The sequence below is a fragment of the Salmo trutta genome, chromosome 6 (genome assembly GCF_901001165.1).
Source record: "Salmo trutta chromosome 6, fSalTru1.1, whole genome shotgun sequence".
NCBI classification, from domain to species: domain Eukaryota; kingdom Metazoa; phylum Chordata; class Actinopteri; order Salmoniformes; family Salmonidae; genus Salmo; species Salmo trutta.
In genome coordinates, this window is record NC_042962.1 from 157,403 (window position 1) to 229,491 (window position 72,089).

At 42.9% G+C, this 72,089-nt stretch overlaps 1 protein-coding gene across 2 annotated transcripts; it reads right to left on the bottom strand.

Annotated features, from left to right (window-relative positions):
- Positions 1-11,816: 11,816 nt before the first annotated feature.
- On the bottom strand, positions 11,817-48,269 carry smpx (small muscle protein X-linked). 2 transcript variants are annotated; one of them, XM_029755053.1, is made up of 5 exons: positions 48,157-48,269; positions 22,725-22,786; positions 16,185-16,271; positions 14,250-14,413; positions 11,817-12,751 (listed from the first exon to the last, which is right to left on the bottom strand). In XM_029755053.1, exons 2-4 carry the CDS (start codon positions 22,758-22,760, stop codon positions 14,261-14,263), a joined length of 276 nt encoding a protein of 91 aa, XP_029610913.1. In that variant the 5' UTR covers positions 22,761-22,786; positions 48,157-48,269; the 3' UTR covers positions 11,817-12,751; positions 14,250-14,260. The 2 variants fall into 2 exon arrangements, with proteins under 2 accessions (XP_029610913.1, XP_029610914.1); XM_029755054.1 differs by lacking the exon at positions 48,157-48,269 and adding an exon at positions 47,345-47,489.
- Between the last annotated feature and the right edge of the window lie 23,820 nt (positions 48,270-72,089).

Here is a 72,089-nt window from a genome sequence, read left to right on the forward strand (position 1 = left end):
CTCCATTGTGTCCTCCTCCCAGAGTGCTAAGAGCCTCGGCGTGACCCTGGACAACACCCTGTCGTTCTCCGCTAACATCAAGGCGGTGACCCGATCCTGTAGGTTCATGCTATACAACATTCGCAGAGTACGACCCTGCCTTACACAGGAAGTGGCGCAGGTCCTAATCCAGGCACTTGTCATCTCCCGTCTGGATTACTGCAACTCCCTGTTGGCGGGGCTCCCTGCTTGTGCCATTAAACCCCTACAACTCATCCAGAACGCCGCAGCCCGTCTGGTGTTCAACCTTCCCAAGTTCTCTCACGTCATCCTCCGCACACTCCACTGGCTTCCAGTTGAAGCTCGCATCTGCTACAAGACCATGGTGCTTGCCTACGGAGCTGTGAGGGGAACGGCACCTCTGTACCTTCAGGCTCTGATCAGGCCCTACACCCAAACAAGGGCACTGCGTTCATCGACCTCTGGCCTGCTGGCCCCCCTACATCTGCGGAAGCACAGTTCCCGCTCAGCCCAGTCAAAACTGTTCGCTGCGCTGGCACCTCAATGGTGGAACAAGCTCCCTCACGACGCCAGGACAGCGGAGTCAATCACCACCTTCCGGAGACACCTGAAACCCCACCTCTTTAAGGAATACCTGGGATAGGATATAGTAATCCTTCTACCCCCCCCAAAAAAATATATAGATGTACTATTGTAAAGTGGTTGTTCCACTGGATATCATAAGGTGAATGCACCAATTTGTAAGTCGCTCTGGATGAGAGCGTCTGCTAAATGACGTACATGTAAATGTAAATGTAGTCTGGTATAGATGTCTGTAGCTGACATGGATAGGGTTAGGTGTAGTCTGGTATAGATGTCTGTAGATGATAGGGTTAGGTGTAGTCTGGTATAGATGTCTGTAGCTGATAGGGTTAGGGTTAGGTGTAGTCTGGTATAGATGTCTGTAGATGATAGGGCTAGGTGTAGTCTGGTATAGATGTCTGTAGATGATAGGGTTAGGTGTAGTCTGGTATAGTTGTCTGTAGCTGATAGTATTAGGTGTAGTCTGGTATAGATGTCTGTAGATGATAGGGTTAGGTGTAGTCTGGTATAGATGTCTGTAGATGATAGGGTTAGGTGTAGTCTGGTATAGTTGTCTGTAGATGATAGGGTTAGGGTTAGGTGTAGTCTGGTATAGATGTCTGTAGATGATAGGGTTAGGTGTAGTCTGGTATAGATGTCTGTAGATGATAGGGTTAGGTGTAGTCTGGTATAGATGTCTGTAGATGATAGGGTTAGGTGTAGTCTGGTATAGTTGTCTGTAGATGATAGGGTTAGGTGTAGTCTGGTATAGCTGTCTGTAGATGATAGGGTTAAGTGTAGTCTGGTATAGATGTCTGTAGATGATAGGGTTAGGTGTAGTCTGGTATAGCTGTCTGTAGATGATAGGGTTAGGGTTAGTCTGGTGGAAGTTGTAGTCCATCAGTTGATAAATACTCATAACTATATTAAGAAGAATACACAGCCTACACTGACACCTTGTTATGAAATCCTAAAACTGCATCTACTGCAATGTTTTCATGGTTGAATTTACATCAATGTGTGTGTGTGTGTGTGTGTGTGTGTGTGTGTGTGTGTGTGTGTGTGTGTGTGTGTGTGTGTGTGTGTGTGTGTGTGTGACCTCCTCTGTGTCTACAGTCTCCTCTCTCCTCTTGACAGGATGTCCCGCCCCTGGATGCAGCGCTCCCATCGGAATATTCAGATTTACCTGATGGACAGGAGCAACAACCAATCAGACACACTCAACCCCCAAGAGGCCATATGTACAGCATTCTAATTTTACTTATAGATCCCTGAGTTTTGTGTGTGTATTGACTGATATGTGTTTGTGAACCTGGTGTGTGTCTTGCCACAAAACCCTCTGCTTTGGTTACAGACACCACATCCTGGTTTGGTCCTGTTCTATTAAGAGTATGGAAATGAAACACACACACACACACACACACACACACACACAGAAATGCACGGTGTGCTTAACATATCATGAATGTCTGTATTGTCTCATCTTATCTATCAACGTAGACAGGGCTCTAACTCCCCTAGCTCCAAGATGAGATAGGGTGCAGGCCAAGCCTGCCAGCTTAGTGGAGTCTGCCACTAGCACAGTCAGTGTAGTCAGCTAAGCTTTCCCCATTGAGACCGTGCCTGTGCCTCAATCTATGTCGGGCAAAACTAAACATGGCGGTGTTCGCCTTAACAATCTCACTGGAATAAAGACCTCATTCAGTCCTGTCATTATTGAAATAGATTGTGATAATCTCACATCTTAATAGGACTACTTAATGTTAGATCCCTCACTTCCAAGGCAGTCATGTTCATATCCTTGATGTGATTGATGTGATTGGCTTGACTGAAACATGGCTCAAGCCTGATGAATTTACTCTGTTAAATTAGGCCTCTCCTCCTGGTTACAATAGTGACCATATCTCCTGTGCATCCTGCAAAGGCAGAGGTGTTGCTAACATTTATGACAGCAAATAAAACAATTGAAAAAATATAGCATTTTCGTCATTTTAAATTTTAGTCATGAAATCTATGCAGACTACTTAATCACTTTTTATAGCAACTGTTTACAGTCCTTCTGGGCTGTTTACAGCATTCCTAACTGAGTTCCATGAATACCTGTCGGGCCTTGGGAGTTTTATTAACTGTTGCTGCTCCATTATTCTGTTTTAGTTTCTGATGCTGCTCCACTAGTCATTTTTAGTTTCTGTTGCTGCTCCATCACTCTGTTTTAGTAAATGTCGCTGCTCCATCAGTCTGTTTAGTTTCTGTTGCTGCTCAATCACTGTGTTTTAGTTTCTGTTGCTGCTCCATCACTCTGTTTTAGTTTATGTTGCTGCTCCATCACTCTGTTTTAGTTTCTGTTGCTGCTCCATTTCTCTGTTTTAGTTTCTGTTGCTGCTCCATCTCTCTGTTTTAGTTTCTGTTGCTGCTCCATTTCTCTGTTTTACATTTACATTTACATTCTCTGTTTTAGTTCCTGTTGCTGCTCCATCTCTCTGTTTTAGTTTATGTTGCTGCTCCATGACTGTTTTAGTTTGTGTTGCTGCTCCATCACTTTGCTTTGTTTCTGTTGCTGCTCCACTTGTCATTTTTAGTTTCTGTTGCTGCTCCATCACTCTGTTTTAGTTTCTGTTGCTGCTCCATCACTCTGTTTTAGTTTCTTTTGCTGCTCCATGACTGTTTTAGTTTCTGTTGCTGCTCCATCACTCTGATTTAGTTTCTGTTGCTTCTCCATCACTCTGTTTTAGTTTCTGTTGCTGCTCCATTTCTCTGTTTTAGTTTGTGTTGCTGCTCCATCAGTCTGTTTTAGTTTCTGTTGCTGCTCCATGACTCTGTTTTAGTTTCTGTTGCTGCTCCATCAGCCTGTTTTAGTTTCTGTTACTGCTCCATCACTCTGTTTTTGTAACTGTTGCTGCTCCGTCACTCTGTTTTTGTAACTGTTGCTGCTTCATCATTCTGATTTAGTAACAGTTGCTGCTCTATCACTCTGTTTTAGTTTCTGTTGCTGCTCCACTATTCATTTTTAATTTCTGTTGCTGCTCCATCACTCTGTTATTGTCACATCCTGACCATAGAGCGCTCGTATTTTTCTATGGTAGAGTAGGTCAGGACGTGACTGGGGGGGTTTTGTCTAGTTAAAATTTTCTATGTTATGTTCTAGTTTCTTTATTCTATGTTGGAGTTTTAGTATGATTCCCAATTAGAGGCAGCTGGATCATATTTAAGTAGTTGTTTTTCCCACTTGGACTTGTGGGAGATTATTTTTTAGTTAGTGCATGTTGCACTTCTGTTGTCACGGTTTGTGGTTTGTTTATAGTTTATTGTTTTGTCTTGCAAAGTTTCACATTCAAATAAAAGATGTGGAACGATACTCACGCTGCGCCTTGGTCTGTTCCTACACACAATCGTGACAGAATCTCCCACCACCAAAGGACCAAGCAACGTGCCCAGGAGTGGACATGGGAGGAAATCTTGGACGGCAAAGGATCCTGGACGTGGGAGGAGATCCAGGCCGGATGGGATCACCTTTCATGGGAACAGGTGGAAGCAGTGAGGGAGGAATGGCAACGACGGAAGCCCGAGAGGCAGCTCCCCCCAAAGTTTTTGGGGGGTACACGGGGAGATTAGCAGAGTCAGGGTTTAGACCTGAGCCAACTCCCCGTGCTTACCGTGGGGAGTGTGTGACCAGTCAGGCCCTGTGTTTTGCGGTGATGCGCACTGTATCTCCAGTGCGCATTCATAGCCTGGTGCGCACTGTGCCTGCGTCCCGCATTTTCCGGGCTAAAGTGAGCGTTCAGCCAGGGTGGGTTGTGCCAGCTCTACACTCCAGACCTCCAGTGCACCTCCACAGCTCAGTATGTCCTGTGTCTCCTCCTCACACTCTCCCTGAAGTGCGTGTCTGCAGTCAGTTACGTCCTGTGCCTGCTCTTCGCACTCTCCCTCCAGTGAGCCTCCACAGCCCAGTACGTCCTGTGCCTGCTCCTCGCACTCGCCCTGAAGTGCGTGTCACCAGTCTGGTGCCACCTGTCCTGGCTCCACGCACCAGGCCTCCAGTGCGTCTTCGCAGTCCAGATCTTCCTGCGCCGGCTCCCAGTCCAGAGCTTCCGGCTCCCAGTCCAGAGCCTCCGGCGACGGTCTGCAGTCCTCCGATGCGGGAGGATCCGCGGGATGAGAAGGTTCTTCGTCCTGCACCTGAGCCACCACCAACACTAGACACCCCCCCAACCCTCCCTTGTGGTTTCAGGTTTTGCGGCCGGAGTCCACACCTTTAGGGGGGCGGGGGTACTGTCACGTCCTGACCATAGAGAGCTCGTATTTTTCTATGGTAGAGTAGGTCAGGGCGTGACTGGGGGGGTTTTGGCTAGTTTACATTTTCTATGTTATGTTCTAGATTCTTTATTCTATGTTGGGGTTTTTGTATGATTCCCAATTAGAGGCAGCTGGTCATCGTTGTCTCTAATTGGGGATCATATTTAAGTAGTTGTTTTTCCCATTTGGTTTTGTGGGAGATTATTTTTGAGTTAGTGCATGTTGCACCTCTGTTGTCATGGTTTGTGTTTTGTTTATAGTTTATTGTTTTGTCTTGCAAAGTTCCACATTCAAATAAAAGATGTGGAACGATACTCACGCTGCGCCTTGGTCCGTTCCTACACACAAACGTGACAGTTATAGTTTCCGTTGATGCTCCATGACTCTGTTTTAGTTTCTGTTGCTGGTCCATGACTGTTTTAGTTTTTGTTGCTGCTCCAAGACTCTGTTTTTAGTAACTGTTAATACTTCAAGATTCTGTTTCAGTGTTGTTTGCATTCCATGATTCTGTTAATTTTCTGTTGCAGCTCCATGACTCTGTTTTAGTTTCTGTTGCTGCTCCATCACTGTTTTAGTAAAATTTGCCGCTCCTTTACTCTGGTTTAGTTTCTGTTACTGCTTCATCACTCTGTTTTAGTAACTGTTGCTGCTCCATCAGTCTGTTTTAGTTTCTGTTGCTGCTTCATAACTTTCTTTTTCGTAACTGATTCTGCTCCGTGAGTCATTTTTAGTTTCTGTTGCTGCTCCATCATGATTTAGTAACTGTTGCTGCTCCATGACTCCGTTGTCGTAGCTGATGCTGCTCCATCACTCTTAGTTTCTGTTGCTGCTCCATGAGTCTGTTTTAGTAACTGTTTGTCACGACTTCCCATCGACGGGGCAATTGTGCGATATATCTCCTGGTAGACGCAGCACTTCCCAGGAGTCACGTGTATCCTCTGTCACAGGAGGAGATGGAAACATGTCTCCGAATCTCTGCGGCACGGATACATTCGGCCCTACACTTCACCTGCCTCCTCGAGTTTATTTTTTGTGAAGGATGGAGGTCTGCGCCCATGTATTGACTATCGGGATATCAATCAGATCACAGTGCGGTACAGCTACCCGCTGCCTCATCGCCAGTGCGATCGAGTCAATGCACGGGGCGCGCTTCTTCACAAAATTGGATCTCAGGAGCGCTTACACCCTGGTGCGTATCCATCAGGGGGACGAGTGGAAGATGGCATTTAGTACCACCTCAGGGCACTATGAGTACCTCATCAAGCCGTACGGGTTGATGAATGCTCCATCTGTCTTCCAGGCCTTAGTGGAGGAGATTTTCCGGGACCTGCACGGGCAGGGTGTAGTGGTGTATATCGACGACATTCTGATATACTCCGCTACACGCGCCGAGCATGTGTCCCTGGTGTGCAGGGTGCTTGGTCGACTGTTGAAGCATGACCTGTACGTCAAGGCTGAGAAATGTCTGTTCTTCCAACAGTCCGTCTCCTTCCAAGGGTACTGCATTTCCACGTCAGGGGTGGAGATGGAGAGTGACTGCATTTCCGCCGTGCGTAATTGACCGACTCCCACCACAGTAAAGGAAGAGCAGCATTTCCTAGGGTTTGCCAACTACTACTGGAGGTTTATACGGGGCTTTGGTCAGGTAGCGGCTCCCATTACCTCACTGCTGAAGGGAGGACCAGTGTGACTGCAGTGGTCGGCTGAGGCGGACAGGGCTTTTGGTCACCTGAGGGCTCTGTTTACCTCGGCTCCCGTGATGGCTCATCCGGATCCCTCTATGGCATTCATAGTGGAAGTGGACGTGTCCGAGGCTGGGATAGGAGCTGTGCTCTCTCAGCGCTCGGGTATGCCACCGAAGCTCCGCCCCTGTGCCTTCTTCTCGAAGGAGCTCAGCCCGGCGGAGCAAAACTATGATTTGGGGGACCGGGAGCTGTTGGCTGTCAAGGCTCCGAAGGCATGGAGACATTGGCTTGAGGGGGCTAAACACCTTCTTCTCATCTGGACTGACCACCGCAATCTGGAGTACATCCGGACGGCGAGGAGACTGAACCCTCGCCAGGCAAGGTGGGCCATGTTTTTTACTCGTTTTGTGTTCACCCTGTCCTACCGACCAGGTTCCCAGAACGCTAAGGCAGACACACTGTCCCTGATGTATGACACAGAGGAGCGGTCCATGGATCCCAACCCCATACTCCCGGCCTCTTGCCTGGTGTCACCGGTGGTGTGAGAGCTGGACGCGGACATCGAGCGGGCGTTTCGTACAGAGCCCACTCCTCTCCAGTGTCTAGCTGGGCGTCTGTATGTTCCGTCTGCTGTCCGCGACCGGTTGATCTATTGGGCCCAAACGTCACCCTCTTGTCATCCTGGCATCGGTCGGACAGTGCGCTGTCTTAGTGGGAAGTACTGGTGGTCCACCTTGGCCAAGGACGTGAGGGTTTGTTTCCTCCTGCTCGGCGTGCGCCCAGTGCAAGGCTCCTGAGCACCTGCCCAGAGGGAAGTTACGGCCGTTACAACCACGGTCACAACGGCCGTGGTTGCACCTGTCGGTGGACTTCCTGACGGATCTTCCTCCTTCACAGGGCAACACCATGATCCTGGTCATTGTGGATCGGTTTTCTAAGTCCTGCCGTTTCCTCCATTTGCCCGATCTCCTTACGGCCCGACAGACTGCGGAGGCCCTGTTCACTCACGTCTTCCGGCACTACGGGGTGCCTGAGGACATACTCTCTGATCGAGGTCCCCAGTTCACGTCCAGGGTATGGAGGGCGTTCATGGAATGTCTGGGGGTCTCAGTCAGCCTCACCTTAGGTTTTCATCCCGAGAGTAACAGGCAGCTGGGGAGAGTAAACCAGGATGTGGGTATGTTTCTGCGGTCATATTGCCAGGACCGTTCATCCCCTGGGCAGAGATGGCCCAAAACTCACTCCGCCACTCCTCCACTAACCTCTCCCCCTTCCAGTGCTTACAGGGGTATCAGCCGGTTCTGGCACCTTGGCATCAGAGCCAGATCGAGGCTCCTGCGGTGGACGAATGGTTTAAGCACTCGGAGGAGACCTGGGGGGGGGGGGGGTACCGTCACGACTTCCGCCGAAGTCGGTCCCTCTCCTTGATCGGGCAGAGTTTGGCGGTCGACGTCACCGGCCTTCTAGCCATCGCCGATCCACTTTTCATTTTCCATTTGTTTTGTCCTTGTCTTACATACCTGGTTTCATTCCCCCAATTACTTGTTCATTATTTAACCCTCTGTTCCCCCATGTTTGTTTGTGAGTAATTGTTTGTATGTAATACGGTCCGTTATTGTGGGCTAGATTATTACGTTGTATTATTGATTCTTTGAGTAAATTACGTTTATTACTCATCTGCTGTCCTGCGCCTGACTCCTCTACACCAGCTACACACAGGCATATTAAACTGTTGCTTCTCCATCAGTCTGTTTTAGTTTATGTTTCTTCTTCATCACTATGTTTTAGTAGATGCTGCTGCTCCATCACTCTGTTTTAGTGTCTTTACCTGCTCCATCACTCTTTTTGGTAACTGATTCTGATCCATGAATCTGTTTTAGTTTCTTTTGCTGCTCCATCACTATGTTTTAGTAACTGTTGCTTCTCCATGATTCTGTTTTATTTACTGTCTGGCTCACAGACCTGTGATTAGCTTCAGGGGTTTGTGTGTGTGCGTGTTTGTTCTCTATTCTCCTGAAAATGGTGTCATCATACTCATTAAAAATATAGATTTTTAACACAAACGCTGTGTGAAATTAATCTTAAATTTCATGTTTTACCCCAGTAGGTTAGTCTGTAGTTTTCAGTCTGGTATAGTGTTGTAGTTTGGTTTAGTGCTGTGGTCTGTAGCCATATTGTTTTTATTGTAGGCAGCAGTACCCCTACTAGCAGTTGGAACCAGTCGAATACATTGTGACCTGGTGGAAACTAAATTTAGACACATCTGCCCACTGCTTTTGCTCTCCATGGCAGACTCTGTTTGTGTGACGATGATGGATGAGTGTCTTTTGATTAAGGTAGTGATATGGAAGGGGGAACAGAGGAGTGAAAGAGCTGACACATACACACTGACCTACACACTGCTCTGTGTGTGTTTGCGTGTGTCATGCGTCTGTCTGTGTGGCTGCCTGTAGTGTGTATGACAGAGACCGTGCCACTGTGTAGAACTAAGATATAATTTATTGCAACAGTTGCTAAGGAATCCATCATCTCCTAGAAACCATTTTGATTATAAGGGAATTTCAAACAATTAAAACGTCACAATATTCTGATGTCATCACAGTCCACCGAATACATTCGGATGATATCACAACCCACCATACACATTCTGATGACATCACAACCCACCATACACATTCTGATGACATCACAGTCCACCATACACATTCTGATGACACCACAACCCACCATACACATTCTCCAGATTGTGTCTTGTTCACATTGACAGTTAAAGATGTAAAAGGTAGCAGAGCTGTAACAGAGCTGTAACAGTGCTGTAATGTTATGATGTCTATTGGTGCGTTAGTAAATTCACTCTGACTATCTAATCCTATTCCAGAGCACTCATCGTCTGAGTGTACAAGAGTCCAAAATAACTAATTCATTTACGAGCACCCATTGAATATGATCGGTGTCAGTAAACGTTGGCAAAGAAATGTAAATATATTTTTGTCTGCAGCACAATTACAGTCACCAATGCTCTAGATAACAAGAAAACATCCTAACCAGCTCTGCTATGGTGAATGGTCAGAGTGAGGTGTGGAAGTAGCTAGCAAGCTAGCCAACTTTAGCCAGTTATGTTGGGCGCATGACAGCCGTTGTTAGGTCAGAACGCTCTGATTAACCCTTCACCACCTGAGTGTCCAGTGTGAGCTCTGATTTCTCCAAGAGTGAAACGCTCTGAATTGACTAATTCTGCACTCTTGCACTCCAGAGTGAATTTACGAACAAACCCTATAACTAGTCTGGTTGTAGTATTTTCTATATGAGGTAACACAGAGACCTACAGCTACTAGGGCTGGATGTATTATTGCTATATTCAGTTCACTCCAATTCAGTCTATCGCTAACCCTAACTTCACTGTAAGGGAAATTAAACCAGTTATGGGTTTGTTGAAGTGGATGGCCTATTGCAGGTCACTCATCTGGTATAGTTGTCTGTAGCTGATAGGGTTAGGATTAGGTGTAGTCTGGTATAGTTGTCTGTAGATGATAGGGTTAGGGTTAGGTGTAGTCTGGTATAGTTGTCTGTAGCTGATAGGGTTAGGTGTAGTCTGGTATAGCTGTCTGTAGATGATAGGGTTAGGTGTAGTCTGGTATAGATGTCTGTAGATGATAGGGTTAGGGTTAGGTGTAGTCTGGTATAGATGTCTGTAGATGATAGGGTTAGGTGTAGGGTTAGGTGTAGTCTGGTATAGTTGTCTGTAGATGATAGGGTTAGGTGTAGGGTTAGGTGTAGTCTGGTATAGTTGTCTGTAGATGATAGGGTTAGGTGTAGTCTGGTATAGATGTCTGTAGATGATAGGGTTAGGTGTAGTCTGGTATAGATGTCTGTAGATGATAGGGTTAGGGTTAGGTGTAGTCTGGTATAGATGTCTGTAGATGATAGGGTTAGGTGTAGTCTGGTATAGATGTCTGTAGATGATACGGTTAGGATTAGGTGTAGTCTGGTATAGTTGTCTGTAGCTGATAGGGTTAGGGTTAGGCGTAGTCTGGTATATTTGTCTGTAGATGATAGGGTTAGGGTTAGGTGTAGTCTGGTATAGATGTCTGTAGATGATAGGGTTAGGTGTAGTCTGGTATAGATGTCTGTAGATGATAGGGTTAGGGTTAGGTGTAGTCTGGTATAGTTGTCTGTAGATGATAGGGTTAGGGTTAGGTGTAGTCTGGTATAGATGTCTGTAGATGATAGGGTTAGGTGTAGTCTGGTATAGATGTCTGTAGATGATAGGGTTAGGTGTAGTCTGGTATAGATGTCTGTAGATGATAGGGTTAGGTGTAGTCTGGTATAGTTGTCTATAGATGATAGGGTTAGGGTTAGGTGTAGTCTGGTATAGATGTCTGTAGATGATAGGGTTAGGTGTAGTCTGGTATAGATGTCTGTAGATGATAGATTTAGGGTTAGGTGTAGTCTGGTATAGTTGTCTGTAGATGATAGGGTTAGGGTTAGGTGTAGTCTGGTATAGATGTCTGTAGATGATAGAGTTAGGTGTAGTCTGGTATAGTTGTCTGTAGATGATAGGGTTAGGTGTAGTCTGGTATAGATGTCTGTAGATGATAGGGTTAGGGTTAGGTGTAGTCTGGTATAGTTGTCTGTAGATGATAGGGTTAGGGTTAGGTGTAGTCTGGTATAGATGTCTGTAGATGATAGGGTTAGGTGTAGTCTGGTATAGATGTCTGTAGATGATAGGGTTAGGTGTAGTCTGGTATAGATGTCTGTAGATGATAGGGTTAGGTGTAGTCTGGTATAGTTGTCTATAGATGATAGGGTTAGGGTTAGGTGTAGTCTGGTATAGATGTCTGTAGATGATAGGGTTAGGTGTAGTCTGGTATAGATGTCTGTAGATGATAGGGTTAGGGTTAGGTGTAGTCTGGTATAGTTGTCTGTAGATGATAGGGTTATGGTTAGGTGTAGTCTGGTATAGATGTCTGTAGATGATAGAGTTAGGTGTAGTCTGGTATAGTTGTCTGTAGATGATAGGGTTAGGTGTAGTCTGGTATAGATGTCTGTAGCTGATAGGGTTAGGGTTAGGTGTAGTCTGGTATAGATGTCTGTAGATGATAGGGTTAGGTGTAGTCTGGTATAGTTGTCTGTAGATGATAGGGTTAGGTGTAGTCTGGTATAGATGTCTGTAGATGATAGGGTTAGGTGTAGTCTGGTATAGTTGTCTGTAGATGATAGGGTTAGGTGTAGTCTGGTATAGATGTCTGTAGCTGATAGGGTTAGGGTTAGGTGTAGTCTGGTATAGATGTCTGTAGATGATAGGGTTAGGTGTAGTCTGGTATAGCTGTCTGTAGCTGATAGGGTAAGGTGTTGTCTGGTGGTAGTTGTAGTCTATCAGTTGATGATGTACGTTGGGTCTGGTATTTGTAGTTCATCAGTAGAAGATGCAGGGTGGATCTGGTAGTTGTAGTTCATCTGTAGAAGATGCAGGGTGGGGCTTGTTGTCCATCAGTAGAAGATTTAGATTGGTTCTGGTAGTTGTAGTTCATCAGTAGGACATGCACGGTCGATCTTATTGTTAGTCAGTTGAAGATACAGGGTGAATCTGGTAGTTGTAGTTCAACAATAGAAGCTGCAAGGTCAATCTTGTAGTTCATCAGTAGAAGATGCAGGGTACATCTGGTAGTTGTAGTCCATCAGTAGAAGATGCAGTGTGGATCTGCTAGTTGTAGTCCATCAGTAGAACATGCAGGGTGAATCTGGTAGTAGTAGTCCATCAGTAGAAGATGCAGGGTAGATCTGGTAGTTGTAGTCCATCAGTAGAAGATGCAGTGTGGATCTGCTAGTTGTAGTCCATCAGTAGAACATGCAGGGTGAATCTGGTAGTAGTAGTCCATCAGTAGAAGATGCAGGGTAGATCTGGTAGTTGTAGTCCATCAGTAGAAGATGCAGTGTGGATCTGCTAGTTGTAGTCCATCAGTAGAAGATGCATGGTGTATCTGGTAGAAGTAGTCCATCAGTAGAAGATGCAGGGTGTGTGTGGTAGTTGTAGTCCATCAGTAGAAGATGCAGGGTGGGTCTGGTAGTTGTAGTCCATCAGTAGAAGATGCAGGGTGGGTGTGGGTCTGATTAACCGGTAGTACTCCTCGAGTATCCCCAACAGTACACATTTTATTGTATCCCTGGACAAGTACACCTGATTCAGTACTGGAGGACAAGTTGGGAAACAGCTGTAGGACACAGAAACATAAACACTTAGCCAGGTTATTTTTTTCATATTTTAATGTCACCACTATTTAACCAGGAAGTTCCTTGGAGGGAGAGTGCAGGCAGACAGCACCATACAGTGTTCACAAAGTTACGCATTAAAAACAACAACAGTCCATAGACACAACATACACTACCAAGACACAAACCATATATTTCCAGGGCCAAACAGGAAACTTTTGTACTCATAACCCAAATAAGTACTCATAACCCAAATGAGTATTCATAACCCAAACATACGCCGCCAAACATACCCTCGTAAAACTGACTATCCTACCAATCCTCGACTTCAGCGATGTCATCTACAAAATAGCCTCCAACACTCTACTCAGCAAACTGGATGCAGTCTATCACAGTGCCATCCATTTTGTCACCAAAGCCCCATGCACCACCCACCACTGCGACCTGTATGATCTCGTCGGCTGGCCCTCGCTACATATTCGTCGCCAGACCCACTGGCTCCAGGTCATCTATAAATCTATGCTGGTAAAGCTCCGCCTTATCTCAGCTCACTGGTCACCATAACAACACCCACCCGTAGCACACGCTCCAGCAGGTATATCTCACTGGTCATCCCTAAAGCCAACACCTCCCTTGGCCACCTTTCCTTCCAGTTCTCTGCTGCCAATGACTGGAACAAATTGCAAAAATCGCTGAAGCTGGAGACTTATATTTCCCTCACCAACTTTAAACATCAGCTATCTGAGCAGCTAACTGATCGCTGCAGCTGTACATAGTCCATCTGTAAATAGCCCATCCAATCTACCTACCTCATCCCCATATTGTTTTATTTACTTTTCTGCTCTTTTGCAGACCAGTATTTCTACTTGCACATCATCATCTGCACATCTATCACTCCAGTGTTAATTTGCTTATTTGAATTTACTTCGCTACTATGGCCTATTTATTGCCTTACCTCCTCATGCCATTTGCACACACTGTATATAGACTTTCCTTTTTTTCTATTGTGTTATTGACTGTACACTTGTTTATTCCATGTGTAACTCTGTGTTGTTGTTTGTGTCGCACTGCTTTGCTTTATCTTGGCCAGGTCGCAGTTGTAAATGAGAACTTGTTCTCAACTAGTCTACCTGGTTAAATAAAGGTGAACTATAACCCCTAATAAGTACTCATAACACAAATAAGTACCTATAATCCAAATAAATTCCCATAATCCCTAATAAGTACTCATAACTTAAATAAGTACTCCCTAAATAATAACCCCTAATAAGAATAATACACAGCCCACACTGACATCTTGTAGTGAAATCCTAAAACTGCATCTACTGCAATGTTTTTCATAGTTGAAGTGGACATCAGTGTGTGTGTGTGTGTGTGTGTGTGTGTGTGTGTGTGTGTGTGTGTGTGTGTGTGTGTGTGTGTGTGTGTGTGTGTGTGTGTGTGTGTGTGTGTGTGTGTGTGTGTTTTTGTACCAGTGTGTGTACCAGTGTGTGTCTGTACCAGTGTATGTGTTAGTCCTTGGTGACCCATCGTAGTTCACTCTTGACGTTCTGCAGCTCTGATAGGTTGACTGCTGGACCAGGAAGCTTCATCGATCCTGGCAATGGCTTCTTCTCCTCTGGTGACAGGGCCGTGGCTTCCTGCAGGGGGTCTGGGGGAGGAGCCTGTACAAAAAGAGTTTCCTATTGTGTATTTACAGTTGAAGTCTACATACACCTTAGCCAAATACATTTAAACTCAGTTTTTCACAATTTCTGACATCTAATCCTAGTAAAGATTCCCTGTCTTAGGTCAGTTAGGATCACCACTTTATTTTAAGAATGTGAAATGTCAGAATAAAAGTAGAGAGAATGATTTATTTCAGGTTTTATTTCTTTCATCACATTCCCAGTGGGTCAGAAGTTTACATACACTAAATTAGTATTTGGTAGCATTGCCTTTCAATTGTTTAACTTGGGTCAAACGTTTCGGGTAGCCTTCCACAAGCTTCCCACAATAAGTTGGGTGAATTTTGGCCCATTCCACCTGACAGAGCTGGTGTAACTGAGTCAGGTTTGTAGGCCTCCTTGCTTGCACACACTTTTTCAGTTCTGCCCACACATTTTCTATAGGATTGAGGTCAGGGCTTTGTGATGGCCACTCCAATACCTTGACTTTGTTGTCCTTAAGCCATTTTTCCACAACTTCGGAAGTATGCTTGGGGTCATTGTCCATTAGGAAGACACATTTGCGACCAAGCTTTAACTTCCTGACTGATGTCTTGAGATGTTGCTTCAAAATATCCACATAATTTTCCATCGTCATGATGCCATCTATTTTGTGAAGTGCACCAATCCCTCCTTCAGCAAAGCACCACCACAACATGATGCTGCCACCCCTGTGCTTCACGGTTGGGATGGTGTTCTTCGGCTTGCAAGCATCCCCCTTTTTCCTCCAAACATAACGATGGTCATTATGGCCAAACAGTTCTATTTTTGTTTCATCAGACCAGAGGATATTTCTCCATGTGCAGTTGCAAACCGTAGTCTTGCTTTTTTATGGCGGTTTTGGAGCACTGGCTTCTTCCTTGGTGAGCGGCCTTTCAGGTTATGTCGATATAGGACTCGTTTTACTGTGGGTATAGATACTTTTGTACCCGTTTACTCCAGCATCTTCACAAGGTCCTTTGCTGTTGTTCTGGGATTGATTTGCACTTTTTGCACCAAAGTACGTTCATCTCTAGGAGACAGAATGCGTCTCCTTCCTGGGCGGTATGACAGCTGCGTGGTCCCATGATGTTTATACTTGCATACTATTGTTTGTACAGATGAACGTGGTACCTTCAGGCGTTTGGAAATTGCTTCCAAGGATGAACCAGACTTATGGAGGTCTACAATTTTTGGGGGGCTGATTTCTTTTGATTTTCCCGTGATGTCAAGCAAAGAGGCACTGAGTTTGAAGGTAGGCCTTGAAATACATCCACAGGTACACCCCCAATTGACTCAAATCATGTCATTTAGCCAATCAGAAGCTTCTAAAGCCATGACATCATTTGCTGGAATTTTCCAAGCTGTTTAAAGGCACATCAACAGTGTATGTAAACTTCTGACCTCCTGGAATTGTGATGCAGTGAGTCAGAAGTTAAATAATCTGTTTGTAAATAATTGTTGGAAAAAGTACTTGTGTCATGAACAAAGTAGATGTCCTAACTGACTTGCCAAAACAATAGTTTGTTAAAAATAAATTTGTGGAGTGGTTGAAAAACGAGTTTTGATGACTCTAACCTAAGTGTATGTAAACTTCCGACTTCAACTGTATGTTCTCAAGCCATATTAGTGTGTGTGTGTGTGTGTGTGTGTGTGTGTGTGTGTGTGTGTGTGTGTGTGTGTGTGTGTGTGTGTGTGTGTGTGTGTGTGTGTGTGTGTGTGTGTGTGTGTGTGTGTGTGTGTGTCTGACCTCCTCTGTGTCTACAGTGTCCTCTCTCCTCTTGACAGGATGTCCCGCACCTGGACGCAGCGCTCCCATCGGAATATTTAGATTTGCCTGATGGACAGGAGCAACAACCAATCAGACACACTCAACCCTCAACAGGCCACATGTACAGCGTTCTAATTCTCTGTCCTTTCTCCTGAAATGCATTCGTTCACTCCTCAGCATTCGTTCACTCCTCAGTGTTCGTTCACTCCTCAGCATTCGTTCACTCCTCAGTGTTCGTTCACTCCTCAGCATTCGTTCACTCCTCAGCATTCGTTCACTCCTCAGCACACATTTAAGAGCATTGGATTGGTGTAAACCTGCTCTAGACTCTTTGCAAGTTATATACTTATAGATCCCTGAGTTTTGTGTGTGTATTGACTGATATGTGTTTGTGAACCTGGTGTGTGTCTTGCCACAAAACCATCTGCTTTGGTTACAGACACTACATCCTGGTTTGGTCCTGTTCTATTAAGAGTATGGAAATGAAACACACACACACACACGCGCGCACACACACACACACACACACACACACACACGGTGTGCTTAACATATTATGAATGTCTGTATTGTCTCATCTTATCTATCAACGTAGACAGGGCTCTAACTCCCCTAGCTCCAAGATGAGATAGGGTGCAGGCCAGGCAGCAGGCTGTTAGCCAGCCTGCCAGCTTATTGGAGTCCGCCACTAGCACAGTCAGTGTAGTCAGCTAAGCTTTCCCCATTGAGACCGTGCCTGTGCCTCAATCTATGTCGGGCAAAACTAAACATGGCGGTGTTCGCCTTAACAATCTCACTGGAATAAAGACCTCATTCAGTCCTGTCATTATTGAAATAAATTGTGATAATCTCACATCTTAATAGGAGTACTTAATGTTAGATCCCTCACTTCCAAGGCAGTCATAGTCAATGAACTAATCATTGTTCATATCCTTGATGTGATTGGCCTGACTGAAACATGGCTCAAGCCTGATGAATTTACTGTGTTAAATTAGGCCTCTCCTCCTGGTTACATTAGTGACCATATCTCCTGTGCATCCTGCAAAGGCAGAAGTGTTGCTAACATTTATGACAGCAAATAAAACAATTTACAAAATGACTGGGTTTTCGTCTTTTTAGCTGCTAGTCATGAAATCTATGCAGCCTGCTCAATCACTTTTTATAGCTACTGTTTACAGGCCTCCTGGGCCGTTTACAGCATTCCTCACTGAGTTCCCTGAATTCCTATCAGACCTTGTAGTCATGGCAGATAATATTACATTTTTTTATGACTTCAATATTCACATAGAAAACTCAACAGACCCAGTCCAAAAGGCTTTCGGAGCCATCATCGACTCAGTGGGTTTTGTTCAACATGTCACCCGACCAACGCATTGCCGAGTCATACCCTGGATCTGTCCCATTGGTTAAATATTGTGGATCTAAATGTTTTTCCTCATAATCCTGGACTATCGCACCACCATCTTATTATATTTTCAATTGCAACATATCATCTGCTCAGACCCCAACCAAGGATACAACCTAAAGATTTCTAGATGCCCTTTAAGACTCCCTCCACCTACCCAAGGATGTCGGAGTACAGTTATCAGTTAACCACCTAACCAAGGAGCTAAAATAAAATAAAAATTCCTGTGATGTTTCACAAAAGTTCTGAACCTTTCTATTCTCATAGTTTCTAGAGATTGTAAACTAAAGAGAAACATTTTTGCTTAAAGTATTATTATATTATTGATCAATTGACTATGACTTTTCAAATCACCCAGTAGTGCTGTCTGCAGGGTTAACTCCAGGTAAATGTTGCTATTCTTCAACCATTCCTGGACCTGCGACCAAAAACAAGCTACATATGGATAGTACCAAAACAAATGATATAATGATTCGGTCTCTTCATAGCAAAATCTGCAGAGCTGGGAAGGTTGTATCCTCCATATATATAACATTCTATTGGTTGCAAGAATTTTGTTTAAAAATGTAAATTGAAAAATTTAACGTTTTGAATCAGACTTTGTTTTGCGTATCAGTTGGAACGGAAATGGCGCTCCACCAAACTGGAAGTTTTCCGACTAGCTTGGAATGACCGTGCAATATCCAGAAGGCCTCACTGCTGCTTGATCAGCCTACTTTTTCAACCTAATTGAGGAGAATAAAAACAATCAAACATTTACATATTTTTGATACTGTCACAAAGCTAACTAAAAAGCAGCATTCCCCAAGTGAGTATGGCCTTCACTTCAGCAGTGATGAATTGATGATCTTCTTTGATGAAAAGATCATGATCATCAGAAAGGAAACTATGGACTCCTCGTTGAATCTGCGTATTCCTCCAAAACGTAGTTATCCTGAGTGCATAGAACTGCCAGGACCTAGGATCAATAGACACTCAAGTTTTTATGCTCTCTCGACACATTCACCAAATAGTCATGGCCTCTAAACCAGCTGCTTACTGGACCCAATTCCAACATAACTACTGAAAGAGCTACCTCCTTTGCTAGGCCCTCCTATGTTGAACATAATAAACAGCTCTCTATCCTCTGGATGTGCACCAAACTCACTAAAAGTGGTAGTAATAAAGCCTCTCCTGAAAAAGCCAAACCTTGACCGGCCTATATCTAATCACCCATTCCCCTTAAACATTTTAGAAAAAGCTGTTGCAGCAACTTACTGCCTTCCTGAAGACAAATAACGTATATGAAACACTCCAGTACATTGTATGACCCCATCATAGTACTGACTGCACTCGTGAAGGTGGAAAATAACCTTTTAATGGCGTCAGACCGAGGCTCTGCATCTGTCCTCGTGCTCCTAGACCTTAGTGACACTTTTGACACCATCGATCACCACATTCTTTTCGAGAGATTGGAAATCATAATTGGTCTACACTGTCACGTGTGCTCCCTCTCCGGCCTCTAGGTCACTAGGCTGCTCGTTATGGCGCACACCTGTCACCATCATTACGTGCATCAGCATATGATGACACTCACCTGGACTCCATCACCTCCTTTAATACCTGACCTTTATATGTCACTCCCTTTGGTTCCTTCCCCAGGCGTCATTGTTTCTGCTCCATGTCTGTGTGTTGTCTGTGTTTCTTAATTTGTATTATGTTGTGTTTATTTATTAAAACACTCACTCCCTGAACTTGGTTCCCGACTCTCAGCGCACATCGTTACATACATGGACAAGTTCTGGCCCGGTTTAAATATTATCTTATATCAGTTTGTCTCTGTGGAGGGTTTGTCCTCTGAAAAATAAATTGTAAGTTTCAGTGTTCCTCAAGGTTTCGTTTTAGGACCACTATTGTTTTCACTATATATTCTACCTCTTGGTAATGTCATTCGGAAACACAATGTCAACTTTCATTGCTATGCAGATGACACACAGCTGCACATTTTGAAGAAACATGGTAAAACCCTAAAATTGCCTACCCTGGAAGAATGTGTTTCAGTCATAAGGAAGTGGATGGTGGCAGAGATGCTAGTTCTAGGTCCATAGAAATAACGAGATCTGTTTTTGGATCTGACAATTAATCTTGATGGTTGTACAGTCGTCACAAATAAAACTCTGAAGGACTGCATTACTTTGGACCCTAATCTCTATTTTGATGAACAGCTTTTTTTCCATCTTCTTAACCTTGCAAAAATCTTAAACGTTTTGTCAAAAAATGAATCAGAAAAGCTAATCCATGCTATTATCACTTCTAGATTAGACCACTGTAATGGACTACTCTCTGGCTACCCGGATAAAGCACTAAATCAACTTCAGTTAGTGCTAAATATGGCTGCTAGAATCTTGACTAGAACCTGAAAAATGTATGATATTGCTCCAGTGCTAGCCAATCTACACTGACTTCCTGTTAAGGCTAGGGCTGATTTCAAGGTTATACTGCTAACCTACAAAGCATTACATGGACTTTCTCGTACTTATCTCTCTGATTTGGTCCTGTTGTACATACTGTACCTACACGTACGTTATGGTCACAAGACGCAGGCCTCCTTATTGTCCCTAGAATTTGTAAGCAAACAGCTGGAGGCAGGGCTTTCTCATATAGAGCTACATTTGTATGGAATCGTCTGCCTATCCATGCGAGAGACCTTTAAGTCTTTATTGAAGACTCATCTCTTCAGTATGTCCTATGATTGAGTGTAGTCTGTCCCAGGGGTGTGATGGTGAAAGGTAAGGCACTGGAGCGACGAACTGCCCTTGCTGTCTCTGCCTGGCTGGCTCCCCTCTCTCCAATGGGAATCTTTGGTCTAACCCTGCACTACCTCTGTTCCTGGACAGCTACAAAGCTACAGGCTTTAGTTTAAATCCTGCATGAGACTGGGTCCTGGAGAGCTACAGAGCTACAGGTTTTAGTGCTAGTCCTGGTACTGGAGAGCTACAGGTTTTAGTTCTAGTCCTGGTACTGGAGAGCTACAGGTTTTATTGCTAGTCCTGGTACTGGAGAGCTACAGAGCTACAGGCTTTAGTTTTAACCCTGATCCTGCAGAGCTACAGAGCTACAGGTTTTAGTTCTAGTACTGATCTGGAGAGCTACAGGTTTTAGTTCTAGTACTGGTCTTGGAGAGCTACAGAGCTACTTGTTTTAGTTCTAGTACTAGTCCTGGAGAGCTACAGAGCTACAGGTTTTAGTTCTAGTACTGGTCCTGGAGAGCTACGGAGCTACAGGTTTTAGTTCTAGTACTGATCCTGAAGAGCTACAGGTTTAGAGTTCTAGTACTGGTCCTGGAGAGCTACAGAGCTACAGGTTTTAGTTCTAGTACTGGTCCTGGAGAGCTACGGAGCTACAGGTTTTAGTTCTAGTACTGGTCCTGGAGAGCTACAGAGCTACAGGTTTTAGTTCTAGTGCTGGTCCTGAAGAGCTACAGGTTTTAGTTCTAGTACTGATCCTGAAGAGCTACAGGTTTTAGTTCTACTGCTGGTCCTGAAGAGCTACAGGTTTTAGTTCTAGTGCTGGTCCTGAAGAGCTACAGGTTTTAGCTCTAACCTTGCACTAGCCCTGGTTGTGGAGAGCTATAGAGCTACAGGCTTTAATCCTGGTCCTGGAGGGCTATGGAGCTACAGGCTTTAGTTCTAGTCCCGGTCCAGAAGAAATATAGAGCTACAGGCTTTAGTTGTAGTCCTGGTCCTGGAGAACTACAGAACTACAGGCTTTAGTTGTAGTCCTGGTCCTGGAGAGCTACAGAACTACAGGCTTTAGTTGTAGTCCTGGTCCTGGAGAACTACAGAACTACAGGCTTTAGTTGTAGTCCTGGTCCTGGAGAACTACAGAACTACAGGCTTTAGTTGTAGTCCTGGTCCTGGAGAACTACAGAACTACAGGCTTTAGTTGTGGTCCTGGTCCTGGAGAACTACAGAACTACAGGCTTTAGTTCTAGTCTTGGTCCTGGAGAACTACAGAACTACAGGCTTTAGTTGTAGTCCTGGTCCTGGAGAACTACAGAACTACAGGCTTTAGTTCCAGTCCTGGTCCTGGAGAGCTACAAGCTTTATATCTAATCCTGGTCCTGGAAAGCTACAGAGCTACAAAGCTACAGAGTTGTCTTTAGTTCTGGACCTAGTCCTGGATAGCTTTCCAAGTTATTTCAAACAAAAAATCAAATGTGATGTTGATGAATCATTGTGGAAAACTATTTGGATTTGAAAAAAGTAATCAACGTAAGGACATTTACTATTTTTGTCACCTAAATCCAATGACATGTGGACATTTTTGGTTGATTTCACATTGAATTCACGTTTGTTGACAACTCAACCGAATGTAAATCAAAGCTAGATGTTGAACTGATGTCTGTGCCCAGTGGGAGAGCTACAGGTTGTATCTCTAACCCAGCCGTAACTACACTAGACCAGTGGGAGAGCTACAGGTTGTATCTCTAACCCAGCTATAACTACACTAGACCAGTGGGAGAGCTACAGGTTGTATCTCTAACCCAGCTATAACTACACTACACCAGTGGGAGAGCTACAGGTTGTATCTCTAACCCAGCTGTAACTACACTAGACCAGTGGGAGAGCTACAGGTTGTATCTCTAACCCAGCTATAACTACACTAGACCAGTGGGAGAGCTACAGGTTGTATCTCTAACCCAGCTATAACTACACTAGACCAGTGGGAGAGCTACAGGTTGTATCTCTAACCCAGCTGTAACTACTCTAGACCAGTGGGAGAGCTACAGGTTGTATCTCTAACCCAGCTATAACTACACTAGACCAGTGGGAGAGCTACAGGTTATATCTCTAACCCAGCCGTAACTACACTAGACCAGTGGGAGAGCTACAGGTTGTATCTCTAACCCAGCTATAACTACACTAGACCAGTGGGAGAGCTACAGGTTGTATCTCTAACCCAGCTATAACTACACTAGACCAGTGGGAGAGCTACAGGTTGTAGTGAGGAGGTCCCTCTGTCGTGTCATTTATATTTTAAACAAAATAACTACTGTAGATGGATTCAAAACAGTTCTATATTTTATTGAGAGAAATAAACCAACACACACACACACACTCACACACTCCTACCTGCAGGGCTTTGACGTTGGACGATGGTTTAGACATGCTGCTCGTTCAGTCAGTCAACTGTCCTGCAGGAAATACAAAGCATTGAGGGTTAGGGTTAGAGTCAGACAGGTGAGAGAGCCTGGCTCAGATCAAACTGATGAGATTAGACCAGACAAGACTGGTGAGAGACTGTGTGTGTGTGTGTGTGTGTGTGTGTGTGTGTGTGTGTGTGTGTGTGTGTGTGTGTGTGTGTGTGTGTGTGTGTGTGTGTGTGTGTGTGTGTGTGTGTGTGTGTGTGTGTGTGTGTGTGTGTGTGTGTGTGTTTGTGTGTGTGTTGAGGGTGGGGGGGGCATTGCTGTCATGTGGGTTCAGGGGCCTGGGATAGTCTTTCAGTTGCCTGGCGACTCCCAAAGAGAGAGGCAGGTACAAAACTAACACCTGAATAATTGAACAGACAGAGGGAGTATAGATAGAGGGGGAGAGAGAGAGAGAAGAAAGAGAGGAGAGATAGCGAGGGGGAGAGAGAGGGGGAGAGAGCCTGGGGGAGGGATAGAGGGAGAGAGAGAAAGTTAGAGAGCGTGGGAGAGAGTGGGAGAGGGAGAGGGGGAGGGAGTGGACCGAGAGGGAGGGAGAGAGAGAGAGGGGGGAGAGAGAAGAATCCATAGAATCTACTGCCTGTCTGCCTATCTCCCTCTTTTCTTGCACCTTTTACACTTTGTAGTGTGTGAAACTACACAATGTCTTGCGGGAACCTGCAAAATGTTATTGCAAAACATTATTTCGATACATTGTAAAAAAGTCTGTATTTTCCCACTCTACCCCTGCTAGGTGCAAATTGGGGGAGGGACACAACAAATAAATAGCTTTGCATGTGTGGCTCCTTATCACAATCAATCAGTATGGCAAAAAAATGATCTCTGCTTAGAGGGCCTTAGAAAATAAATATGCAGAGAGAAAAGTCAGAGTGGAAGGAGGATGAAGACTTTTCAGAATATGAGGATCATGTCTATGTCAATTCGGAGTCTGACAGTGAGTTGGAAGAAGAGGATGAGGTCGACCCTCAGCCAGCCCCAGGACCAGCCCTTCAGCAACCAGCTCATCATCTGCCTGAAGGAGGAGAATTATGGATGTCAAAACATTTTGAAATGTAATGGTCTTCTTGCCCAAGGAATGAGCCACCCCTCAGTTGCCAATGTGATAAGGATGCAACCAGGGCTGACGCAAATGCCGGGTACTCATGTGCAGGACATAAAGTCTTCTTTTGAAATGGTCATCCCAGACACTATCCAGAAAATCATTCTGGACTGCATTATTTTGGAGGGAAGGCGTGTTTTTGGAGAGAGATGGAAGGAGATGGACCAAACTCACTTACATGCATACTTTGGGGTTCTTATCATTGCTGGTGTTTTCAAATCAAATGGGGAATTCACAGAATCCCTGTGGGATGCAGAAACTGGCAGAGAACGTTTCTGTGCAACAATGTCTCCGGGAAACTTCCACATTATTTTCAGGATTATCCGCTTCCCTGGATTAAACCTTCCCCTGTTTTACAACCCTGGGCCCAACTTTACTGTTGATGAGCAGCTTATGCCATTTAGGGGCCGCTGTCCCTTCAGGAAGTACATACCGTCTAAACCCAATGGAATAAAGATCTGGGCTGCCTGTGATGCTGCTTCATCATATGCGCGGAACATGCAAGTGTCTACTAAAATCAAATATCAAATATCTACTGTTTGCTGATGATCTGGTGCTTCTGTCTCCAACCAAGGAGGGCCTACAGCAGCACCTAGACCTTTTGCACAGAATCTGTCAGTCCTGGGCCCTGACAGTAAATGTCAATAAGACAAAAATAATGGTGTTCCAAGTAAAGTCCAGTTATCAGCACCACAAATACAAATTCCATGTAGACACAGTTGCCCTAGAGCACACAAAAAACTATACATACCTCAGCCTAAACATCAGCGCCACAAGTAACTTCCACAAAGCTGTGAACGATCTGAGAGACAAGGCAAGAAGGGCCTTCTACGCCATCAAAAGGAACATCAAATTTGACATACCAATTAGGATCTATGCTAAACTTACTTGAATCAGTTATAGAACCCATTGTCCTTTATGGTTGTGAGGTCTGGGGTCCGCTCACCAAACAATAATTCACTAAATGGGACAAACACCAAATTGAGAATCTGCATACAGAATTCTGCAAAAATATCCTCTGTGTACAACGTAAAACCCCAAATAATGCATGCAGAGCAAAATTGCAGCAATACTTGCTAACTGTCAAAATCGAAATTCTACAACCACCTAAATGGAAGCGATTCCCAAACCTTCCATAACAAAGCCATCACCTACAGAGACATTACCCGGAAAAGAGGACCCTAAGCAAGCTGGTCCTGGGGTTCTGTTCATTAACACAAACAGACCTCACAGAGCCCCAGGACAGCAACACAATTAGACACAACCAAATCATGAGAAAACAAAAAGATAATTACTTGACACATTGGAAAGAATTAACAAATAATCTGAGCAAACTAGAATGCTCTTTGGCCCTAAACAGAGAGTACATAGTGGCAGAATACCTGACCACTGTGTCTAATCCTAAACTTAAGGAAAGCTTTGACTATGTACAGACTCAGTGAGCTTAGCCTTGCTATTGAGAGCATCAGACCTGGCTCTCAAGAGAAGACAGGCTATGTGCACACTGCCCACAAAATGATGTGGAAACTAAGCTGCACTACCTAACCTCCTGCCAAATGTATGACCATATTAGAGACACATATTTCCCTTAGATTACATAGGCCTACATAGAATTTTGAAAACAAATCCAATTTTGATAAACTCCCATATCTATTGGGTGAAATACCACAGTGTGCCATCTGAACAGCAATATTTGTGACCAGCTGCCACAACAAAAGGGCAACCAGTGAAGAACAAACACCATTGTACATAGCGCATATTTGTGTTTATTTATTTTCCCTTTTGTACTTTAATTAACTATTTGCACATCGTTAAAACACTGTTTGTAGCCATAATATTACATTTTAAATGTCTCTATTCCTTTGGAACATTTGTGAGTTTAATGTTTAATGTTCATTTTGTATAGTTTATTTCACTTTTGTTTATTATCTACAGTGCATTTGGAAGGTATTCATACCCCTTGACCTTTTCCACATTGTTTTTACGTTACAGCCTTATTCTAAAATAGATTACATAATTTCTTTCCCTCATCAATCTACAATCAATACCCCATAACGACAAAGCAAAAATATGTTTTTAGAAATTGCAGCAAATGTATTACAAATAAAAAACTTAAATATCACATTTACGTAAGTATTCAGACCCTTTACTCAGTACTTTGTTGAAGCACCTTAGGCAACGATTACAGCCTTGGGTCTTCTTGGGTATGACGCTACAAGCTTGGCACGCCTGTATTTGGGAAGTTTCTCTCATTCTTCTCTGCAGATCCTCTTAAGCTCTGTCAGGTAATTTCAGGTCTCTTCAGAGATGTTAGATCGGCTTCAAGTCTGGGCTCTGGCTCAAGTCCGGGCTCTGGCTGGGCCACTCAAGGACATTCAGAGACTTGTCCTGAAGCCACTCCTGCATTGTCTTGGCTGCGACCTTAGGGTTGTTGTCCTGTTAGAAGGTGAACCTTCACCCTAGTCTGAGGTCCTTAGGGCTCTGGAATAGGTTTTCATCACAGATCTCACTGTACTTTGCTTCATTCATCTTTCCATTGATCCTGACTAGTCTCCCAGTTCCTGCAGCTGAAAAACATCCACACAGCATGATGCTGCCACCACCATACTTCACCGTATGGATGGTGTCAGGTTTCCTCCAGACGTGACGCTTGGCATTCAGGCCAAAGAGTTCAATCTTGGTTTTATCAGACCAGAGAATCTTGTTTCTCATGGTCTTCGAGTATTTAGGTGCCTTTTGGCAAACTCCAAGCGGCTGTCATGTGCCTTTTACTGAGGAGTGCCTTCCATCTGGCCACTCTACCATAAAGGCCTGATTGGTGGAGTGCTGCAGAGATGGTTGTCCTTCTGGAACGTTCTCCCATCTCCACAGAAGAACTCTAGAGCTCTGTCTGAGTGACCATCGGTTCTTGGTCACCTCCCTGACCAAGACCCTTCTCCCCCAATTGCTCAGTTCAGCTTGGCGACCAGCGCTAGGTAGAGTCTTGGTGGTTCCAAAATCTCTTCCATTTAAGAATAATGAAGGCCACTGTGTTCTTGGGGACCTTCAATGTTGCAGATATTTTTTGGTGTCCTTCTCCAGATTTGTGCCTCAACACAATTCTGTCTCGGCACTCTACAGACAATTCCTTTGACCCCATGGCTTGGTTTTTGCTCTGACGTGCACTTTCAACTGTGGGACTTTATATAGACAGGTGTGTGCCTTTCCAAATCTTGTCTAATCAACTGAATTTACCACAGGTGGACTCTAATCAAGTTGTAGAAACAATGCACTGTTGTGCATGAAAAGCCCAGGAGGCCGGACGTTTCTGAGATACTGGAACTGGCGCGCCTGGCACCGACAATCATACCATGCTCAAAATCGCTTAGATCACTATATTTGCCCATTCTAACATCCAATGGAACAGTAACTGAATGCCTCAATGCCTGTCTGGGGTGGTGTACCTAATAAACTGGCCCCTGAGTGTATATTATATTCCGGACTCTGACATTGCACGTTCTGATATTTCTTAATTTATTGCTTTCTATGTATTATTGCTGCACAAGCATTTCGCTGCACCTGTGATAACATCAGCAAATCTGTGTACGGGACCAATACACTTTGATTTGATTTATAGGCCTACTGCTGTGTCTGATCTCCACATTCCATGTGCTCATTTCTTTACCGCAATGGCTCACGGTGAATCAATTTGTCCATATGGCAGAGGCTGGTGCTCTCGCATTTGTCCAATTTTGGTAGAAATGGTAGGATAAATTGTACATAAGCTTCTCCAAGCTTGAAACTCACTCAGCTACCCATGTTGTCAGGCATCGCATTTTCTTGGAAAATACAGTTCGCATGTTCTTCTTCGCCACGATTAGCTCAGAAATGGACAAATACAGATTTGAAATGACTAATTATATTGACACTACAGCCCACTGAGTGAAACTCCCGGACAGCAGTTGTGAGTAGCCTAATTTGATTCCATAGGCTGTTGTCCATTTTACTTTTACCTTTCCTATTTTTAGGGTATGTTCATTCATATTCACATCGAAGAGTATTCTGATTTGATAGGGTGCCATTTAGGCTATTTGATCGAAATCAAGCGTGATGTAAAAAAAAATCTAATTAAATCACATGCTATTGGTCACATACACATATTTAGCAGATGTTATTGGTCACATATTTAGCAGATGTTATTGGTCACATATTTAACAGATGTTATTGGTCGCATATTTAACAGATGTTATTGGTCACATATTTAACAGATGTTATTGGTCCATACACATATTTAACAGATGTTATTGGTCCATACACATATTTAGCAGATGTTATTGGTCCATACACATATTTAGCAGATGTTATTGGTCCATACACATATTTAGCAGATGTTATTGCGGGAGTAATGAAGTGCTTATGTTCCTAGCTCCAACTGTGCAGTAATAACTAACAATTCACAACAACACACACAAATCTAAAAGTGAATGAATGGAATTAAGAAATATATAAATATTAGGATGAGCAATGTCAGAGTCCGGAGTGTAAATACAGTATAAATATATACATATATATATATATATTTTTTTTTTTTATTTATTTCACCTTTATTTAACCAGGTAGGCAAGTTGAGAACAAGTTCTCATTTACAATTGCGACCTGGCCAAGATAAAGCAAAGCAGTTCGACACATACAACAACACAGAGTTACACATGGAGTAAAACAAACATACAGTCAATAATACAGTAGAAAAATAAGTCTATATACAATGTGAGCAAATGCAGTGAGATAAGGGAGGTAAAGGCAATAAAGGCCATGGTGGCAAAGTAAATACAATATAGCAAGTAAAACATATATGTGATGGGATGTATAGACATGGACAGTATGTGGATATAATATTTAGTATATCTATAGAATACGTAGAATAGTATATATATGTGATGGTATATGTACAGCAATAGTTAAATAGGATGGCCTTGACTAGAATACAGTACCGTAATTTCCGGACTATTAAGCGCACCTGAATATAAGCCGCACCCACTGAATTTAAAAAAATATATTATTTTGAACATAAATAAGCCGCACATGTCTATAAGCCGCAGGTGCCTACCGGTACATTGAAACAAATTAACTTTACACAGGCTTTAACGAAACACGGCTTGTAACAAAAATAAATAGGCTTTAACGAAACACGGCTTGTAACAAAAATAAATAGGCTTTAACGAAACACGGCTTGTAACAAAAAATAAAACATTTGCAGAAAGCTTTAGTTGTCTTTTTGCAATTCCTCACGCTGCTGTTTCCAACGTCTTATCATCGACTCATTAAGACCAAGCTCCCATGCAGCAGCTCTATTTCCTTTTCCAACAGCCAGATCAATCGCCTTCAACTTGAAAGCTGCATCATATGCATTTCTCTGTGTCTTTGCCATGACGAGGGTGACAAAATGACTACCGTAATCAGAATGATGGGAAGTTTGAGAGCGCTCGATTTAATCTAAACAGTAAACAAAAAAGTTGTTTGACCTTAACCCGTTCGGCAATTTCATTGGTCTAATGAAAGCTTCATGCCGCCAAAAAACTGAGCACGTCACAGAATGTTTTTTTTTTTGTTTTTTTTTTTGAAAGCGGGAAAAATCCATATATTTAAGCCGCGAGGTTCAAAGCCTGGGAAAAAAGTTGTGGCTTATAGTCCGGAATTTACGGTATATACATATGAAATGAGTACAACAGTATGTAAACATTATTAAAGTGACCAGTGTCCGATGTCTATGGTCATAGGTCAGCAGATTCTAAGGTGCAGGGTTGAGTAACCAGGTAGTAGTCGGGGAGGGTACTGGGTAGGAGGTTGGCTAGTGATGGCTATTTAACAGTCTGATGGCCTTGAGATAGAGGCTGTTTTTCAGTCTCTCGGTCCCAGCTTTGATTCACCTGTACTGACCTCGCCTTCTGGATGATAACGGGGTGAACAGGCTGTGGCTTGGGTGGGTAATGTCCTTGATGATTTTTTTGGCCTTCCTGTGATGTCCTGGAGAGCAGGCAGTATGCCCCCAGTGATGCGTTGTGCATACCGCACCAACCTCTGGAGAGCCCTGTGGTTGCAGATGGTGCAGTTGCCATACCAAGCAGTGATACAGCCCGACAGGATGCTCTCAATCGTGCATCTGTAAAAGTTTGTGAGGGTCTTAGGGGCCAAACCAAATTTCTTCAGCCTCCTGAGTTTGAATAGGCGCTGTTGCGTCTTCTTCACCACACTGTCTGTGTGGATGGACCATTTCAGATTGTTGGTGATGTGTACACCGAGGAACTTGAAGCTTTTCACCTTCTCCACTGCAGCTCCGTTGATGTGGATGGGGGAGTTCTCCCTCTGCCGTCTCCTGAAGTCCACGATCAGCTCCTTCGTTTTGCAGAAATTATTTTCCCTGCACCACTTCGCCAGGGCCCTCACCTTCTCCCTGTAGGCTATTTCAGCATTGTTGGTAATCAGGCCTACCACTGTTGTATCATCTGCAATCTTGATGATTGAGTTGAAGGCGTGCATGGCCACGCAGTCATGAGTGAATAGGGAGTACATGAGAGGGCTGAGCACGCACCCTTGTGGGGACCCTGTGTTGATGATCAGTGTAGTGGAGGCATTGTTTCCTACCTTCACCACCTGGGGGCAGCCCGTCAGAAGTACAGGACCCAGTTGCAATGAGTGGGGTTCAGACCCAGGGCCCCGAGCTTAATGATGAGCTTGGAGGGTACTATGGTGTTGAAGGCTGAGCTGTAGTCAATGAACAGCATTCTTACATAGATATTTATCTTGTGCAGTGTGATGGTGATTGCATTGTCCATGGATCGATTGGGGTGGTATGCAAATTTCAGTGGGTCTAGGGTGTCAGGTAAGGTGGAGGTGATATGATCCATAACTAGCCTCGCAAAGCACTTCATGATGACAGAAGTGAGTGCTACGCGCTATTAGTCATTTTGTTCAGTCACCTTTGCTTTCTTAGGAACAGGAATCTTGAAGCAAGTGGGGACAGCAGACTGGGATAGGGAGAGATTGAATATGTCCGTAAACTCTCCAGGAAACTGGTCTGCCATGTTCTGAGGACACGGCTAGGGGTGCCGTCTGGACCGGCAGCCCTGCGAGGGTTAACACACTTAAATGTCTTACTCACGTTGGCCACTGTGCTATTCTCAAAGTGGGCGAAGAAGTTGTTTAGCTTGTCCGGTAGTAAGATGTCGGTGTTCACAACATGGCTGGTTTTCCCTTTGTAATCCGTGATTGTCTGGAGTCCCTGCCACATACGTCTCGTGTCTGAGACACTGAATTGCGACTCCGCCTTGTCTCTGTCCTGACTTTTTGCTTGTTTGATTGCATTACAGAGGGCATAACTGCACTGTTTGTATTAAACCATATTCTCAATCACCTTGCCATGGTTAAATGTGGTGGTTCGAGCATTCAGTTTTGCGCGAATGCTTCCATCTGTCCACGGTTTTTGGTTTGGGTAGGATTTAATCATCACAGTGGGAACACCATCCCCTATACACTTCTTGATGAACTCAGTCACAGTGTCAGTGTATACGTCAATGTTATTCTCAGTGGCAACCTGGAACATATCCCTGTCCACGTGATCAAAACAATCTGAAGCATGGATTCCAATTGGTCAGTCCAGCATTGAATAGACCTTAGCATGGGTACTTCCTGTTTGAGTTTCTGCCTATAGGAAGGGAGGAGCAGAATGGAGTTGTGATCTGATTTGCTGAAGGGAGCGCGGGGGAGGGCCTTGTAGACATCTCAGAAGGGTGAGTATCAACAGTTGAGAGTTTTTAAAGTGTGAGTACTACAGGCAATGTGTTGATTGAACTTTTGTAGTGTTTTCTTCAGATTTGCTTTGTTAAAGTCCCCTGCTAAATGCAGCCTCAGAACGTACATTTTCCAGTTTGAAACAAGTCCAGTGTAGTTCCTTGAGGGCCATCGTGGTATCAGCTTGAGGGGGGATATACATGGCTATGACAATAACCAAAGAGCATTCTCTTGGGAGATAATACAGTTGACATTTTACATTTTAGTGATTTAGCAGACGCTCTTATCCAGAGCGACTTACAGTAGTCAATGCATACATTTCATACATTTTTTTAAATCTTTTTTTTTCTTCTCCTTACTGGTCCCCCGTGGGAATCGAACCCACAACCCTGGCGTTGCAAACACCATGCTCTACCAACTGAGCCACACGGGACCCCACATTTGCCTCACATTTGATTGTGAGGCATTCTAGGTTGGGTGAACAAAAGGACTTGAGTTCCCACAATCACAACATGAGTAGTTAATCATGAAACATACATGTCCGCCTTTCTTTTTCCCAGAAAGTTCTTTATTCCTGTCTGCACGATGTACTGAGAACCCAGCTGGCTGTTTGGACGGGACAGTATAGCTGGAGAGAGCCATGATTCCGTGAAACAGAGTATGTTAAAGTCCCTGATGTCTCTCTGGAAGGAGATCTTCGCCCTGAGGTGGTCTACTTTATTGTCCAGGGACTGAACATTATAGAGTAATATACTCGGAAGCGTTGGATTCAATTCGTGAGTCGTATTTCTGGTCGCAATGCTGGTGAGTTACCATCGCTCTAATATCCAAAAGTTATTTCCGGCTGTATATAATAACGTAAAAAACATTCTGGGCTAATAATGTAAGAAAAAGCACAGAAAAAAATACAGCAAATATACTGTACAAATAGTGCAAAGTTACTTAGCAGCTAGAAACAGAGCTGCCAAGTCTATCAGCGCCATCTTGGTGAGTGTGTGTCTCATGAGATTGTCATAAATTTGGTCACCCTGTAGGCTACAGAAAAGTCCACAGAGGCAATATACTCTTTCTTCCATACAAGCTACATGATTAATGTTAGATGACTGACAGTGTTGGTGGAGCGCTACAGGGCTGTGTCTCTTCAACAGGACCATGGAGAGGATCACTGGGCATGGACACGATACATATTTTGTGTCCCTGCCCTTGGCAAAGTGGGTACTGCTTATCATGTTCACCTTAATAGCCCATATGCCACTTGCTGAGAGAAGTTATCATTGTTTTGGGGCAGAATTATGTGACTTTTTTGTGTTGTTGGTCAGTTTATCCCTGAAAATGCTTCCCTCATCAATATGCTGCTCTAAGCGGCCGCCTAATCCTGCCTAATGGGTGGGATGGCCCTGGGTTAAGCGCTTTGCTCAAGGGCACAACGGCAGGCAATGGCCTCTAGAATTTGACACCAGCAACCCTCTGGTTGCCAGCTAATTTACCGTCAGATTTTTCCCGTCGGACCCTGAATTCAAACTGGCAACCCTCCAATTGCTGGCTCACCTCTCTAACCTGCTAGGCTACCTGCTGCCCCCTACATGCCAGTATGCAACACCCTTAAACAATTCCCCCAGGTAAGAGGAAATTATCCTTTAAGGTAAATCTTTCATGGAAGCAAGATGCTTTATTCAACCGGGCCCTGGTCTGTTGTCTGGTCTGGTTGTCTGGTCTGTTGTCTCGACTGTTGTTTGAAACACATTCAACCCTCAGTCAACTACTTCATATAATCTCTAGAGTTGTTGAGTGCTAGCTGGCTAAGCAGAGCTATGTATAAGTATCCCCCTTTCCCATTTATGCTATCACAATGTCTTGCTGGCTAACCTGTGGGCTATGCTATCACAATCGCTAGCTGGCTAACCTGTGTGCTAAGCTGTCTCAATGACTAGCTAGCTAACCTGTGGGCTGTGCTAGCTCGATGACTAAGCAAACCTGTGGGCTATGCTATCACAATGATGACTAAACTAAACTGTGGGCTATGCTATCCTAATGACTAGCTGGCTAACCTGTGGGATATGCTATCAGAATGACGAGCCAGCTGACCTGTGGGCTATCACAATGACTAGCCAGCTAAACTCTGGGCTATGCTATCACAATGACTAAGCTAACATGTGGGCTATGTTATAACAATCACTACCTGGCTAGCCTGTGGATTATGCTATCACAATGACTAGCTGGCTAACCTGTGGGCTATGCCTGTTAGCTAGCGTTGAAGCTATTCTATCTCAATAGTCTGTTAACTAGCTAGCCAGTATTACTCTCTCTGTCTCTCTGTCTGTCTCTCGCTCAAGGTAAAGGGTTCGATATATTTAGCCCAGCAGGCCTTGGTTACTGTAACCAGGGTGTTGTTTACACAACATGGGGCTTTGCTGCTCTTACACACACACACACACACACACACACACACACACACACACACACACACACACACACACACACACACACACACACACACACACACACACACACACACACACACTCCAGGACGTAGATATACTTTATATACCCAGACATAGAGCCTTGAGTGGGGAGGACAGGACAGCTGCCCCCTAACACCCCACTTATCCCTCACACACACACATACCAGATCCACATCACACGGTCCATTTTTCAAATATCATGCTACATTAAATCCACATTAAAAACAGATGCAGCTTTGTAACAGTGGTAATCTCTCTGTGTGTGTGTGTGTGTGTGTGTGTGGTTGAGAGAAAGTGTTGTGTGTTTTTTTGTGCGAGTTAGAGCTATGACAGAGTTATATTGATCATATAAAATAGGTCGTTTTTTCAAACTTTAGTGGCAACTAAAAGTGATTTAAAGTTCATAAAATGATTTACAACTGATTATAGCAGTATTCTATAGTGAAAGATACATGGTATTCTATAGTGAAAGATACACATGGTATTCTATAGTGAAAGATACACATGGTATTCTATAGTGAGAGATACACATGGTATTCTATAGTGAGAGATACACATGGTATTCTATGGTGAAAGATACACATGGTATTCTATGGTGAAAGATACACATGGTATTCTATAGTGAGAGATACACATGGTATTCTATAGTGAGAGATACACATGGTGTTCTATGGTGAAAGATACACATGGTATTCTATGGTGAAAGATACACATGGTATTCTATGGTGAAAGATACACATGGTGAAAGATACATGGTATTCTATGGTGAAAGATACACATGGTATTCTATAGTGAAAGGTACGTGGTATTCTATAGTGAAAGATACACATGGTATTCTATAGTGAAAGATACATGGTATTCTATAGTGAAAGATACATGGTATTCTATAGTGAAAGATACACATGGTATTCTATAGTGAAAGATACATGGTATTCTATAGTGAAAGATACACATGGTATTCTATAGTGAAAGATACACATGGTATTCTATAGTTAAAGATACCCATGGTATTCTATAGTGAAAGATACAAATGTTATTCTATAGTGAAAGATACACATGGTATTCTATAGTGAGAGATACACATGGTATTCTATAGTGAAAGATACATGGTATTCTATGGTGAAAGATACACATGGTATTCTATAGTGAAAGATACATGGTATTTGTTGTGTATGATAGGCCAGAAGGCTAAACTGAAAAACCATAATTGTAACTTAAGCCTATATTAAATTTAAACTCTACAAATTACAGATGGTGGAATTGCAAAAACACTTCCGTGCAAGGGTGTTTATTTACATAGTGATTTCAAAAACAACAGTACTGCAAAAGTATAAACATAAATTATGAGGCCAGCTAACTAGTGCTTTCCCATCACCGTATCAATGGAAACATTTAAACTGATAGAGGAACCATATGTAGGATAACCCCTCCCATCAGAACATTTCAAACTCATTAATTAATTTATCAAGCCATTATATACATCAAAGCATACATTTTCCACTCAGATAATCATATCATTAATTATATTCATTGTACATTAGGAATCGGCTTCTCATTTTTGAATGTTTTTTAAATTTTATTTAATCTTTATTTAACTAGGCAAGTCAGTTAACCGGTCTGGGCTAGGGGGCAGTATTTTCACGGCCGGATGAAAAACGTACCCAATTTAAACAGGTTACTACTCTGGCCCAGAAACTAGAATATGCATATTATTAGTGGATTTAGATAGGAAACACTCTGAAGTTTCTAAAACTGTTTGAATGGTGTCTGTGAGTATAACAGAACTCATATGGCAGGCAAAAACCTGAGACACATCTAAGCAGGAAGTGGAAAGTCTGAGAATTGTAGTTCTTCTTTTGATTCTCTATCGAAACTACAGTGTCTGTGGGGTGACGTTGCACTTCCTAAGGCTTCCATTGGCTGTCAACAGCCTTCAGAAAATAGTTTGAGCATTCTCCTGTCACTGGGCAGATAGTAGGAGCTAAGTTACTGAGTTGTCTGCCTGGCAACAAAGGGATTGAATATGCGCGGTTACACGAGCGCATCTTTTTCACTTCTTTTTCTTCTTGAATGAATATGCTATTGTCCGGTTGGAATATTATCGCAATTTTACGTTAAAATACCATAAAGATTGATTTTAAACAGCGTTTGTCATGCTTCTAAGTACGGTAATGGAACATTTTGACTTTTCGTCTCTGGTTCCTTTGCTCGCGCGTTATGCCTTTGGATAAGTGATCTGTACGCACGAACAAAACGGAGGTATTTGTACATAAATATGGATTATTTCGAACAAAAACAACATTTCTTGTGGAAGTAGCAGTCCTGGGAGTGCATTCTGACAAAGATCAGCAAAGGTAAGAGAATATTTCTAATACTAATTCTGAGTTTAGGTTGCCCCGAACTTGGCGGGTGTCTGTATAGCTCTCTGTGATGGCTGAGCTATGTACTCAGAATATTGAAAAATGTGCTTTCTCCGTAAAGCTATTTTAAATCTGACAAAGCGGTTGCATCCAGGAGTAGTCTATCTATAATTCTTTAAATAATTGTTATATATTTTGTCAACGTTTATGATGAGTATTTTTGTAAATTGATATGCACATTCACCGTAGGTTTGGTGGGAATACATTTTCTGAACATCACGCGCCAATGTAAAATACTGTTTTCGGATATAAATATGAACTTTATCGAACAAAACATACATGTATTGTGTAACATAATGTCCTAGGAGTGTCATCTGATGATGATCGTCAAAGATTAGTGCTTCATTTAGCTGTGTTTTGGGTTTTATTGACACATGTCCTTGCTTGGAAAATGGCTGTGTGATTATTTTTGTCTATGTACTCTCCTAACATAATCTAATGTTTTGCTTTCACTGTAAAGCCTTTTTGAAATCGGACAATGTGGTTACATCAAAGAGAAGTGCATATTTAAAATGGTGTAAAATAGATGTATGTTTGAGAAAGTTGAATTATGACATTTTGTTGTTTTTGAATTTGCCGCCCTGATATTTCACTGGCTGTGTCCCGCAGGTGGGACGTCCCACGTAGCCCATAGAAGTTAAGAACAAATTCTTATTTACATTGATGGCCTACCTCATAACTCATTATAAACTGGGTGGTTTGAGTTCTGAATGCTGATTGGCTGACAGCCATGGTATATCAGACCATATACCACAGGTATGAGAAAAAACTCATTTGTACTGCTCTAATTACGTTGGTAACCAGTTTATAATAGCAATAAGGCACTTCGGGTCTTGTGGTATATTGCCAATATACCACGGCTAAGGGGTGTATCCAGGCACTCCGTGTTGCGTCGTGCCAGGTGCAGGTGCATCTCCCGGCTAACGTAGTAACGACTACCTAACAGCTTCCCTGTTTCTTCTTTTGCTGTTCACTAGACCCTATGATTACTTGGCTACATAGCTGATGCCTGCTGGACTGTTCATTAATCACGGTACTCCATTTTGTTTATTTTGTTTATCTGTCGGCCCCAGCCTCAAACTCAGGCCCTGTGTGTAGTTAACTGACCCCTCTCCTCCCATTCATCGCCATTTTACCTGTTGTTGTTGTCTTAGCTGATTAGCTGTTGTTGTCTTACCCGTTGTTGTCTTAGCTAGCTATCCCAATCAACACCTGTGATTGCTTTATGCCTCGCTTTATGTCTCTCTCTAATGTCAATATGCCTTGTATACAGTTGTTTAGGGTAGTTACATTGTTTTATTTTACTGCCCTTTTGTCCCACCCCCCACACATGCGGTGACCTCACCTAGCATAACTAGTGCCTCCAGAGATGCAACCTCTCTTATCGTCACTAAATGACAAGGTTTACCTCCACTGTACCCGCACCCTACCATACCCCTGTCTGTGCATTATGCCCTGAATCTGTCCTTCCACGCCCAGAAATCTGCTCCTTTTATTCTCTGTTCCCAACGCACTAGACGACCAGTTCTGATAGCCTTTAGCCATATCCTCATCCTACCCCTCCTCTGTTCCTTGGGTGATGTAGAGGTTAACCTAGGCCCTGTGTGTTCCCTGGCGCTCTCATTTGTTGACTTCTGTAACCGTAAAAGCCTTGGTTTCATGCATGTTAACATCAGAAGGCTCCTCCCTAAGTTTGTTTTACTCACTGCTTTAGCACACTCCGCCAACCCTGATGTCCTTGCCGTGTCTGAATCCTGGTTTAGGAAGGCCACCAAAAATTCTGAAATTTCCATCCCCAACTACAACATTCTCCACCAAGATAGAACTGCCAAAGGGGGAGGAGTTGCAATCTACTGCAGAGATAGCCTGCAAAGTTCTGTCATGCTTTCCAGGTCTATCCCCAAACAGTTCGAGCTTCTAATTTTAAAAATGAATCTCTCCAAAAATAAGTCTCTCACGGTTGCCACCTGTTATAAACCCCCCCTCAGCTCCCAGCTGTGCCCTGGACACCATATGTGAATTGATTGCCCCCCATATATCTTCAAGGTTTTTTCTGTTAGGTGACCTAAACTGGGATATGCCATCCTACAATCTAAGCTAGATTCCCTCAATCTCACACAAATTATCAAGGAACCCTCCAGGTACAACCATAAATCCGTAAACATGGACACCCTCATAGATATTATCCTGACCAACTTGCCCTCCAAATACACCTCTGCTGTTTTCAATCAGGATCTCAGCGATCACTGCCTCATTGCCTGCATCCGTTATGGGTCCGCGGTCAAACGACCACCCCTAATCCCTGTCAAACGCTCACTAAACTAACAAAAAACACAATCGGTTGGGGACACGTAAAACATCTGCCTTCTTCTCTGGCGCCATTTGTGATCTTATACATTTACATAACCCCACCGCTACTGACATGGTTTCTTCCAGTACTCCCATTCACATGGACATGCAATTCAGGAAAGGCACTAAAAAAGCCAGTCCGGTTTCCGTAGCTAGGGTCCTTATTCCAGCATAGCCGGAAGCTACAAAGAGGGAGAGAGAGGAACAGAAACAAACAAACAGAGTGCTCATCCATAGCATTGACAAGTACAATAAACGTCACTTAAAACCTGTTGGGGCCTAGGGGCAGTATTGAGAATTTTGAAAAACATATGTGCCCAACTCAGAAGCTAGGATATGCATATTATTAACATATTTGGATAGAAAACACTCTGAATTTTGTGTTTGAATGGTGTCTGTAAGTATAACAGAACTCATATGGCAGTCAAAACCCTGAGACAAATTCTGACAGGATGTGGATATCTGATGTGTTGAATTACTTTTAAGCCTATGCCATTGAAACACACAGGGACTTATTAATCATTGAGCACTTCCTACGCCATCCACTAGATGTCACCAGTCTTTACAAAGTGGTTTGAGTCTTCTACTGTGAAAACTGACCAAACAAGAGACTTGGAACGTTGGTCATAAGCGGATGGCCTATACTGCTCTGGCGCGCGAGTGCATGTTTGGGTACTCTCGTTCCAATACGTTTTAAAAGAGAATGCAATCGTCCGCCTTGAATATTATTGAAGTTCTGATTGAAAAAGGCCCTAACGATTTATGCTATACAATGTTTGACATGTTTGAACGAACGTAAATATATATTTTTCCCTCTTTGGTGAAGACAATTCCGGTGGGCGTCGTTCATGTTTTTGAGTAGCCTACAGGACGCGCTAACAACACGGAGCTTTTTGGACATAAATTGTGAGCTTTTTCGAACAAAACTACATTTGTTATGGACCTGGGATTCCTGGAAGTGCCTTCTGATGAAGATAATCAAAGGTAAGGGAATATTTACATAGTATTTTTGATTTTAGATCTCTCCAACTTGGCGCCTAGTCTGTATCGCCAAGCCTATTTTTCTGAGTGCAGTGCTCAGATTATTGCAAAGTGTGATTTCCCAGTAAAGTTATTTTTAAATCTGGCAATGCGGTTGCGTTCACGAGATGTTAATCTATAATTCTTTGAATGACAATATAATATTTTACCAATGTTTTTGAATAGTAATTATTGAATTTGTTGTGCTGATTGACTGGCGGTATTGGAGGGAAAATATTTTCTCAACATCAATGCCATTGTAAAACGCTGTTTTTGGATATAAATATGAACTTTATAGAACAAAAAATGCATGTATTGTCTAACATAATGTCCTAGGAGTGTCATCTGATGAAGATTGTCAAAGGTTAGTGCATAATTTTAGCTGGTTTTCTGCTTTTGGTGACGCCTGTCTTTGCATTGACAAAACATTACACACAGCTATTTTCAATGTACTGTCCTAACATAATCTAACTTTATGTTTTCGCCGTAAAGCCTTTTTGAAATCGGACAACGTGGTTAGATTAAGGAGATGTTTATCTTTCAAAGGGTGTAAGATAGTTGTATGTTTGAGAAATTTGAATTATGACATTTAATTGTTTTCAAATTTGGCGCCCTTGATATTTCACCTGCTATTGATAGGGTGTACCAGGGGTAGTCCACCATGACATTTTCTTTTCCTGCCTTGTGACGTACACAGAACAAGAAGGGCTGGAGCTCGAGATACCACCTGGTCATGCGAGCATTCCGGTCCTTTATGGTCTGGATCTAGGTCAGGGCTCTGTGGTCCGAGTGCAGGTCAAATTCTCCCAAGCAGGTAGTACTGAAGGCTGTCTAGCGCCCACATCATAGACAGGCACGCCTTCTCAATGGTCGAATATCTGGTTTCCCTGGGCAAGAGCTTCTGACTCATATATAGCACGGTGAGCTCTTCTCCTGGCTCCCTTGGGCCAGTACAGCTCAAATTCCTACAGCCGAAGCATCCAACTGTACAAGGAACCTCTTCTGAAAATAACGGCTCTGGAGAACAGGGGATGAGCACAGTCATTTTTTTGCATCATGAATGGCTGCAGAAGGCCGCATGAATCCTGGCAGCTAGAGAGTCCTCAATGTATACCTCCATGGTCTTGGTCTCTGGGCCAGGCAGAAAATAAAGCCACCCTCGAGCTGGTGTGGTGCCCGAGAGGAGGTCAATAGTGCAATCATAGAGTTGATGCCAAGGAAGGGATGTGGCACCAGCCTTGTTGAAAACCTCCCGGAGGTCCTGGTACTCCACGGGATGGAGGAGAGATCCGAGGCTACCCAAGCCTGCAGAAGGACGTACAATGGCAGGTTGCGCCACCTTAAGGCAATGTGTGTGGCAGAACTGGCTCCAACCCAGGATAGAACCAGTAGCCCAGTCGATCAGGGGGTTGTGCCTCTGGAGCCATGAAACTCTGAAGACCACAGGAGTATGAGGAGATTCAATTAGTAGAAACTGTATCAACTCACTGTGGTTACCCGACACCCGCAGGTTAATGGGAACCATTCTGTGAGTGACCCTGCCAAAGCTCTGGCATCTATGGGAATGGAGAGCGGTTGAGTAGAGATACCCAGCTCAGATACCAGGGCATGAAGCCTACTGATGAGCCTGGTCTTTTTACTGGACAGGTGGAAATGTAATGTCCTGTAGTACCACAATACAGGCAACTGTTGGAACTCAGCCTGCATAAACGTTCACTAGGAGACAATATAGCCCTGCCCAATTGCATGGGCTCAGGAAGAGATGAGTCGCCAGTCCTCGATGATCCAGAAAAGGGGCTCGGTTGATTTCGGATTCTCTTGGGAATGCAGGCACCTGGGACTTCCGAGGTTCTTCGGAGGCGAGGGAGAAACCGTGGACGAGCGAGTGTGGCTGAGAAAAGACCTCCTCTCCCTCTTGCGTTCCCGCAGGTGCCCATTGATCCTTATTGTCAAGGCTATGAGGGAGTCGAGGTCCCTGGGTAAATCCCGGGCTGCGAATTCGTCTTTGATTTCCTCCAATAATCTATGAAGGAGGGCATGGAACAGGGACTCCGGGTTTCAGGCGGCAAGCGTGCGAAAGTCTATCGCACAGTCTGCCACACTGGGGGAGTCTTGAAGCAGGCGAAGTAGCTTCCGAGCCACCTCTCTCCCAGACACCGGGGAATCGAACACCTTTCTTACCTCCGCCACAAAATCCTCCAGACTAAGGCAAACGGCGGATTGTTGACCCCACACCGCCGTAGCCCAAGCGAGCACCCTTCCAGACATCAGCATTATAAGATACTCTATCTTTGACCGGTCTGAAGGCAACAAAGAGGGCTGTAGCTCAAAGATGAGGGAGCACTGGGAGAGAAATGCCCGGCAGGTTCCAGGATCTCCAACATAGCGCTCCGGAGGAGGTAAGCGGGCTTCTTGGGAAGCCGGAGTAGGCTGGGGAGAATATTGCTAGTAGCATGGTTACTGAGTGCCCAGGAGGTTTCCATTGTGGCTTGACCCAGTAATGAGTTGAATATATTGTCATGGCGTTCCTCCAAAGTATGGAAACCCTCCATAAGGTTTTGAAGTAGCTCCTCATGTCTTCCAATGGTGGCTCCTTGCAGGGAGACATCATTGTGGAGCTGGTCTGAGTCTGCTGAGTCAGTCATGGCTCGTTCGTACCATCACGACTTAGGATATGAGCCAGATCCAGACACAGGAGGCAGTTCTCAGATAAGGGCAGGTCGAGGACAAGCAGATGTTCTTAATCAGGTCAGAGACAGGCAGGTAGGTACAGGATGGCAAGCAGGCTCAGGGCAGGCAGGCAGGCAGAATGGTCAGACCCTTGAAAACTAGGGAACAAAAACTTGAGAAACAGGAAAACGGGATAACTCGCTGGTAAGACCTGACAAGACAAGACAAACTGGCAACAGACAAACAGAAATGCAGGTATAAATACACAGGGGATAATGGGGGGAAAAAGGAGACACCTGGTGGGGGGTGGAGACAAGCACAAGAGAGGTGAAACAGATCAGGGTGTGACATTTGCAGTATGTTTAAACATCAGTTTACATTGAGGGCCAGAAGAAACAGGAGCCTGAGGTAGGTCTTATGTTGCCCTAGGTGGCCTGCCCATGGAACAGTATGTTTAAGGTTGAGAACAAGGGGTCTACAACTAGACTGCACCACTACCTTCCTATCTGCTTCTGACCCAAGGTAGAGTATGTGGTTGTCTACTGTCTAAATCCCCCACATGAAGACTGGCTGTCCCAGGCATTGTCAAACAAAAGTTTCAAGGTTGGTCAGACTTCTGAAGTGTAGCAATATTTTGGGGATCATCCCATTGTACCTCTACCCAGACACATCAGCAACAGGTATAGGGGTCGCCACATTCTTCTCAAGACTTCGCTGGTGGCGTGACATTCTGGGCCTTTTGGTTCCCCACTTGCACAGACTATCACACAAGTCAGGTATATGTTGTAAACCAGTTTTGGCACGAGTGAAAATTGAGCATGACACATGAAAATCAGACTGGCAAACTAACTGCTCATGTAGTTGAGCCCCGCATTTCCAACCGATCAGAAAGTACAGGCACATCCCTCCCCAAAATCAACTCAAAAGGTAGATTCTCCATTATCCCAACTTTCAGGAGGTACATCTGACCCTGAATCTCAACTGTGAGCTCAGCTATGGGCTGCTGCAACTGGTCACCGTGGACACAATGGTTCAGTGTCTGGTGACCGCAATCAATGCAATTGCCAGGTACATAACATTTTCTGATCAAAGACAGGGAACTGCCGGTGTCAAGCATTGCAGTAAGACTTTTACAATTCCCTTTTACAGGTACCAAGACTGACTCTTCCCCACTCTGCCTATGCTGAACACCATCCCCCTCTCTGAGCAGATAACAGTAACCTGAGAGCTTGGATTTACGTGGTGGACACATTGAAGCTTTGTGCCCTTGCTGCTGACAGTAAAAACAGGTCAGGCCACTCCTTTCAGAATGAACTGAATGATCCCTTACATCCCTCCTCCCAGACACAAACCCCTCAGATTTACCTACACCATCTCTGGTGTCTCTAATGTCCCTTGTGTCCCTTGTGTCTCTAAATCTCCTTGGAGTGGGTGCTGCAGGTTGTGGTTGGACCCTTTACTTGCGTTAAGGTACTGCAGTGCCAGCTTTGCCTCCATAAGCCCATCCTTGGACCCAGGTCCGAGTATCATGTGGGAGAACATGCTTGAGGATGACGACACCACCAATCTCGTCCCGCATCTTCTCATCCGGTCGAACCCATCGTTGGTAGAGGCCCTTGAGGCGGTGGTACGTCTCCATCAGTGAATCACCCGATGGCGTTGATGCAGATCTGAGGCATTGATGGTAACTTCACCAGCAGCGCTCCCTTCAAGTTCTTGTAGACGTTGGACAACCCCTCTTCCTTCACTGTGTAAGCCTCTAAGGCCTTGCCAGTGAGCAATGGGACAAGTTTACAGGCCCATTGTACCTCTGGCCACCGTCACATCTTGGCCATTAGTTCAAACCTCAGCAGGCAGTTTTCAATGTCTTACCCCTGGTGGTATGAACAGATCTTCGGCTCCTTCCTCAGGAATGCTGGAGGGTGGATGTTTGCACTGCTGGACTGGTCTCCTGGTGCTGTGGTTGGCCTCATCACTGCTTGGGGACCCTGCTGTGGAGTTGAAGTCCCTGCTGCGTCGATCCTCCATCGTCCTGGTGTTGGCAGACCCAATATTGGGCTCTCACTGATGAGTTCCACTTGGCGAGGAGATGTGAGGATAGATTGTTGTAGGAACTCTTGCTTGTCCTGACCTCTGTTTTTATTATTTATTTTTAAAAGGCTTATGTTTGTATGTTACCCGGGGAATTAGCTGGTGGATAAATATTTTCTCAAGTGTACTGAGACTTATGTTTTGTTGTATACTGAACAAAAATATAAACTCAACATGTAAAGTGTTGGTCCCATGTTTCATGAGTTGAAATAAAAGATCCAAAATATTTTCCATAAGCACAAAAATATTATTTCTCTCAAATTTTGGGCACAAATTTGTTTACATCCCTGTTAGTGAGCATTTCTCCTTTGCCAAGATAATCCATCCACCTGACAGGTGTGGCATATCAACAAGCTGATTAAAAAACATGATCATTACACAGGTGCACCTTGTGCTGGGGTCAATAAAAGGCCACTCTAAAATGTGCAGTTTTGTCACACAACACAATGCCACAGAAGTCTCAACTTTTGAGAGAACGTGCAATTGGCAAGCTGACTGCAGAAATGTCCAACAGATCTGTTGCCAGAGAATGTTATGTTAATTTCTCGACCATAAGTCGCCTCCAGCGTCATTTTAGAGAATTTGGCTGTACATCCAACCGGTCTCACAACCGCAGAACACGTGTAACCATGCCAGCCCAGGACCTCCACATCCGGCTTCTTCATCTGCGTGATCATCTGAGACTAGACACCCAGACAGCTGTTGAAACTGTTGGTTTGCACAACCAAAGAATTTCTGCACAATCTGTCAGAAATCGTCTCAGGGAAGCTCATCTGTGTGCTCGTCGTCCTCACCAGGGTCTTGACCTGACTGCAGGTCTGCATCGTAACCGACTTCAGTGGGCAAATGCTCACCTTCGATGACCACTGGCACGCTGGAGAAGTGTGTTCCTCACAGATCCTGGTTTTGACTGTACCGGGCAGATGACAGATGTTTATGACGTCGTGTGGGCGAGCAGTTTTGCTGAACAGAGTGCCCCATGGTGGGGTTTTGGTATGGGGCAGACATAAGCTGCAGACAACAAATAGAATACAATTTTATTGATGGCAAATTGAATGCACAGAGAGACCGTGATGAGACAAGGCTGTATCACAACCGGCCGTGATTGGGAGTACCATAGCGCGGCGCACAATGGACCTAGTGTCATCCGGGTTTGGCCGGTGTAGGCCGTCATTGTAAATAAGAATTTGTACTTAACTAACTTGCCTAGTTAAATAAAGGTTAAATAAAAAATTAAAACATTTAAATATCCTGAGGCTCGTTGTCATGCCATTCATCCACCGCCATCACCTCATGTTTTAGCATGATAATGCATGGTCCCATGTCGCAAAGATCTGTACACAATTCCTGGAAGAAGATAATGTCCCAGTTCGTCCGTGGCCTACATACTCATATGTCACCCACTGAGCATGTTTGGGATGCTCTGGATCGACGTGTACAACAGCATGAAGAGGAGTGGGACAACATTCCACAGGCCACAATCAACAGCCTGATAAACTTTATGTCAAGGAGACGTGTCGCACTGCATGAGGCAAATTGTGATCACACCAGATAATGACTGGTTTTCTGATCCCCTCCCCTACCTTTTCTTTAAGGTATCTGTGACCAACAGATGCATATCTGTATTCCCAGTCATGTAAAATCCATAGATTAGGGCCTAATAAATGTTTTTAAATTGACTGATTTCCTGTAACTCAGTAAAATCTTAGAAATTGTTGCATGTTGCATTTATAATTTTGTTCAGTATACATCAAATAAATGTAATAATATGAATAATAATGGTGATGATGATGATCTCAGTCAGAACCTACCAGAGGGTTAGTTCTACAAAGGAATCTAGCCAGGATCAGTTAGCTTCACATTGCAGCTCAGGCTTTATCCGTTCTACAATGGTGGATATTGCTCGTCTGCCTACCACTAACTCCAGCAAGCTTGTAACTGCACATGCATGTTGCACATAGCCAAACTATTCATTGAGACAATGCTGAAACATCAATCCAAATGAAATTAAAATTAAAGAAAAGTTATCTTTGAAAATTCAGCAGTCTATGGTTGAAAATAGGCTTTTAGAAGTGCCTTTATTTTATTTATTCTCATTAATGCCGTCTTTGTTGTGGTTACCAATGCACAAGCAACGTTTATCCATCTCCTATTGATAAAATAATTGTATTGTCATACAAAAGTTTTACTGTGCGTAAATGCATTCTGTCCTTACTAAATGTGTCATGTCATCCGTATTTTAATGACAATTTTTTTACACAAAAAACATTTGATTAGTAAAATATTGAATAAGTAGTCTTCCTCAAATGAAGGGGATGATGACACAATCATTGCTAGAGGGAGAGAATCTAATTTCATTGGTCCTCAACTCGTGGCTCAGACACTTCATTTAGGATAAATGGAGTTAGCCCTGAGTTAGCCCTGAGTTAGCCTGCCCTGGAGCAGGTTAGTTCTGAAGGACTTGTTGCCATAGCTGGCTAAAAGGTCAGCCACTTTCATGGTACCGGTTATCCTGAGTTGAACTCAGAGTTGACCAAAGTTACCTCAGTAACTCCTCAGACCTGATTCATAGTACAAGGCTCTGGACATCAAGATAGCTTTACACGCACAGAGCGAGGGAGACACACACACACACACACACACACACGTATTTCTCTGAGTCTCTTACCTGTTGATGTAACAGTAACCTCTCTGACGTTTGATCCCAGTTACCTTTAGTTGACCTTTATCTCTCTCTCTCTTTCTCTCTCGCTCTCCCTCTTCCTGTAACCTCTAACTTTTGATCCCAGTTCCCTTCAGTTCTCTCTCTCTCTCTCTCTCTCTCTCTCTCTCTCTCTCTCTCTCTCTCTCTCTCTCTCTCTCTCTCTCTCTCTCTCTCTCTCTCTCTCATTGGCAGTAAGATTCTTCCCATATCTGGGATTTGTTCTAACTATAAATAGCAGAGAAATACACAGAGGGGACCTGCTTTCTGTCCACACACACACTCACACATCTATACACACACACTCACAAACATAGGTACACACACACTCACACATACAAAAAACTCACAAACATAGACACACACACACACATATATAGAAACACACACACACACTCACACATATAGAAACACATACACTCATACACACATATAGAAACACACACGCTCACACATATAGAAACACACACTCACACACATAGACACACATACACACACACACAAACACACACACACTCATGCGAACGAGCATATACTCATAAACACACAATCCTCATTCAAACATGTCCTCCTCTCACAGTTACCTACTGAGTTAAGTCTGACAGTGAATGGACCTAACATGTTCAAGCAAATCTTTTACCTAAATATAAAATGGCATTGCCCTATTTCTATTCTGAGTTGCACACACACACACACACACACACACACACACACACACACACACACACACACACACACACACAGTGTTTACGGGGGTATGTGTGTGTCAGGTCTCTTACCTCCTGCTGCGCTCTGTGCCTGTTTTTTTTCAGGTCCTCTCCAGCAGACTGACCTGATTCTGCTCCGTGTGGTTGGCTCTCAGACACAAAGCTCCGCCCCAAAATGAAACTCTGGGATTATAGAATGACAACGACTAGAAGAGACACATGAAACATGAACAGTTGATTTAACATTACAAGACAGTGGTGTAAATTGTCATGAGAACGTCACAAGATGCCAGACATTAACGACTAATAGAAGGTTGATCAGGCATATAAAACATCTCAACTCTCTCTCCCTGGCTTCTCCCTCTCTCAACAGGTAAACTAACTAATAACTCTCTGTCTTTCCCTCTCCCTGGCTTCTCCCTCTCTCAACAGGTAAACTTACTAACTCCCTCTCTTTCTCCCTCTCCTTTTGTTTCTCCTCTCTCCTTCTCTCTCTAGACTCGACCATGATATGAGCCAGCTCTCTAGACTCCATTCTCTCTACACACACACACACATAAAAGGTTATCTGAGATCAGATAGCAGTTGTCTGACTGGTGACCATTGCTTCCTGTCCATTTTGTCACTTAAGGCTCAGATAGGAAATAGAGGGTCCAGGTAATTTATAACCGTTGCGTAAATATCATACTAAATTTCATCGTGCAACTTTTCTGAAAAGTCTGAAAATATTGTGATTTATAAACTTGGCGCAGACAGTACATATGCATGTTTGCCGTTATAAATTAGACCTGTCGTGAAACTGTGCGGGTCTGAACAAGCATTAAAACGCCACCTGTCGTGAAACTGTGTGGGTCTGAACAAGCATTAAAACTCCACCTGGAAAACACCCTCCATTCACCTATTATGGTGACATTAACACCCTCCATTCACCTATTATGGTGACAATAACACCCTCCATTCACCTATTATGGTGACAATAACACCCTCCATTCACCTATTATGGTGACAATAACACCCTCCATTCACCTATTATGGTGACAATAACACCCTCCATTCACCTATTATGGTGACAATAACACCCTCCATTCACCTATTATGGTGACAATAACACCCTGCATTCACCTATTATGGTGACAATAACACCCTGCATTCACCTATTATGGTGCCAATAACACCCTCCATTTACCTATTATGGTGACAATAACACCCTGCATTCACCTATTATGGTGACAATAACACCCTGCATTCACCTATTATGGTGCCAATAACACCCTGCATTCACCTATTATGGTGACAATAACACCCTGCATTCACCTATTATGGTGACAATAACACCCTCCATTCACCTATTATGGTGACAATAACACCCTGCATTCACCTATTATGGTGACAATAACACCCTGCATTCACCTATTATGGTGACAATAACACCCTGCATTCACCTATTATGGTGACAATAACACCCTCCATTTACCTATTATGGTGACAATAACACCCTGCATTCACCTATTATGGTGACAATAACACCCTGCATTCAGCTATTATGGTGACAATAACACCCTGCATTCACCTATTATGGTGACAATAACACCCTCCATTCACCTATTATGGTGACAATAACACCCTCCATTCACCTATTATGGTGACAATAACACCCTGCATTCACCTATGATGGTGACAATAACACCCTCCATTCAACTATTATGGTGACAATAACACCCTGCATTCACCTATTATGGTGACAATAACACCCTCCATTCACCTATTATGGTGACAATAACACCCTGCATTCAAATCAAATCAAATCCAACTTTATCTGTCACATGCGCCGAACATAACAAGTGTAGACCTAACCCGTGAAATGCTTAATTACAAGCCCTTAACCAACAGTACAGTTCAAGAAGAGTTAAGAAAATATTTAGTAATTAGTCTAGTTGGTCTGTTTCTATGTTTAGTTAATTGGGGTGTGGACTCTCAATTGAAGGCAGGTGTTGTCTAGTTGCCTTTGATTGAGAGTCCTATATATTAGGGTGTGTTTGTATTTGTGGGAGGTTGTCACTTGAATTGCTGTTGTATGCCTTCAAGTCTGTATTCGTCGTCTATTATTTTGTTGTGTTTTGTTTGAGTAAGTGTTTTCATTAAAAAGTTAATTATGAGCACTCAACCCGCTGCGCCTTGGTCCATTCCTGACGACCGTCGTTACACTATGCATAGATAATAAACCTTTAATGGTGACAATAACACCCTTCATTCACCTTTTATGGTGACAATAACACCTTTCATTTGCTGTATTTTTTATTTATTTAACCAGGCAAGTCAGTTAAGAACTAATTCTTATTTACAATGATCAAACAAAATTTAGTTTAGCAATAGATTATTTGGTGTTTATGTCCTGCCTTGGTATAGGCTCTGAGATTACATAGGCAGTGATGTCATGCTCCTATCCTGCCTTGGTATAGGCTCTGAGATTACATAGGCAGTGATGTCATGCTCCTATTCTGCCTTGTTTTAAAATGGTGCCGGAAGAAACGGCAGCAGTGTTACGGCGCCTAACCAGTTGTTACGGCGCCTAACCAGTTACTATGTGGGTTTTTTCACATTATTTGTAACTTACATTGTACATAATGTTTCTGCAACCGTATCTTATGGCAAAAAAAAGAGTTTCTGGATATCAGGACAGCGATCACTCACCTCGGACTAGACTAAGATTTTTTCTTCAACAAGCAGGACACACAGGACATACTCCGAACACCCGACAAGGCCAACATCCCAGTTATTGGCAAGAGGAAGAGACGCAGGTACAGAGGACACAGAGCGGGTGCCTCGTAAGGATCAGCAGAAGGCGATTGGGAAAGCTGCCTTTACCGTCAATACTACTCGCCAACGTGCAATCACTGGACAATAAATCAGACGAGGTACAATCACAAATATCCTACCAACGGGACATCAAAAACTGTAATATCTGATGTTTCACGGAATCGTGGCTGAATGATGACATGGATATTCAGCTAGCGGGATATACGCTGCACCGGCAAGATAGAACAGCAAACTCCGGTAAGGCGAGGGGGGGCGGTCTGTGCATAATGTAAACAACAGCTGGTGCATGAAATCTAAGGAATTCTCTAGATTTTGCTCGCCAGAAGTAGAATATCTTGTGATAAAATGCAGACCACACTATTTGCCTAGAGAGTTTTCAGCTATACTTTTTCGTGGCTGTTTATTTACCACCACAGACGGATGCTGGCAATAAGACCACACTCAGTCAGCTGTATAAGGAAATAAGCAAAAAGGAAACTGCTCACCCAGAGGCGGCGCTCCTAGTGGCCGGAGACTTTAATGCAGGGAAAATTAAACCAGCTCTACCTAATTTCTATCAACATGTTAAATGTGCAACCAGAGGGAAAAAAAATCTAGATCACTTGTACTCCACACACAGAGACGAGTACAAAGCTCTCCCTCGCCCTCCATTTGGTAAATCTGACCATAATTCTATCCTCCTGATTCCTGCTTACAAGCAAAAATTAAAGTAGGATGCACCATTGACTCTGTCTATACAAAAGTGGTCAGATGAAGCAGATGCTAAACTACAGGACTGTTTTGCTACCACAGACTGGAATATGTTCCGGGATTCTTCCGATGGCATTGAGGAGTACACCACATCAGTCACTGGCTTTATCAATAAGTGCATCGAGGATGTCATCCCCACAATGACTGTACGTACATACCCCAACCAGAAGCCATGGATTACAGGCAACATTCTCACTGAACTAAAGGGTAGAGCTGCCGCTTTCAAGGAGCGGGACTCTAACCCGGAAGCTTATAAGAAATCCTGCTATGCCCTCCGATGAACCATCAAACAGGCAAAGCGTCAATACAGGGCTAAGATTGAATCGTACTACACCGGCTCCGACGCTTGTTTTATGTGGCAGGCCTTGAAAACTATTACAGACTACAAAGGGAAGCACAGCCGCAAGCTGCCCAGTGACACGAGACTACCAGATGAGCTAAATCACTTCTATGCTCGCTTCGAGGCAAGCAACACTGAGACATGCATGAGAACATCAGCTGTTCCGGACGACTGTGTGATCACGCTCTCCGTAGCCGACGTGACTAAGACCTTTAACAACCTGTTGGGGCTAGGGGGCAGTATTTGCAAGGCCAGATAAAAAACGTACCCGATTTAAACTGGTTACTACTCTTGCCCAGAATCGAGAATATGCATATAATTAGTAGATTTGGATAGAAAACACTCTAAAGTTTCTAAAACTGTTTGAATGGTGTCTGTGAGTATAACAGAACTCATATGGCAGGCCAAAACCTGAGAAGATTCCATACAGGAAGTTCCCTGTCTGACAATTTGTTCTCCTTCTGTGGCATCTCTATCGAAAATACAGCCTCTCTGCTGTAACGTGACATTTTCTAAGGCTTCCATTGGCTCTCAGAAGGTGCCAGAAAGTGGAATGAGGTCTCTCCAGTCTCTGGGCGAAAAACAGCAGGAGATTTTGTGAGTGGTCAGGCTGAGAACAGTGACACTGGAGATGTGCGTTCATGTGAATTCTCCATGTTTTTCTTTCTCTCTTTGAATGAATACAACGTCGCCCGGTTGGAATATTATCGCTATTTTACGAGAAAAATAGCATAAAAATTGATTTTAAACAGCGTTTGACATGCTTCGAAGTACGGTAATGGAATATTTTGACGTTTTTTGTCACGAAATGTGCTTGTGCGTCACCCTTCGGATACTAACCTGAACGCACGAACAAAACGGAGCTATTTGAATATAACTATGGATTATTTGGAACCAAAACAACATTTGTTGTTGAAGTAGAAGTCCTGGGAGTGCATTCTGACGAAGAACAGCAAAGGTAATCCAATTTTTCTTATAGTAAATCTGAATTTGGTGAGGGCCAAATTTGGTGGGTGTCAAAATAGCTAGCCGTGATGGCCGGGCTATGTACTCAGAATATTGCAAAATGTGCTTTCGCCGAAAAGCTATTTTAAAATCTGACACCACGATTGCATAAAGGAGTTCTGTATCTATAATTCCTAAAATAATTGTTATGTATTTTGTGAACGTTAATCGTGAGTAATTTAGTAAATTTACCGGAGGTTTGCTGTGGGTATGCTAGTTCTGAACATCACATGCTAATGTAAATAGCTGGTTTTTGATATAAATATGAACTTGATTGAACAAAGTATGCATGTATTGTATAACATAATGTCCTAGGAGTGTCATCTGATGAAGATCATCAAAGGTTAGTGCTGCATTTAGCTGTGGTTTTGGTTATTGTGACATATGTGCTTGCTTTGAAAATGGCTGTGTGATTATTTTTGGCAGGGTACTCTCCTGACATAATCTAATGTTTTGCTTTCGCTGTAAAGCCTTTTTGAAATCGGACAATGTGGTTAGATTAACGAGAGTCTTATCTTTAAAATGGTGTAAAATAGTCATATGTTTGAGAAATTGAAGTTATAGCATTTTTGAGGTATTTGTATTTCGCGCCACGCGATTCCACTAGCTGTTGACTAGGTGGGACGCAAACGTCCCACCTTGCCCAGGGAGGTTTTAAACAGGTCAACATTCACAAGGCTGCGGGGCCAGATGGATTACCAGGATGTGTGCTCTGGGAATGTGCTGACCAACTGGCAGGTGTCTTCACTGACATTTTAAACATGTCCCTGATTTAGTCTGTAATACCAACATGTTTCAAGCAGACCACCATAATCCCTGTGCCCAAGAACCCGAAGGCAACCTGCCTAAATGACTACCGACCTGTAGCACTCACGTCTGTAGCCATGAAGTGCTTTGAAAGGCTGGTCATGGCTCACATCAACACCATTATCCCAGAAACCCTAGACCCACTCCAATTTGCATACCACCCAAACAGGTCCACAGATGATGCAATCTCTATTGCACTCCACACTGCCTTTTCCCACCTGGACAAAAGGAACACCTATGTGAGAATGCTATTCATTGACTACAGCTCAGCGTTCAACACCATAAGTACACTCAAAGCTCATCACTAAGCCAAGGATCCTGGGACTAAACGCCTCTCTCTGCAACTGGATCCTGGACTTCCTGACAGGCCATCCCCAGGTGGTGAGGGTAGGTAGCAACACATCTGCCACGCTGATCCTCAACACTGGAGCCCCTCAGGGAAGCGTGCTCAGTCCCCTCCTGTACTCCCTGTTCACCCACGACTGCATGGCCAGGCATGACTCCAACACCATCAATATGTTTACAGATGACAGAACAGTGGTAGGCCTGATCACCGACAATGATGAGACAGCCTATAGGGAGGAGGTCAGAGACCTGGCCGGGTAGTGCCAGAATAACAACTTTTCCCTCAACGTAACCAAGACTAAGGAGATGATTGTGGACTATAGGAAAAGGAGGACCGAGCACGCCCCCATTCTCATCGACGGGGCTGTAGTGGAGCAGGTTGATGTCCACATCACCAACAAAGTAGAATTGTCCAAACACACCAAGACAGTCGTGAAGAGAGCACAACAAAGCCTATTCCCCCTCAGGAAACGAAAAAGATTTGGCATGGGTCCTCAGATCCTCAAAAGGTTCTACAGCTGCAACATCGAGAGCATCCTGACTGGTTGCATCACTGCCTGGTACGGCAATTGCTCGGCCTCCGAACCGCAAGGCACTACAGAGGTTAGTACATACGGCCCAGTACATCACTGGGGCTAAACTGCCTGCCATCCAGGACCTCTACACCAGGCGGTGTCAGAGGAAGGCCCTAGAAATTGTCAAAGACCCCAGCCACCCCAGTCATAGACTGTTCTCTCTACTACCGCATGGCAAGCGGTACCGGAGTGCCAAGTCTAGGACAAAAAGGCTTCTCAAAAGTTTTTACCCCCAAGCCATAAGACTCCAAAACCCCTCTTTTACACTGCTGCTACTCTCTGTTTCTCATGTATGCATAGTCACTTTTTTTACCCCCTAATTTCGTGGTATCCAATTGGTAGTAGTTACTGTCTTGTCTCAACGCTACAACTCCCGTATGGACTCGGGAGAGGCGAAGGTCGAGAGCCATGCATCCTCCAAAACACAACCCAACCAAGCCGCACTGCTTCTTGACACAACGCACATCCAACCCAGAAGCCAGCCGCACCAATGTGTAGGAGGAAACACCGTACACCTAGCGGCCTGGTCAGCGTGCACTGCACCCGGCCCGCCACAGGAGTCGCTAGTGCGCGATGAGACAAGGATATCCCTGCCGGCCAGCCCCTCCCTAATCCGGACGACGCTGGGCCAATTGTGCGCCACCCCATGAGCCCAGAATCTCTGGTGGCAATCTCTGCACCACCCTGGAGGCCCTATGCATATTCACTTTAACTATACATTCATGTACATACTACCTCAATTGGGTCGCACAACCAGTGCCCCCGCACATTGGCTAACCATGCTATCTGCATCAGCCCGACTAACCGGTGCCTGTATATAGCCTCGCTTCTGTTATAGCATCGCTACTGTATATAGCCTCGCTACTGTTATTGTTCACTGTCTTTTTATTGTTGTTTTTATTTCTTTAATTACTTATTGTCCACCTAATACCTTTTTTGCACTTTGGGTTAGAGCCTGTAAGTAAGCATTTCACTGTAAGGTCTACACCTGTTGTATTCGGCGCATGTGACAAATAAACTTTGATTTGATGTGATTTGATTTGGTATAGGCTCTGAGATTAAATAGGCAGTGATGTCACGCTCCTATCCTGCCTTGGTATAGGCGCTGAGATTAAATAGGCAGTGATGTCATGCTCCTATCCTGCCTTGGTATAGGCTCTGAGATTACATAGGCAGTGATGTCACGCTCCTATCCTGCCATGGTATAGGCTCTGAGATTAAATAGGCAGTGATGTCACGCTCCTATCCTGCCTTGGTATAGGCTCTGAGATTACATAGGCAGTGATGTCACGCTCCTATCCTGCCTTGGTATAGGCTCTGAGATTACATAGGCAATGATGTCAAGCTCCTATCGTACACCAATACTGTTGCCTTCCCATACTGTCAAATATTTAACATAAACTATTCATCTATTTATTGTGTTCGAAGATGTTTTCATCTTTTGCAGTACAATTCTGCAAAAGGACTGTGTTAGATTCTGCCAAAGGACTGTGATTGGCTTCTGTTTTGGTGATAGTGATTATTGTCACCAGAGAAGGTTTGTTTATAGGGCATGTTAGGATAAATAACATGGCAGGTTGGGATAATTAACATAGCAGGTTAGGATAATGAACATGGCAGGTTAGGATAATGAACATGGCAGGTTAGGATAATGAACATGGCAGGTTGGGATAATGAACATGGCAGGTTAGGATAATGAATGTGGCAGGTTAGGATAATGAACATGGCAGGTTGGGATAATGAACATGGCAGGTTAGGATAATGAACATGGCAGGTTGGGATAATGAACATGGCAGGTTAGGATAATGAACATGGCAGGTTGGGATAATGAACATGGCAGGTTAGGATAATGAATGTGGCAGGTTAGGATAATGAACATGGCAGGTTGGGATAATTAACATGGCAGGTTAGGATAATGAACATGGCAAGTTGGGATAATGAACATGGCAGGTTAGGATAATGAACATGGCAGGTTAGGATAATGAACATGGCAGGTTGGGATAATTAACGTGACAGGTTAGGATAATGAACATGGCAGGTTAGGATAATGAACATGGCAGGTTGGGATAATTAACGTGACAGGTTAGGATAATGAACATGGCAGGTTAGGATAATGAACATGGCAGGTTAGGATAATGAACATGGCAGGTTAGGATAAATAACGTGGCAGGTTAGGATAATTAACATGGCAGGTTAGGATAATTAACATGGCAGGTTAGGATAGGATAATGATCGTGGCAGGTTAGGATAATTAACGTGGCAGGTTAGGATAATTAACGTGGCAGGTTAAGATAATGAACATGGCAGGTTAGGATAATTAACATGGCAGGTTGGAATAATGACTATGGCAGGTTAGGATAGGATAATTAACATGGCAGGTTAGGATAAATAACGTGGCAGGTTAGGATAATGAACATGGCAGGTTAGGATAATTAACGTGGCAGGTTAGGATAAATAACGTGGCAGGTTAAGATAATTAACGTGACAGGTTAAGATAATTAACCAATCAGGTTGGATAATTAACATAACATGTTAGGATAATTAATGTGGCAAGTTAAGATAATTGACGTGGCAGGTTAGGAAAATTAACTTGGCAGGTTAGGATAATTAACATGGCAGGTTAGGATAATTAACATGGCAGGTTAGGATAATGAACATGGCAGGTTAGGATAATTAATGTGGCAGGTTAAGATAATGAACATGGCAAGTTAGGATAATTAACGTGGCAGGTTAAGATAATGAACATGGCAGGTTAGGATAATTAACATGGCAGGTTAGGATAATGAACATGGCAGGTTAGGATAATTAAAGTGGCAGGTTAGGATAATTAACATGGCAGGTTAGGATAATGAACATGGCAGGTTAGGATAATAACATGGCAGGTTAGGATAATTAACGTGGCAGGTTAAGATAATGAACATGGCAGGTTAGGATAATTAACAAGACATGTTTAACGTGATGTTTGGATAATTAGGGTTAGGATAATTAACATAACATGTTAGGATAATGAACATGGCAGGTTAGGATAATAAACGTGGCAGGTTAGGATAATTAACGTGACATGATAGGATAATGAACATGGCAGGTTAGGATAATGAACATGGCAGGTTAGGATAATGAACGTGGCAGGTTAGGATAATGAACATGGCAGGTTAGGATAATGAACATGGCAGGTTAGGATAATGAACATGGCAGGTTGGGATAATGAACATGGCAGGTTAGGATAATTAACATGGCAGGTTAGGATAATTAACGTGGCAGGTTAGGATAATTAACATGGCAGGTTAAGATAATTAACATGGCAGGTTAGGATAATTAACGTGGCAGGTTAGGATAATGAACATGGCAGGTTAGGATAATGAACATGGCAGGTTAGGATAATTAACATGGCAGGTTACGATAAATAACATGGCAGGTTAGGATAATTAACGTGGCAGGTTAGGATAATTAACATGGCAGGTTAGGAAAATTAAATCAAAATCAAATTTATTTATATAGCCCTTCGTATATCAGCTGAAATCTCAAAGTGCTGTACAGAAACCCAGCCTAAAACCCCAAACAGCAAGCACTGCATGTGAAAGAAGCACGGTGGCTAGGAAAAACTCCCTAGGAAAAACTCCCTAGAAAGGCCAAAAACCTAGGAAGAAACCTAGAGAGGAACCAGGCTATGAGGGGTGGGCAGTCCTCTTCTGGCTGTGCCGGGTGGATATTATAACAGAACATGGTCAAGATGTTAAAATGTTCATAAATGACCAGCATGGTCAAATAATAATAATCATAGTAGTTGTCGAGGGTGCAACAAGCACGTCCGGTGAACAGGTCAGGGTTCCGTAGCCGCAGGCAGAACAGTTGAAACTGGAGCAGCAGCATGGCCAGGTGGACTGGGGACAGCAAGGAGTCATCATGCCAGGTAGTCCCGAGGCATGGTCCTAGGGCTTAGGTCCTCCGAGAGAAAGAAAGAAAGAGAGAAAGAGAGAATTAGAGAGAGCATATTTAAATTCACACAGGACACCGGATAAGACAAGAGAATACTCCAGATGTAACAGACTGACCCTAGCCCCCCGACACATAAACTACTGCAGCATAAATACTGGAGGCTGAGACAGGAGGGATCAGAAGACACTGTGGCCCCATCCGATGATACCCCCGGACAGGGCCAAACAGGCAGGATATAACCCCACCCACTTTGCCAAAGCACAGCCCCCACACCACTAGAGGGATGTCTACAACCACCAACTTACCGTCCGAAGACAAGGCCGAGTATAGCCCACAAAATCTCCGCCATGGCACAACCCAAGGGGGGGGCGTCAACCCAGACAGGAAGACCACGTCAGTGACTCAACCCACTCAAGTGACGCACCCCTCCCATGGACGGCATGGAAGAACACCAGTAAGTCAGTGACTCAGCCCCTGTAATAGGGTTAGAGGCAGAGAATCCCAGTGGAAAGAGGGGAACCGGCAAGGCAGAGACAGCAAGGGCGGTTCGTTGCTCCAGCCTTTCCGTTCACCTTCACACTCCTGGGCCAGACTATACTTAATCATAGGACCTACTGAAGAGATAAGTCTTCAGTAAAGACTTAAAGGTTGAGACTGAGTCTGCGTCTCTCACATGGGTAGGCAGACCATTCCATAAAAATGGAGCTCTATAGGAGAAAGCCCTACCTCCAGCCGTTTGCTTAGAAATTCTAGGGACAATTAGGAGGCCTGCGTCTTGTGACCGTAGCGTACGTGTAGGTATGTTCGGCAGGACCAAATCGGAAAGATAGGTAGGAGCAAGCCCATGTAAAGCTTTGTAGGTTAGCAGTAAAACCTTGAAATCAGCCCTTGCCTTAACAGGAAGCCAGTGTAGGGAGGCTAGCACTGGAGTAATATGATCAAATTTTTTGGTTCTAGTCAGGATTCTAGCAGCGGTATTTAGCACTAACTGAAGTTTGTTTAGTGCTTTATCCGGGTAACCGGAAAGTAGAGCATTGCAGTAGTCCAGCCTAGAAGTAAAAGCATGGATTAATTTTTCTGCGTCATTTTTGGACAGAAAGTTTCTGATTTTTGCAATGTTACGTAGATGGAAAAAAGCTGTCCTTGAAACAGTCTTGATATGTTCTTCAAAAGAGAGATCAGGGTCCAGAGTAACGCCGAGGTCCTTCACAGTTTTATTTGAGACGACTGTACAACCATCCATGTTTAACGTGATGTTTGGATAATTAGGGTTAGGATAATTAACATAACATGTTAGGATAATTAACGTGACATGATAGGATAATTAACATGTCAGGTTAGGATAATTAAGGTGGCAGGTTGGGATAATTAACGTGGCCGGTTAGGATAAATCAAGTGTTAGGTTGGGATAATTAACATGAAATGTTAGAAAAATTTACCTGACAGGTTAGGATAATTAATGTGACATGATAGGATAATTAACGTGGCAGGTTACGGTAATTAACACAGTAGGTTAGGTGAATTAACTTAACAGGTTAGTAGAATGAGGTTAAGGTTAGGAAAATGGTTACTCCAACTATCCAAAATGGTAGATGTGACGATCGTCATAAGGAGTAGACCAAGGTGCAGCTTGTTGAGTGCTCATAATAAATATTTATTATACTCAGAACACTATACAAAACAACAAACAAAGAAACACAAATGTCACGTTCTGCAGGCTTCACTGAGCAATACAAAAACAAGATCACCACCCAGGTGGAAAAAAACCCTACTTAAGTATGATCTCCAATTAGAGACAACGAGGACCAGCTGCCTCTAATTAGAGATCATCCCAAACAAACCCAACATAGAAATACAAAAACTAGAACCTGAACATAGAAATACAAAACATAGAAAAACACCCCCTGTCACACCCTGACCTACTCTACCATAGAAAATAACATCTTACTATGGTCAGGACGTGACAGTACTCCCCCTCCCCCCAAAAGGTGCAGACTTCGAATGCAACTAAAAAACAAAAAAAAACTAAAGGGAGGGTAGGGTGGGTAACAAGTGTCTATGGCGGCTCTGGTGCAGTACCCAGAACCTTCTCATCCAGCGAATCCTCCAGTAGAGGAGGCGGCTCTGGTTCGGGGCGTATCCCCCGCTCTGCCCGCTGATCCCTCTGCTTCTGTGCCACCGGACCGTGGATCATCGCCGGAGGCTCCGTACTGCAGACCGCCACTGGAGGTTCTGTACTGCAGACCGCCGCTGGAGGCTCCGGGCTGCAGGCCGCCGCTGGAGGTTCCGGGCTGCAGGCCGTCTCAGGAGGCTCCGGGCTGCAGGCCGTCTCAGGAGGCTCCGGGCTGCAGGCCGTCTCAGGAGGTTCCGGACTGGGGACTGTTGCTGCAGGCTCCGTGCCCTGGATCACCACTGGAGGCTTTGTGCCATGGATCATCTCTACAGGCTCCGGGCCATGGATCATCCCTACAGGCCTCTTGCCATGGATTATCCCTACAAGCTCCGGGCCATGGATCATCACTGGAGGCTTCGTACGTGGAGCCGGAACAGGTCTCACCGGACTAGGGAACGTCGCTGGAGGCTCTGGACTGGGGAATGTCGCTGAGAGCTCTGGACTAGGGAACGTCGCTGGAGGCTCCGGACTAGGGAACGTCGCTGAGAGCTCTGGACTAGGGAACGTCGCTGGAGGCCGGGTGCGCAGAGCAGGCACAGGGTATACTGGGCCGTGGAGACACACTGGAGGTCTGGAGCTTATGGCTGGCACAACCCGTCCTGGCTGGATGCTTACTTTAGTCCGGCAAGGGCGGGTCGCTGGCACAGGACGAACTGGGCTGTGCAGGCGCACTGGCGACACAATGCATAGCGCCGGCGCAGGATATCCTGGACCGAGAAGGCTAACTGGAGACCAGGAGCGGTGAGCTGGCACCACCCTTCCTGACTGAATGCTCAACCTAGCTCGGCAAATGCGGGGCGTGGGCACAGATCGCACCAGACTGTGAATGCGCACTGGCGACACAGTGCGCGTCACCGCATAACACAGTGCTTGCTTCTTCACTCGCTCCCCACGGTAAGCACAGGGAGTTGGCTCAGGTCTCCAACCTGACTCTGCCAATCTCCCCGTGTGCCCCCCCAAAAATATTTTGGGGCTGCCTCTCGCACTTGTCTCGTGGTTGGTATAGTGCCTCATAGTATCGCCGCTCCGCTCTTGCTGCCTCGATTTGCTCTTTAGGACGGCGATACTTCCCAGCCTGCCTCCAGGGTCCTTTCCCATCCAATATCTCCTCCCAAGTCCATTTGTCCTGCTGATCACACTGCTTGGTCCTTTGGTGGTGGGAGATTCTGTCACGGTTGTCGAAAGGAGAAGCGGACCAAGGTGCAGCGTGTGTGTCGTTCCACATTTTATTTACACTGTGAAACTATGCAATACATAAATAAACAGAATGACAAAAACAACAAACCGTGACGCAGAGGTGAAACATACACTGACTCAAAAACTATCTCCCACAAACCCAGGTGGGACAAACACCAACTTAAATATGACCTCCAATTAGAGACAACAATGACCAGCTGCCTCTAATTGGAGATCATTCCAAACGCAGCCCAACATAGAAATACAAAACTAGAACAACCCAACATAGAAATACAAAACTAGAACATAACAACATAGAAAAACTAAACTAGAAAAACCCCGTCACACCCTGACCTACTCTACCATAGAAAATAACAACTTACTATGGTCAGGACGTGACAGTAACACACAGAAGACATGAATTCAGATTGGAGGAATGGTTTTGATGTAACACACAGAGGAAATGGATTCAGATCGGTGGAATGGTTTTGATGTAACACATACTGCATATGAATGGAGTCAGGGTAATGTTTTGGTTTTAATTAACAAGTGGAAGACATGATTGCTCTTTGACCATCATATGCTCATACGTTCTTACTGATTTCAAGTTTAGAGTGACTATTGATGTGCCTTGAGGAAAATGATCTTGGACAATCAGCATAAAGATATAGCGTGTTATGTGGTTCTATTGAAGTAGATTCCTTACATTGGGTAAATAGAGGAGACCAGTTGAAGAGGTCTGGACTGTATTAACGATAAACATTACAGTAAGAGATCAAATAGCAGGTTTTAATCTTAACAGCCTAAACATGTGAGTGACTTAGCGATTGACTGAGTGACTGAGTGACTGACTGACTGACTGAGCAACTGACTGACTGACTGACTGAGCAACTGACTGACTGACTGACTGACTGAGCGAGTAACGGAGTGACTGACTGACTGAGTGACGGAGTGAGTGAGTGACTGAGTGACTGGATGACTGAGTGAGTGGCGGAGTGACTGAGTGACTGACTGACTGACTGAGTGAGTGAGTGAGTGACGGAGTGACTGACTGACTGACTGAGCGACTGACTGACTGAGTGAGTGACGGAGTGACTGACTGACTGACTGACTGAGCGACTGACTGACTGAGTGAGTGACGGAGTGACTGACTGAGTGAGTGACGAAGTGACTGATTGAGTGACTGACTGACTGACTGAGCGACTGACTGACTGAGTGAGTGACGGAGTGACTGACTGAGTGAGTGATGAAGTGACTGATTGAGTGACTGACTGACTGACTGAGCGACTGACTGACTGAGTGAGTGACGGAGTGACTGACTGAGTGAGTGACGAAGTGACTGATTGAGTGACTGACTGACTGAGTGACTGAGTGAGCAATGGAGTGACTGACTGAGTGAGTGACGGAGTGACTGACTGAGTGAGTGACGAAGTGACTGACTGAGTGACTGACTGAGTAAGCAAGCAGAGACAAACACTCACATTTTCTTTGACTTTTTTTGACAGACCTCTACTCACAGATACCCCCCTCTCTTCCATTCCCTCCCGTACATCTACCCATGTCTTCACCCTAGAACTCCATGTATCAAGAATAACAGTATCATCTGAGTATATGATGCAGTATATGCAATCTCAGGGCAGCTGCTCCTACAGTCATCCATATATACTGTACATAGGGACAGGATAGATGACTGAGAACTGTGGTGATCCAGTTGAGATGGATTTATTTGTACTGCACTCACTGTTGAATCTCACCCATTGACAAAAAAGATAAGATCCACAGAATAGGTTTTGGACTGGGTTCATATGCGCTCAACTCTTAAAAAGCTGATGGATGGGTCTGGAGAAATACAACCACTCTCAGATTAATAGACATAGCTATGGATGCAACGACTGACCATCCATGATATCAAAACTATTGTTTTAACCATGTTATGAGGCTGCATAGTGTTTGCTTACATTTACTTTGTTTACAAACATTGGAGTAAAACAATATTATATGTTGGGTTCTGATGGAGTGTGACAGTTGAACTAAGCTCATGAGGAATTTGTACGTTATATTCTTCCAAACTGAGTGGGTATATACCATTAGAAGGTTCTCTAATTAAACATGTTCCCGCATATAAATACTTAGGCATTAGGATTGATACGGATTTGACGTTTAGAAAACCTATACAGTAGATGAGCTGGTTAAAAAGATAACATTTAAAGTTGGCTTTCCTACAGAAACAGATCATGCCTTTCTCTAAACAGTAGGAAGCAAATTATTCAGTCAACCTTTTATCTGTTCTTGATTATGGTGATAGTATTAATCAAAGTGTAGCTGCTACTGTACTACTCTTAAACCTTTGGATGCCATCTCCCATAGCGCCCTTCGTTTTGTTACAGGTGAAAGTTTTGATACTCATCACTGCATCCTGTATCTATAGGTTGTCTGGACTTCGCTAAAGACCCATAGATGTCTACACTACTCCCTTTTTGTATACAAGGCCCTACCTCATAAACATCCGTCTTATCTAACTTGAAGTATAGACCCCTGAGTTGCCTAACCTGTTCACAGGATTGGTTAACTCTTAAGGTTCCTAGGGTCTCCACCGAGCTAGCTAAATCTGCTTTTAGTTTTAATGCACCATATTACAGGAACAAAATTCAAAATACATTTCATCTTGCGGTTCTGGTGCTGTTCAGGCAATTTAAAGTAATCATTAGGAACTTATTTGTGGAGAAGATAAAGTTTTTCTGGGTGATTTGTGACGTTTTATTTGTGCTTTCCATGACTGTGTTTTTGTATTCATATATAAGTAACAGGGTTGAAATAGACATCCTTAGATGCACGAGTTTTGTCATAATTAAGCAGCCAGGTTGTGTGTGAATGTATAGTTGTGGGGCCACCTGCTGTATTATTTGTGCAACTGCATCTCTGTGCATATAAACTCAGCAAAAAAAGAAACGTCCCTTTTTCAGGACACTGTCGTTCAAAGATAATTAGTAAAAATCCAAATAACTTCACAGATCTTCATTGTAAAGGTTTTAAACGCTGTTTCCCATGCTTGATCAATGAACCATAAAAAATTAATGAACACGCCTGTTGTAAGGCAGGTCCTCACCAGACATCACCGGCAACAACGTCGCCTACGGGCACAAACCCACCGTCGCTGGACCAGACAGGACTGGCAAAAAGTGCTCTTCACTGACGAGTCGTGGTTTTGTCTCACCAGGGGTGATGGTCGGATTCTGCGCTAATCGTTGAAGGAATGAGCATTACACCGAGGTCTGTACTCTGGAGCGGAATCGATTTGGAGGTGGAGGGTCCGTCTGGGGCGGTGTGTCACAGCATCATCGGACTGAGCTTGTTGTCATTGCAGGCAATCTCAATGCTGTGTATTACAGGGAAGACATCCTCCTCCCTCGTGTGGTACCCTTCCTGCAGGCTCATCCCGACATGGCCCTCCAGCATGACAATGCCACCAGCCGTACTGCTCGTTCTGTGCGTGATTTCCTGCAAGACAGGAATGTCAGTGTTCTGCCATGGCCAGCGAAGAGCCCGGATCTCAATCCCACGTCTGGGACCTGTTGGATCGGAGGGTGAGGGCTAGGGCCATTCCCCCCAGAAATGTCCGGGAACTTGCAGGTGCCTTGGTGGAAGAGTGGGGTAACATCTCACAGCAAGAACTGGCAATCTGGTGCAGTCCATGAGGAGGAGATGCACTGCAGTACTTAATGCAGCTGGTGGCCACAGCAGATACTGACTGTTACTTTTGATTTTGACCCCCCCCCCTTTGTTCAGGGACACATAATTCCAATTCTGTTAGTCACATTTCTGTGGAACTTGTTCAGTTTATGTCTCGGTTGTTGAATCTTGTTATGTTCATAAAAATATTTACACATGTTAAGTTTGCTGAAAGTAAACGCAGTTGACAGTGAGAGAATGTTTCTTTTTTTGCTGAGTTTAGTAAATACAATAATGAAATCACCTGGTCCCAACATACTTGGCAAGTCAAGAAAAGTAAATGTAACTTGTCCCCACTGCAAACTGAAGTTAAATAAGAAAAACTTCAAAACACATTTAGGAAGAAAGCATACACATTGCTTTGAAACAGTGTCAAAGGAAAGATTTTAGGCATGTGAGCACATTGATGTGAGAAATGGTGTGTTTGCAGTCGAAAATAAATGTTCTTGTCCAGCAACACCCATACATGATGTGAAAAATACTTGGGCTAATTCAGTTCCAACTGTGTTCAAAACTGTTATGCATGCTGGACTATAAAAAGCTGTTGAATTGTACTTTTTCTTTACTTTCACATACACTGTGTTCACAGAAACATTGCTCAGATCTTGTCCCGTGGACCTTGGAGAACTTTGGTGTGGATGATGTTCAGGTTAGATATTCCTTTAAATTATTCCACTGAACTGTACCATTTGATTGTCATTCCTTTATTGAAAAGTGTACCTTGTTCACACCACAGGGCCTAGCAAAGCAAGGTTTCTCAAACAACTATGGCGTGTTTGTTTTGATGGTAAGATGCTGGCTATTCACTATATTATATTAGTCCTATTTCTGTTATAAAGTATGAAAAGTTATTATCATTTCTATGCTTGCAAAGCACACTTGTTATTGCTCATACTTTTTCTTGTTGATTATTCTTGACACTATTTGGGACTTATTTCCTACAGTTTATACACTACATACACTATTCATACACTACATACACTATTCATACACTACATACACTATTCATACACTACATTCACTATTCATACACTACATTCACTATTCATACACTACATACACTATTCATACACTACATACACTATTCATACACTACATACACTATTCATACACTACATACACTATTCATACACTACATACACTATTCATACACTACATTCACTATTCATACACTACATTCAATATTCATACACTACATACACTATTCATACACTACATACACTATTCATACACTACATACACTTTTCATACACTACATACACTATTCATACACTACATACACTATTCATACACTACATACACTATTCATACACTACATACACTATTCATACATTACATTCACTATTCATACACTAAATACACTATTCATACACTACATACACTATTCATACACTACATACACTATTCATACACTACATTCACTATTCATACACAACATACACTATTCATACACTACATACACTATTCATACACTACATACACTATTCATACACTACATTCACTATTCATACACTACATACACTATTCATACACTACATACACTATTCATACACTACATTCACTATTCATACACTACATTCACTATTCATACACTACATTCACTATTCATACACTACATACACTATTCATACACTACATACACTATTCATACACTACATTCACTATTCATACACTACATTCACTATTCATACACTACATACACTATTCATACACTACATACACTATTCATACACTACATACACTATTCATACACTACATTCACTATTCATACACTACATACACTATTCATACACTACATACACTATTCATACACTACATACACTATTCATACACTACATACACTATTCATACACTACATACACTATTCATACACTACATTCACTATTCATACACTACATACACTATTCATACACTACATACACTATTCATACACTACATACACTATTCATACACTACATTCACTATTCATACACTACATTCACTATTCATACACTACATACACTATTCATACACTACATTCACTATTCATACACTACATACACTATTCATACACTACATACACTATTCATACACTACATACACTATTCATACACTACATTCACTATTCATACTCTACATACACTATTCATACACTACATACACTATTCATACACTACATACACTATTCATACACTACATACACTATTCATACACCACATTCACTATTCATACACCACATACACTATTCATACACCACATTCACTATTCATACACCACATTCACTATTCATACACCACATACACTATTCATACACTACATTCACTATTCATACACTACATACACTATTCATACACTACATACACTATTCATACACTACATACACTATTCATACACTACATACACTATTCATACACACATATCACTATTCATACACTACATACACTATTCATAAACACTACAGACACTATTCATACACTACCTTCACTATTCATACACTACATACACTATTCATACACTACATACACTATTCATACACTACATTCACTATTCATACACTACATACACTATTCATACACTACATACACTATTCATACACTACATTCACTATTCATACACTACATACACTATTCATACACTACATACACTATTCATACACTACATTCACTATTCATACTCTACATACACTATTCATACACTACATACACTATCATACACTACATACACTATTCATACACTACATACACTATTCATACCCACATCACTATTCATACACCACATACACATTCATACACCACATTCACTATTCATACACCACATACACTATTCATACACTACATTACACTATTCATACACTACATACACTATTCATACACTACATACACTATTCATACACTACATACACTATTCATACACTACATACACTATTCATACACTACATACACTATTCATACACTACATACACTATTCATACACTACATACACTATTCATACACTACATTCACTATTCATACACTACATACACTATTCATACACTACATACACTATTCATACACTACATACACTATTCATACACTACATACACTATTCATACACTACAACTATTCATACACTACATTCACTATTCATACACTACATACACTATTCATACACTACATACACTATTCATACACTACATACACTATTCATACACTACATTCACTATTCATACACTACATACACTATTCATACACTACATACACTATTCATACACTACATACACTATTCATACACTACATACACTATTCATACACTACATACACTATTCATACCTACATACACTATCATACTACATAAACTATCATACACTACATACACTATTCATACCTACATACACTAGTCATACACCTACATACACTATCATACACTACATACACTATTCATGACACTACATACACTTTCATACACTACATACACTATTCATACACGACATACACTATTCATCACACTACATACACTATTCATACCTACATACACTATTCATACACTACATACCTATTCATACACTACATACACTATTCATACACTACATACACTATTCATACACTATTCATACACTACATACACTATTCATACACTACATTCACTATTCATACACTACATACACTATTCATACACTACATACACTATTCATACACTACATACACTATTCATACACTACATACACTATTCATACACTATTCATACACTACATACACTATTCATACACTACATACACTATTCTACACTACATACACTAGTCATACACTACATACTACTTTCATACACTACATTCACTATTCATACACTACATTCACTATTCATACACTACATACACTATTCATACACTACATACACTATTCATACACTACATACACTATTCATACACTACATACACTATTCATACACTACATACACTATTCATACACTACATTCACTATTCATACACTACATTCACTATTCATACACCACATACACTATTCATACACTACATACACTATTCATACACTACATACACTATTCATACACTACATACACTATTCATACACTACATTCACTATTCATACACTACATACACTATTCATACACTACATACACTATTCATACACTACATACACTATTCATACACTACATTCACTATTCATACACTACATACACTATTCATACACTACATACACTATTCATACACTACATACACTATTCATACACTACATACACTATTCATACACTAAATACACTATTCATACACTAAATACACTATTCATACACTACATACACTATTCATACACTACATACACTATTCATACACTACATACACTATTCATACACTACATACACTATTCATACACTACATTCACTATTCATACACTACATACACTATTCATACACTACATACACTATTCATACACTACATACACTATTCATACACTACATACACTATTCATACACTACATTCACTATTCATACACTACATCACTATTCATACATACATACACTATTCATACACTTCCATTCATACACTACATACACTATTCATACACTACATACACTATTCATACACTACATACACTATTCATACACTACATTCACTATTCATACACTACATTCACTATTCATACACTACATACACTATTCATACACTACATACACTATTCATACACTACATTCACTATTCATACACTACATTCACTATTCATACACTACATACACTATTCATACACTACATACACTATCATACACTACATTCACTATTCATACCACACATTCACTATTCATACACCACATTCACTATTCATACACAAAAATAACACATACACTATTCATACACACAACTACTATTCATACACTACATACACTATTCATACACTACATACACTATTCATACACTACATACACTATTCATACACTACATACACTATTCATACACTACATACACTATTCATACACTACATTACACTATACATACACTACATACACTATTCATACATACACTTCATACACTATTCATACACTACATACACTATTCATACACTACATACACTATTCATACACTACATACACTATTCATACACTACATACACTATTCATACACTACATTCACTATTCATACACTACATACACTATTCATACACTACATTCACTATTCATACACTACATACACTATTCATACACTACATACACTATTCATACACTACATACACTATTCATACACTACATACACTATTCATACACTACATACACTATTCATACACTACATTCACTATTCATACACTACATACACTATTCATACACTACATACACTATTCATACACTACAGACACTATTCATACACTACATACACTATTCATACACTACATTCACTATTCATACACTACATACACTATTCATACACTACATACACTATTCAAACACTACATACACTATTCATACACTACATTCACTATTCATACACTACATACACTATTCATACACTACATACACTATTCATACACTACATACACTATTCATACACTACATACACTATTAATACACTACATTCACTATTCATACACTACATTCACTATTCATACACTACATACACTATTCATACACTACATACACTATTCATACACTACATACACTATTCATACACTACATACACTATTCATACACTACATACACTATTCATACACTACATACACTATTCATATACTACATACACTATTCTACACTACATTCACTACATACACTATTCATACACTACATACACTATTCATACACCTACATACACTATTCATACACTACATACACTATCATACACTACATTACACTATTCATACACTACATACACTATCATACACTACATACACTATTCATACACTACATACACTATTCATACACTACATACACTATTCATACACTACATACACTATTCATACACTACATACACTATTCATACACTACATACACTATTCATACACTACATACACTATTCATACACTACATACACTATTCATACACTACATACACTATTCATACACTACATACACTATTCATACACTACATTACACTATTCATAAACTACATATCACTATTCATACACTACATGCACTATTCATACACTACATACACTATTCATACACTACATACACTATTCATACACTACATTACACTTTATTCATACACTACATTCACTATTCATACACTACATTCACTATTCATACACTACATACACTATTCATACACTACATACACTATTCATACACTACATACACTATTCATACACTACATACACTATTCATACACTACATTCACTATTCATACACTACATACACTATTCATACACTACATACACTATTCATACACTACATCACTATTC

What these genes read in the sequence shown, in the direction of transcription:
- smpx (XM_029755053.1), bottom strand. Translation starts at nt 22,760, where the DNA reads ATGTCTAAACCATCGTCCAACGTCAAAGCCCTGCAG. An exon ending in CCAACGTCAAAGCCCTGCAG is followed by an intron (nt 16,272 to 22,724) that starts GTAGGAGTGTGT and finishes CCTGTCCATCAG; the next exon opens with GCAAATCTAAATATTCCGAT. An exon ending in ACACTGTAGACACAGAGGAG is followed by an intron (nt 14,414 to 16,184) that starts GTCAGACACACA and finishes CTTTTTGTACAG; the next exon opens with GCTCCTCCCCCAGACCCCCT.